Here is a 72089-nt window from a genome sequence, read left to right as displayed (position 1 = left end):
TCAAGGACAACGCCTATAATTTTCGGTGATGATCAAATACAAATTTTGGAATGAAGTTGAACGAAGACTTAATTTTTGTGTTTTTCGAGTCGATCTATAGGCCCAATTGAGAGCCGAATATCGCAACACAACTCAAGGTGAAAGGTATCTGGACATGTAATTAGAAGGGCTGTACTGAATATTACTAATATTTGTTGACCTCTAGTCGGGCAAGAGGGTGCAAATATCACGAAATGTTGCCCAAGCTCAGAATATAGAAACACAGAAAGTTATATTTTCCTGGAACTTGTGTAGGGTATCATACTGCTCCGCTCACTGGTTTAAAAATAAATTGATTATTTCCATAGTATTTTGCATATTTTTTGCTCTGTCCTGAATTTTTTAATAAAAACCTTTTCGGTAAGCCCATATAGTCTCGAATTATTTATAAATAATAGTCATGGATAATTCAAAAATTATTCCACAATTTGATGTATTTAAAACTATTTGTTTGAGAAATATTAGACATAGCATCCATATACAGGTCCTGGTCTAATATAGGTATTTGACATTCAGATTTCTTGTGCCTAAATAACTTCTTAGCAGTATATTTTCAATGAAGCTTCATTTTTGTGATTTTGCACACATTTTTCAACCGAAATTGCTATAGTTTAGCATTGCGGTTCCTGAGGGTGAAAAATTATGTCCGCAGAATTTTTTGCCATAGTTCCTATATTAAGTTCAAGCACCATTTCTCGCTCTACATTTCACTTATAAAATGACTTTTAAAATTCCCAGCCCTATTTACAAAGACATGTATTTCCCGACCGATTTATGAAAATGTTAATGTTTCCTTCGTGCTCTGAACCAATCGTTCTTAAAAAGCATACTTACCGATTATGCGTGGTAAATATTGACATTTTACTTGAATCGCCATTAGTCATTTCACCAATCCTTACCAGAGATAAAATATAAAATATTCCACTGAAAATATAGGCAACTATAATGGGAGCATAAAAATAGACAACAATAGAATAATTGCGGGCTGGAAAAATTATGAAAAAAATAACAATATTACTTTCAAATCATATCATATATCTGTTATATACTTACGATCAAACCAACAAATATCCCCACCAAACATCGGTCTATTATTATAACTGCTGTAGCTGACAAAGAAGGACCAACAGGCGGCAATCAAAACCGTTGGAAAGAACATAAACCAAAACATCAGTTTACTCAGCAAAATGCCAAAGAAACTCAAATAGAAATTAAAACTTATAAAAGTCAAAATATAAAATGATAAAATTAAATAGAGCATGGCGAATATAGCTGAAATTGAAAATGCACAAATTAAATATATTTATAAAGAAGATGGATTATTCTATTGGAAAACTTACGAATTTTGGTACATGCATATTTGGACATATCCGCCGGATTGGTTAAAGTCAAGTGGGCCAATAGCGAATATCCAATTATAATACACAGGGTGTAGGTTTTTATGGCAACTCCGTAAAATGTATTTCTCATCTCGGTGCAGAGTAAATAGATGAACAGCACTATTATCATGCAAATGACAGTTATTATGAGACCTAGAATTAAAAACAGAAAATTTTATTTTTATACCCTACACAACTATGTTGTCAGGGTATTATAGCTTTGTGCAGCCCCAAATGTTTGTAACGCCGCGAAATATTGGTCCTAGACCCACCTTTAAGTATACCGATCGTCATATCTCGACTAGCTGAGTCGATCTAGACATGTGTATCCGTCCGTCCGTCTGTCCATTATAATTTGTAAACCCGATACAGGCCACAGTTATGGACCAATCTTCACGAAATTGTTCATGTAGGATGGGTTCTTGCCAATGAAGGCTCCTATTGTTTTTGGAAAAGATCGGTTAATATTTAGGGGATGAAATGGACCAAAAACATTATTTTTGTCGGTTTTTCTGGTCGCTCCAGAGGCCGCAATTATGGCCCAAACACCGCAAATTTTTGCATGGAGAAGGGGAACTGGCCAGAGAATAAGCATGCATATTTTGATAAAGATCGGTCAATATTTAGCGGGTCAAATGGACCCTGACTTTTGTGTGAAAAATGACAAAATTTGTATTCTATGGCATATATATTTACTCCTGGAGGATGTAGACCCCAGGAGTTGATAGCATATCCAAGAGGATTGGTTGGCCTTTAAATTGATACCAAATATAGTGATGTATCTACTCAGATGTGGGAGTTACAGTCAAATATTTACAGGTGCTTACGTATTCAGATATTATTTAGTAACCCATTACCACATTAGAGGGGGAAATATCGAGCTGATGGCTTTGAAATTTTTCATGAAGTTCCAGTTATGGTCAATCTGATCGGTGATGATCAGATTAAAATTTTGGGATGAAATGGACCGAAAACTTAATTTTTTTGTGTTTTCGAGTCGAGTATAATCCGAAAATCACAAGACAACCCACCGTGAAGGTAATTTGGACAAGTAATTAGAAGGACTGTACTGAATATTCGAAAAAAGAGTTTGAATGGCAGGAAATATTGGAGAATGATATAAACCAAACATGTTATTTTTGTCTGTTTTTCTGATCGCTCTAGAGACCACAATTATATCTCGAACATCACAAAATTTTATACGGAGAAGGGGATCTGTTCAAATAATTAGAATTACTAAATAACGAAAGAAAGAGGAGCTTTTGACCTCTATTCGATCAAGAGGGTGCACATATATTGCCGAAAGGTTGGAGAAAAAGAAATCCATCTTTGTAAATATATGGTCAACATATTGAAGAACCTGACAAAGAATTCGCAATATAACGTAAAAGACGCAAAAGATTTTAAAACAAGAATTGAACACATAAAGATCAACCCCGACGAAATCTTAATTTCATTTGACGTTGTATCACTTTTCCCTAGCATACCAGTAAATTTTGCTCTCAACACCATAGAAGATAAGTGGGATACAATTAAAACATATACATCTATGACAAAAGAATTGGTCATGGAAATTCTGACGCTATGTATAAAGGACACAAGATATTTCATATATGACGACAAAATATTTAAACAAAATAAAGGTATGCCTATGGGCTCTCCAGCCACCCCTGTCATAGCTGACATAGTTATGGAGAAATTGCTGGACTCATCAATTCAGAGAATGTACACAAAACCAAAGATTTTGACCAAATATGTGGACGACATTTTTACAGTCATGAAAAAAGACGAAATAAAGGATAATTTGGACATCTTGAACTCATTCAACTCTCAAATACAATTTACTATGGAACTTGAAAGCAACAACCAATTGCCATACCTGGATTCACTAGTGATACGAAAAGGACCCCATCTCAAACTTGACTGGTACCAGAAACCTACAGCGTCGGGACGACTGATTAACTTTACATCTAGACATCCGAGAAGAGCAAGAAAAGAAAAGACAAAGAAAACAAGCGACAACAGCGAGAAAATTTACAAAACTATGACATATACACGTGGGTTTTCAGAAAGATTAAAACATTCTAACATTTACGACAACACAAAATTTGAGCTGGCATTTAAAACTACAAACACGCTGAATAATCTTTTCAGCAAATTAAAAAGTAAAATACAAGACGAGGAGAAATCCAACGTAGTATACCGCATTAAATGTAAGGGAGACAAGTCCAACGTATGCCAAAAGGTATATGTTGGCACTACTAAGACAAAATTAAAGACAAGAATATCCGCACATAAATCGGATCAAAAAGCTCTGTACAAACCCATAGAGCAAAAAACAGCCCTTGCAGCACACTGCACAAAAACAGGACATACCCCAGATTTTAATGACATAAAAATTCTAACTCAAGAAAGTAATTATCAAAAAAGGTTTACTCTTGAGATGTTGCACATAATCAACACTCCACTTGACACTCGACTCAATTATAAAACCGACACAGACAACTGCGCTCAAATCTATAGACACACAGTAAACAAATGCAAATCTGGTAGACTTTAGTTGAAGTAAGAACGTTGACTTAAAGACAACATAACTTTCATCAAGTAAGTTTATTTACATATTGTTATTGTTGTTTCAAAATCTGTTAAAATATATGTAATTGTAGTTCCCTGAGGATGATTGGAGAATCCAATCGAAATATTGGATACAATAAACATTAAAAATCAAAATTAGAAACGATTTTTACTTTTAAAAAGCCTACAGCCGAACTAATACAACACAGAAATCCATTATTTTTATATGAACTGTAGGACTTTATTTAACATGCTTCGGAAATATGGACCGTTTTGTTGTATGATTTTTTGCCATTTTAAAGTTAAATTCATAATGCCTTTCTCATAGAAGTCCTACTCTTTATTTGGAAAACAAACTCTAGTAGTCGATTTTCACAATCCTCCCTAGATACCACTTTTTATCATTAAAGAAATTTTGCAATGCAAGAAAAAGATGATAATCGCTTGCTCCAAGTCCGGTTTCTGGTCAATTGCCATCTTCAAACAGTCCAGTTGTTTACAGTAGAGATCGGAATTTAGCGTTTGGCCATATAGAAGCAACTCATAATAAATAATCCCCTTCCAGTCCCACCAAATGCATAGCAGAACCTTCCTCACCGTTAGTCCTGGTTTGGCCATCGTTTGAGATATTTCGCCGCTCTTTGACCACTATCGTTTTCGCACAGGGTTATCGTATGTGATCAATTTCTCATCTCCAGTCACCATCCGTTTAAGAAATGGGTATATCTCATTCCGTTTGGCCAAGTCTTCGCAGATGGAAATTTGATCCATTGGTGTGGCACCCCAACTTCGAGCTTCTTTTTTAATTCAGCTTTGTTTAAATGGTTTAAAACAGTTTTATGGTCGATTTTTAGCTCCAGTGCAATGTTACGACTACTAACATGCCGGTCATCTTTGATCATTTCCCCGATTTTTCGAAATTTTCGACTACCAACCTGCTTGGATTTCTTTTTTCCCAACGTAATATTACCCAGGCCCGGAATATATATCCGCAGAAAGTTAAAGTTCAGGGGTAGTTGTATACAGTTTCATATGGTCGGCCATTTCCGACTGTACTGATGGACTACTTATGTCCATCCAGACGACAGGCAATTTAGTATTAATAATAAAAAATAATGAAGGTATCTATTTTATTATATTATTTATAAAAAAACACCACAATCCATTTTTATGGACCAATTTATTATGGGGATGGAAACCCTTGGCTAGTAAATTAAGAACCCAGAAAGTCAAATTGGCCATGGGACAAATTTTTAAGTTCTGGCGTGATGATTTTTTGCTTGTAACTCTAGAGCTCATGAAGCAAATTTTTTTATATCTTTGTTTGGGACTATTAGAGGTTATTTTTGAGATAATATGCCTTCGGTCAGGTCTTATGAGTAGACCTCGGATTTTGCATATTTGCATATTTTTTAATAATGAAGATATCGAAATTCTGATTGGACACAAATTCGTTTCAAAGGATTTAGAATTATTTGAAGGGTTCATATTTTTTAATTTTTTGCATATTTTGCGTATGCACGAGATATGAAAAAAAATATGCAAAAAATATGCAAAATATGCAAAAAATATGCAATATATGCTAGGTCGATATGCAATAAATATGCAAAATATATGCATAAAATATGCAAAAATATGCAAAATATATGCAAAAATATGCAAAAAATATGCACGGTATGCTAGGTCAATATGCAATAAATATGCAAAAATATGCAAAAATATGCAAAATATGCATATTTTTGCATATTTTGCATTTGTTTGCATATTTTGCATATTTTTGCATTTATTGCATATGTTTGCATATTTTGCATATATTTTGCATATTTTTGCATATTTTGCATATGTTTGCATATTTTGCATATATTTTGCATATTTTTGCATATTTTGCATATTTTTGCATATTTTGCACATTTTTGCATATTTTTGCATATTTTGCATATATTTTGCATATTTTTGCATTTTTTGCATATGTTTGCATATTTTGCATATATTTTGCATATATTTTGCATATTTTTGCATATTTTGCATATGTTTGCATATTTTGCATATATTTTGCATATTTTGCATATGTTTGCATATTTTGCATATATTTTGCATATGTTTGCATATTTTGCATATATTTTGTATATTTTGCATATTTTTGCATATTTTGCATATGTTTGCATATTTTGCATATATTTTGCATATGTTTGCATATATTTTGCATATTTTTGCATATTTTGCATATTTTGCATATATTTTGCATATATTTTGCATATTTTTGCATATTTTGCATATTTTTGCATATTTTTGCATATTTTTGCATATGTTTGCATATTTTGCATATATTTTGCATATTTTTGCATATTTTTGCATATTTTGCATATTTTGCATATATTGTGCATATTTTGCATATTTTTGCATATTTTGCACATTTTTGCATATTTTTCATATTTTTGCATATTTTGCATATTTTTGCATATTTTGCATATATTTTGCATATATTTTGCATATTTTGCATATTTTTGCATATTTTGCATATTTTGCATATTTTTGCATATGTTTGCATATTTTGCATATTTTTGCATATTTTTGCATATTTTTGCATATTTTGCATATTTTGCATATATTGTGCATATTTTGCATATTTTTGCATATTTTGCACATTTTTGCATATTTTGCATATTTTTGCATATTTTGCACATTTTTGCATATTTTTCATATTTTTGCATATTTTGCATATTTTTGCATATTTTGCATATCGACAATGCATATTTTGTATATTTTTTGCATATATTTATCGCATATCGACCTAGCATACCGTGCATATTTTTTGCATATTTTGCATATTTTTTTCATATTTTGCATATTTTTTGCATATTTTTGCATATTTTTTGCATATATTTTGCATATTTTTTGCATATTTTTTGCATATTTTTGACATGACCCCAAATATCGATCAATTAAAGCATGAAACGCCTAAATACAAAATTTGAGTCCAATCGGATAAAGCATAAAAAATATGCAAAAATCCGAGGTCTACTTATGAGGAATATTTTTGTAAAATATATTCTCCCTACATATATAGTTTTTGTGCGTCTTTTTCTTACTTACTTTCCTGAATCGAAAACTAAATACCACAAGCTGACATTCTTGACTTCCAATATTCTGGAAAAATGTCGCTTATATGATTTCAGATCGGGTCCTCAAAGACTGAAAAACATACATCTGTGTAATTAATTTCGTATAAATTTACAACATTTATTTGCGAGAAAGAGATCCGGGTCCCTAAGTTTCTGTATGGTTTGGGTTTTCAAATAGTGTACTCGACTTTTGATAAATTATCAGATTTTTATTTTATAATAAAGAGAAAGGTGTGTAGCTAACATTTTCATGATATTTGGCATAATCTGTCATATGCCCTCGGTAGCCTCACAAATTCTATATCTGATATGTATATTGAATCGACGTTGGTCTGTTCCAGTAGACCTAATCTTACACATGACCCAAGGAAAATAAGTTACAACATGCTAACTCTCAAGATATTCGGTGGCCCATTGTGATCAGCACTTCGAGAGAGGGTTTTACACTATATATATATATTAAATCCAGCCCCTAGGATGATTCTATGGACAATTCTAAGCAACTTTGGTGAAGGAACCATAGGAACCAAATACAACGATAACTTTAGTATTTTATACATATTTATTATTTAGGTTGCAATTAAAAGTGTTGACACAATACAATTCCCATATGTATATGTATTCGAGTGATACGCCACGTGCTACAAGTTCTCACGATATAAATGAACATTCTACTATGTCGAATACAATATATGTATTATACGGAATATGTTCAACTAACACTCGCTCTCTATTATTCTAAAGGGGCATATTTAAATTCTGAAATCAATATTTTAGTATTTTGTAATCTTAAAATCCGAAATCCTCTACATGAAATTGAAAATTGTATCAAACTAAATTTTAATTCATTAAAGAGTACTACGTCATAACATTTTTTATAGTAAAACATTCAAATAAATCTTTCAATAACAACACAACAACAACAACAAATTTGTTGTTTTACTTTCGTTGGTTGCCTTCAATTAAATTTATTTTTGTTTGTTTATAAAAATAAATTGTTTTTGTTTCACATCAACTTCACACAGCATCTACTTAAAAATTCGGATTCTTTGTTTTCCGCGCTGGAGATCATTGTTCGGGGCTTGTTTTCTTCAATTTTGTTGGCAATAAATCGATCAAAAAGAGCAATATTTGACAAGAATCTATCTGCAAGACATCAGATTACAAAATTTTGGCACTTATCTGAAGTCATTTAATTAATTGTTTTATGGGGATCTATGTATAGATATACATTTGTATGTACATGTATATGTAAGGTCAATGTACTCGTATAAATCAAATAGAATGTAATTAATTAAGCCTTTGAGCCCCAATTTTTTTCGTAATCATTGAAAAAGTTTCGGTTTACAGATTTAATGCAACTATCCTAGATAGGATATGTACAACATTTGACATCGCTACATCCTTGCATTCGGGAGATACAGTACATACTTTCTGAAAAATAAAAGCCCAATATCAAGAAAACCAAATGCAAAATCGACGAAAAAATAATTTTGAATTATTCTCTATACAAGAATCATAAATAATTCTGATGGCAGAATTCGTACATTTCGAATACGAAGCGATTTAAGTAATTTGGACTGTATACACAAATTAGTACTGTACACATTTTTTTCCTTTTCTCTATATAAAAAATCTCATAAATTTAGCAACAATTTGATTTTTTTTTTAAATTTTTCTTGTGTTATGTGTCGTCAATAATCAGGTCTTGATATAGAAAATCCAAGATCCCAAAAGACCCCACAAAGAACCAACGAATAAATTTATTTATCTTCTAGAGCCTAATTGGATATTGGAAAGAATCAGAGGCGGGTTTGGGGCCTACTAGAGTCGAATATCTACAAATAAATGAACTTCGAACCGATTAAGGTGTTTCGGGTGAGTTTGTTTAAAGAAACTTATTGAAATTTCAATCATACTCTATAGAATTGCTGCTAGGTCAGATATAAAAGGTTATCCACATAGATTCTTACAAAAGTTATTCTACTTAGAGTGATTTGAAAACCAGTGAATGGAGCAGTATTGTCGGACGGGCCGACCATGCGATGCCCTACACAACTAGCACGGAACTCAAAGTTTCTGAAGATGTTTATTCCGAGCCTGGGAAATATTTCTGATATTTGCAGCCTCTTGCTCGATTAGAGGTCTACAGCACCTCTTCCCTACACTGAAATACTTCCCGAATATTACTAGTATTCAGTACAGCCCTCCTATACTTGTTCAGATTCCCTTCAGTCGGACGGGGCCGACCATATGATACCCTTCACAACTATCACGGAACTCAAACTTTCTGAAAATGTTTATTCCAAGCCTGGGAAATATTTCTGATATTTACTCCATCTTGCGCGATTAGAGGTCTACAGCACCTCTGCCCTATACTGACATATTTTCCGAATATTACTAGTATTCAGTACAGCCCTTCTATACTTGTCCAGATTCCCTTCACCGTGAGTTGTGTTGTGATGTTCGGTTTATAATTGTGGCCTATAGATCGACTCGAAAACACACAAAAAATTAAGTTTTCGGTCCATTTCATCCCAAAACAATTTTCTGATCTTCACCGAAAACTATAGTCGTTGTCCTTGACCATAACTGAAACCTCATCGTAAGGGGTTACAAAATATTATCTGCATACGTAAGCACCTGTAAATATTTAAGTGTAACTCCCATATCCGAGTACGACAATATAATTGGTCTCAATTTAAAGGTCAACCACTCCTCTTGAATATACTTTAAACTTTTTGAGCCTATGTCCTTCAGGGGTAAATATATATGCGCCATAAAATACAAATTTTCTAATTTCTCACACAAAAGTCAATGTACATTTGAACCGCTAAATATTGACCGATCTTTTTTAAAACAAGCATGCTTACTCTTTGGTCCTTCTCTATGAAAAATTTCGCGATGTTCGAGCCATAATTGCGGCCTTTGGAGCGACCAGAAAAACCGACAAAAATTCAGCATTTGGTCCATTCCATCCCCTATATATTAACCGATCTTTACGAAAAGCAATTGACCAGAACCCATACTACATGCAAAAGTTCCTACATTGGCCTGTATCGTGTTTATAATGGACAGACGGACGGAGGGACACACATGTCTAGATCGACTCAGCTAGTCGAGATATAACGATCGGTATACTTAAAGGTGGGTCTAGGACCAATATTTTGAGGCGTTACGAACTCATCAGAACCCATACTACATGCAAAATTTCCTACATTGGCCTGTATCGTGTTTATAATGAACAGACGGACGGAGGGACACACATGTCTAGATCGACTCAGCTAGTCGAGATATAACGATCGGTATGCTTAAAGGTGGGTCTAGGACCAATATTTTGAGGCGTTACGAACTCATGGGGCTGCACAAAGCTTTAATACCCTGACAACATCGTTGTGTAGTGAATAAATATTGCTATATTTAATTTCAATTCAAAATATCATCCTCCGAATATACTTACATATAGCATAAGTCCATTCACGTACACCCAATACAAATGGAAATCGATCGGGAACACATGTTAGCGGTTCCCAGTGCCAAATGAAATTCTCATCATCCTTATCCTTGTGTGAAGCCAACGGCGTATAACAATAATGTTTCGAGAAATAACGTTGCTTGTGAATTATCGAACCATTTTCATGCAACAACCAATTGACTTTGTTGTTGTCCTTTAAAACTAACGTCATATTTTCACAGGGTGCACCAATATTGACGAGAAAATGTGTACTAGAATTTACCGCTATTGTTGAGCCATTTTGAAAACGTACCGGCATTGCTTCACGATCGATATTCGTTGTGTCATTTATGTTCGGCAGTGATTGGCAGGAGTTATCCTGTACATTATAATAAAACCCAGGATTGCAACAGAATCGTATGCAGGGTTTCAGTTTACACACACAAGCACGTAAATGCCGGGCCGTATTCACACGCTGTCCATTTACCATGATGAAGTCATAGATGGCCACTAAATCCGGTGGCACAACCATCCACTTGTAAATGTAACTGTGGTTCGAGACCACCTCATCGCCGTTGATAGCCAAATGGGTCTCATGGGGGTAGCTGCCGGTTATATTAACTGTGTCCATAAAAGCACAAGGGTACTGGGCGCCCACACACCATGGAGTCGCAATGAACAGCAGCAGGAACATTAGCATGTTGTGTTCGATATTTTTGGAATTGATTTGTTGTTGATTTCGAGAAAATATTTATTTATTTATTTTTTCTTTTGGTTGGGTATTTGTTTACTTTAAAATGGGCTAATGAACAAATTTGCCGAACAAAAACAACAGGAAAAAAGCAAAGCATTAAAAAACAAGTAGATATTTGGTTTAATTTTTTTTTCGTCTGTGGTTTTTAAATTAATTCAATTCCATTGCTGTTTTTAATTTCTTAACATTTCATCAATTCATTTTTTTCTCCTCTTCTTCCTTTTTTCTTCTAATTTTCCAATTTTTTTTTGCTGTTTTGTTTTTTAACAAAATTTTCCTGTTAACAATTTTAAATTTTCACATATTGTATATATTTTTTTGTGCGAACTGTTGCATGCAACCTACTACTTAATGATATCAACAATGTTTGAATAAATTATTAATCCTTCATTTCTCGACAAGTATCCTTTGGACACACATTCCATAGGACACACATTCACACACACATCAATTTGAATAAATAACGTTTTTGCGCACCCACTGATGACGCTATTGTTTGGGAAAAATATTCAAATCCTTTTGAAACTACAGAATATTTTCCATTTTCTGTTTGTTTGTTTTGTTGTTGTCGTTGTTGCTGTAACTATTTATCCTTTAGGTGTGTTCGCACATTTATTTTGTTGTGATGGGTTTATCGTTTAATGACACTTAAATTCCTTAAACGGCAGCCACTATAAATGCCTTCGAATTTGTTTTGTTTGTTTTTGTTTTTCGCACCAACCGATTGACTGTTCCTGCCACAATTTCGCCGACAACTAACTTGTGGGGATCGTTTTGAACATAGTCAGAGTTCAAGAAGTACTGTTCTTCGTCGTGTCAAATTCGCCCAATCGTCCATTTCGTATCGTCATCATTTGACGGAGGCAATCGTTTTCTCATACAAATGTTATCAGATGTGTGCGTGTGTATGTGTATTTGATACCCTACAATTTATGTGGCATTGGTCGTAGGACAGGGGTTGTTAAGCGCTGTCGTATTGGAGATATATTTTCTACCAAAAATTTTGGATATGCATAATTTATTTTTTTTTATTTCTATCCCCAGAAATCCTTGAAACCTGAAAGGTTTTCAATATATGAAATTATTTCTGAGTATATATCCGTTTCTACCTATTAAGGTCTTTGGCTCTGAAATCTCCTTGTAATCCTAATCTACCTCAAATCGAGCCCGCATATAAACATCCCGCCTAGTTAGTTTTAGGTATTTCATCGGTCCAATTTTCCAACACCTGTCATTGTTGATTTTCTTTTCAATCGAAAAAATGGCATATATAATACAAGTTCTCCAACAGAAGCAGTTATTATGGAGGTCAATTTTCTACCAAAAATCTTAGATGAGATATTCACATAATTCTATTTATACCCTACACAACTATGTTGTCAGGGTATTATAACTTTGTGCAGCCCCAAGAGTTTGTAACGCCGTGAAATATTGGTCCTAGATTCACCTTTAAGTCTACCGATCGTCATATCTCGACTAGCTGAGTCGATCTAGACATGTGTGTCGGTCCGTAAACACGATAAAGGACACAATTATGGACCAATTTTCACGATATTTTGCACGTAGGATGGGTTCAGCCTAATGAAGACCCCTATTGTTTTCGGTAAAAATCGGATAATATATAGGGGATGAAATGTACCAAATACTTAATTTTTGTCGGTTTTTCTGGTCGCTCCAGAAGCCGCAATCATCTCGAATTTTTACATGGAGAAGGGGATTGAGCGAAAGAATAAGCATACCTGTTTTGATAAAGATCGGTCAATATTTAGCGGGTCAAATAGACCCTGACTTTTGTATGAAAAATTACAAGATTTGTATTCTATGGCGTATATATTTACTTCTGAAGGACGTAGAGCCGAGAAGTTTATAGTATATCCGAGAGGAGTAGTTGGCCTTTAAATTGATAGCAATCATATTGTGGTATGTACTCCGATGTGGGAGTTACACGTAAATATTTACAGGTGCTTATGTATTCAGACATTATTTACTAACCCATTACCACATTAGAGGGCGGAAATCGCTTTTCCATGGGGTTCCAGTTATGGTCAAGGACAACGCCTATAATTTTCGGTGATTATCAGATAACAATTCGGGATGAAGTGGACCGAAAACTTGTTTTGTTTGTTATACCCTTCACCACACTGTGGTACAGGGTGTTATGTCTTTGTGCATATGTTTGTAAAAGCGAAAGGAAATGAGATAGACACATGGTTCCTTTTGAAAATATGCATAGAATCACTTTCTAAGTCGATTTATGCATGTCCGTCCGTCTGTCTGTCCATGTTAAATTTGGCACAGCTCTTCTATTTGGCCTAAGGAGGAACCCCATTGAAATTGGGAAAAATCGGTTCAGATTTAGATATAGCTCCCATATATATTCTTGTCCGATTTTAGGTAAATGTTGTACCAAAGTCCCTATATATCCCTCGATTTACACGAAATTTGGCATAGCGTTCTGAATTAGATCTAGAACAATGTGTGTTAAATTTCGTGAAAATCTGATCAGATGTAGATAGTGCTCCCATGTATATTTTCGTCCGATTTAAGGTAAATGGTACACCAAAGTCCTCAAATATCTTTCAATTTGCACGAAATTTGGATTTATAAAAAATTACCGAATGCACAAAACATACTGAAATAAATGCAACGTAAAATGTATGTGAAAAGTTTAGATGAAATTTTGTTTAAATTTATTTATATTTTGCTTTAAATTTATTTACATAAATGCAGAATGATATGTTTAATTTCATGTTACGGTCCTTGAAAAATGCGACGTCTGTTAGGATTCCAGCTGTTGAATATAAAAATGAATATCATATAGCCCGCCCTCCGACTTTACTACTTTCCTTACTGTTTTTTTTTTACAGACGGAAGATATATGAATGATGTATTTACAGAAGGATTTATATTCACAGCAATCCTTGATACCTGTGAGGTCTTAACTGTATGAAATCATTTCAGAATATACCCTTGTGAACCTGTTGAGGTTTATTGCTCTTGAATCTCCTCCTAATCTTGATGGGATACATATTGAGCTATCATTCAAAATAATCCTATTCGATCTCATATGGAGAACTTGTTATAGTATTTTGTGGAATGGTCGGTTTGTATCCTTGTTTGAGTACTTATTAAGATAGTTGAATGCTTTCATTCCTTCACATAATAACTTTTTAAGATCCCCAGTCATTTAAACCTATATTATCCGTGCCTGAATGCATACTAAATTATCAAAATTATCCCACCTTATTCTTGCTTGAGTATTTATAAAATTTAAGGACTAACAGAGATAAATGAGAGGAGATTTAAAATTGAAATATTCATCGAAGGTCTATCGAGTAGATTAAGCCATGTTGATATATCGGTCTTTGGAATTTTTGTAATTGAAAATGGGGTATATAGGCACACGTAGTGAGAATAGCCTCGTATAAGGGTATTTTGAATGTTTAAGTCGCATCTTCAAACACAAAAGCGCTGGGTTCCTGAAGGGATAAATACATATTTCAAGAACATTTTCAATATGGGCTTTGATATAACCCGGATAAACAATTCCCGTCCAGTTTTTTCTCTTTCGTCGTTCGCTTTTTTCAGCTTCGTCATTGGTGGATTTAAAATTCCCATTCTCCAACAGGAGCGACTGAAATTTAATATTTCCCTACAGGTATTCTAAAAATATTTAATATGTATACTGTCAAAGCCACTCATATACATGTCGCATCTATTTTTCGGTAGGGGAGAGGGGGGCACCTTTGAACACTTTTTGCTTTCAAGCCTTATAAAATTTTTTATTTTATAATTTTTAGTTTCTTATAAATTTTAACTAATAGGTACATATGTAACCTTTAAAATGAATATACATATGACATACTATAAGCTTGATATATATATTTCATTACTGTTTTAATGGACGAACTCAAAGTGTTCAAAACTGCCCCCCCAGGGGGGCACCTTTGAACAAGGCTTGACATTTTTGAACGACATGGTTTTTTACAGTGTTTTTGTTCAAATATGTATGTATTTTATTAATACATATCAGAAATGCATTAATTCATTAAAAAATATATAAAAAATTTTCAAAATTTTAAAAATTTAGATCAAAAGTTATTAAAACATAAAATGACTTAAAAACAAAAATTAATATGGTGAAAAATAACGTTAATTTCGTAATCTTATTAACCGATTTGAAATTTTGAGAAATCGAAGCCAAAAGTTAAAAACTTCTGTTTTTACTCGAGTTTAATGGGCATGTTCAAAGGTGCCCCACCCATGGCATTTTACGGAAATTTAAAATAACTTTTTTTGTAATAAATATATATGAAAGAAAATACATAAGTTATGTTTGAAATGATTGTTGGAATGCAAAAAATTTGTTTGACGAAGGAAAACTATCACATAATTCTTCCTGCGCCCTTACAACCAAATGAATAAAAGTTTACAATCACACTGAGAAAACATGGTCACCCATGCACAAATTTTCAACAACTGAAAAAGCAAGCCAAAGTGGTTTACGCATATAGAGAACAAGATTGCCATATACAAAAATGTGGTTGCAGGTCGGAAAAATATTAAACCAAGATTTTATGAGCGCTGTTCAAAGGTGCCCCACGTTCAAAGGTGCCCCCCTCTCCCCTATGTAAAATTTTCAAACCCTAGTGTTTGTAATCTCAGTTCACATATGTTTCCATTCGTCAAGGATTCCAAAATCGGATATCATTTCATTATGATACGGAGTAAACGTATACGTTGCGTCAATATTCATACGTATCATATTACCTGAAACATTTACATAGAAGAAGATCTGTCATATTGTGTTTAAAAGTCTACTTATTAAAAATATACAAATAATATATCATGCAGAAGGGAGTTTGTAAATCCAATACTGAGGGTGGCCATGAGGGTGACTATCTGCATAAGTGTTACTATTTCCATTCGTTAAGGTTTCCAAAATCTGGCATCATTAACATTATGTATCGTAGTAGGCGTATACGTTGCGTCAATATTCATACGTATCATGGTATCTCAAAAATTTAGTTAATTAACAATAACCTATTAATGTAGTAATGTGAAATATATGACAACTTGCATATGCCCGCAACTTCGTTAGCGAATGTGGGAAATATTTAAACATGTATTAACATATTATTTTATTTTCAAAGAAAACTGCATATGTCAGAAAAAACAATCCACACATTAATATCGACCATAAATTAAATTTGAGTACCATTTCGTTCCAAATTTCATGATTCGAGCTCTAAAGTTTCACCCAAATCCAAATTTTCCATTTAGCACACATTATTTCTATAAAATACTGCATGTGTACCCCAATCCTACACTCCCACAGTGATCCTAAATCCAAGTTTCAGGATTCCAACTCTATCGGTTCACCCACAATTCAAATTGTACCAAATTTAGTACACATTAGTACTTATTTCCAAAACCTCCTTCCTACCCCAGATCTACACTCCGACAGTCGTGCTAAATCCAAGTTTCAGGATTCCAACTCTGTCGGTTCACCTACAATTTAAATTGTACCAAATTTAGTACACAGTAGTATGAATTTCCAAAACTTCCTATATACCCCAATCCTTCACCCCCACAGTCATCCTAAATCCAAGTTTCAGGATTCCAACTCTATCGGATCACTCACAATTCAAATTGTACCAAATTTAGTACACATTAGTACAAATTTCTAAAACTTCCTACATATTTTAATTTTACACCTCCACAGTGATCCTGACTCCAAATTTCATGATTCTAGCTCTTTTGGTTCACCTAAAATTCAAATTGTACCAAATTTAGCACCATTTAGTACCCATAAGTATTAATTTTTTAAACTGAATCCTGACCTAATCCTACATCCCTACAATGATCCTTACTACAAATTTCATTGTTCCAGCTCTATCGGTTCACCCAAAACCAAATTGTACCAATATATTTGGTACAAATTTGATTTGTACCTCCAAATCAAATTTGTACCAAATATAGTACAATATAGTACTTTTCGTACTAGCCTACTTCTCAACTTTAATTTGCATTTCAGATTTCATGTTTTTAGCTCAACCCATTCACATGCTACCAAATTGTACCAAATTTAGTGCTTTTCAGTACTCTTCGGATAATTATAGTTCGAATTTCCATAATGCCCTTTGCTACATCTATTCTACACTCCATCAGTGACCCTCAATCCAAATTTCAGATTTCTAGCTCTACTGGTTCACAAATACAAATGATCCCATATTTAGTACTTTTCGTACTGACACCTTTGGACCAAGAGTGACCCTCACCTAAAATTTCAAGATTCTAGCTTCAGCCATTTTGTCTGGGCGTTGATGAATCGTTATATCAGTCAATCACTTTTTCGTACACATGAGTACACGCTTTCAAAACCATCTCCTTTAATAGACTCTACATCTCAACCCTAATTCGCATTCCACATTTCAAGTTTTTAGCTCTATCCATTCACATGTTACGAATTTTTACCAAATTAAGTACATTTTAGTACTTTTCGGATAGTTATAGTTCGAATTTCCAAAAACCCTTTGCTACAACTATCCTATACTCCATCAGCGACCACCAATCCAAATTTCAGAGTTTTAGCTCTACCGCATCGCCAAATACAAATGATATCGCATTTAGTACTTTTCGTACCGTTCTAGTACGAATTTCCAAAAACCCAGCCTTATCTGTCACCTTTGGACCAAGAGTGGCCCTCACCCAAAATTTCTAGATTATAGCTTCAGCCGTTTCGTCTGGGCGTTGATGAATCATTAAATCAGTCAGTCAATCACTTTACTCTTTTATTAGTATAGATTATTAAATGAGAGAATTATACTTTCAAAATTTTAATACACAAAAATGTATTTAATTTTTCAGAAAAAAACTGTAGGGTAATTGCACCCCATGCTACATATTTATATTTTGTTGTCCGTATATATTCACCACCTTTGTTTATGGCAAATCAATAGGTAAGCAGCCCGTTAGCGTAGCTCTGTAAAGATATTTGTAGTAGCATTTGTTTATTCGATACACTCAAGACATTCAATATTTGTGTCTGTGTGTGGGGGTAAACTATTAAATTAACTTTGTACATTAGGATAAATCAGCAAAATTTCAATGAGAATATATCATTTAAATTTGTTTATAAAGTGTTGTATATACATATATATTATTTTTATTTAGTAAATATTCGTGATATAAGATAAATTTGAAAATTTTGATTTTAAGGCAAACACGACAGCAGATGATTTCAATATGCTACACTATTGAAGTAAATAAAATCGGGTTTTTTTGATTTTTTCCAATCCAAATTCATTACAAAAATCATGGGGATCTTTTAAAATTCATTTTAAAAGACCCCATGTATATTATTGATTATAAAAAAAATAAATTTAAATATTCTACGACGCCTTTAAGATTTTAGATAGAAATCGATTTTCACATGTTTTCATCTTCCTTTTCTAATTTAATCCGCCCTTTACCCAGAACACTAATAAATATCGAATAATTTGCAATTTAACGTGATCACTGACTCCGGATCACTGACTTTTTAACCAGATTTTCAGATAATAATACCGTTTTGACATTTGTGTTACCCAACAAGAACCCCTAACGCCAAATCACAGTCAATTCGGATACCAATCGAAGTTGTAATTAGGCATTCTAGAGGATGAAAAATCTTTCATATGGAAAATTCGGAATGTAGGTCTATTCATTAACATATCTGCTGCAATTTTTCTTTTTTTTCAGTGTATAAAATACCTCCTCGCTGGTTTGGATTTCGGCCTCATTTGTATGTAGTTTAATGGCTTATTTTCAAACGGATGTCTATATATTACCATAGGTTATTTAAAAACCTATTTGACCTACTTTTCTAAGTCAAGTAAATGTGCCGCCTTATGTTTGCTACTATGAGAGACCTAGCCGAAAATTACAACACTTGATTTGGTATTCGGATTCTCAAAAATATATATAAACCAGTAAGGAAAGCAGTAAAGTCGGACGGGGCCGACTATATGATACCACTTTCGGTATATCCAACAGATGAAACCTGAAAGATGTCGAATTTTTAAAGGACCAGGGACAAAATTATGAAAATCAATTATAAGCGTATATATATAAGCTATATCAAAATCTAATCCGATTTGAACTAAACTTGGCACACGTTATGTTATAGTAACTTCAGTACGTAGAGCAAATTGTTGTGCCTATTGGACTCTCAATGGTGAAGCATTTAAAACCAACTTCTAGGTTATTCTAACTCCAGTACGTTGTGAAAAGTTTGTGTCAATTTTGTGTAAAATCGGACGACACCGTTTACATTAATTCGAAACTTGGCAAACATCATTCTGGACCTAATTCAGTACTCTGTGCCAAATTTCTTGCAAATCGAAAGATATAGAGGGACTTTGGTGCCCCATTTACCTTAAATCTGACGAAACTATATATGGGAGCTATATCTAAATCATGACCGATTTTCACGAAACTTGGCAGACATCATTCTAGACTCAATTCAGCACATTATGCCAAATTTCGTGCAAATCGAAAGATATAGAGGGACTTTGGTGCCCCATTTACCTTAAATCGGACGAAACTATATATGGGAGCTATATCTAAATCGTAAACCGATTTTCACGAAACTTGGCAGACATCATTCTAGACTCAATTCAGCACGTTATGCCAAATTTGGTGCAAATTGAAAGATATATAGGGACTGTGGTGCACCATTTACATGAAATCGGACGAAACTATATATGGGAGCTATATCTAAATCTGGACCGATTTTCACGAAACTTGGCAGACAGCATTCTAGACCTAAATGATTAGTCTGTACCAATTTTCGTGCAAATCGAAAGATATATAGGGACCGTTTACATTAAATCGGTTAAATATATATGGGAGCTATATCTAAATCTGAACCGATTTTTCTCAATTTCAATAGAGTTCGTCCTTGGGCCAAATAAGTGACCTATGCCAAATTTCATCCAATTCGGATAATAAATGCGACCTGTACTTTGTTTACAATTTAACATGGACAGACGGACGGACAGACGGACATGCGTAAATCAACTCAGAAAGTGATTCTATGCATATTCTCAAAAGGAACCATGGGTCTATCTCGATTATTTTTGCCTGTTACAAACATATGCACAAAGACATAATACCCTGTACCACAGTGTGGTGAAGGGTATAAAAATTTATATAGGTCCCATATAAGAGTTGCAATCGATATCTGGTATTTCTGGCCTTCAGCCATATTTCCGACCGATGTGGTCTTTATTTAACATTTTCTAAGAGGATAAAATTCCCTTGGCGTTTTAATTTCTCGGAAGATCTCCTTATAAGCTCGATGAGTAATTTTAAATATTTATAACACAGTTATGTTGTAGAGATTCGGTTACGCAGAGAAAACGATCTGACCAAGGAACGAACATGGCTCTTCTCATGCTAATCGGTCAATATCTAGCGGTACAAATTGAACCATACTTTTGGTACAAAAACGGTAAATTTCCATTCTATGTCGTGTATATCGACGCCTCCGAACCATAGTATGCTAAGTCGACTTAGCATGTTTTAAAGTTCTTAATCCTTAATTTAAATTCACTGAAGTTTTGGTAATCATCGACCAATCCAAACCAAAGTTATAAGCAAAAATGTACTTAGCATTGCACGTACGATTAAAGAAACTTCCATACTTTGAAAGCTTCTACTGAAAAACTCACTTTTCAGACTTAGCATACTATGATTCGGAGGCGTCGATATGTAACCCCTAAAAGCATATAGACCAGAGAATTTAGACATAGTGGACATCCCTGGAAAAACAAGATTCAGAAAATATGCTAGGGCAAGAAGGTGGAGCTATTGACCTCAAATCGATCAAGAGGGTACACATATCGCAAAATATTTCCCAAGCTAGGAAAATGGATCCACACAAAGTAAAAGTTCTGTGGTAGTTGAGTAGGGTATAATTTGGTCGGTCCCGTCCTACTATATTGCTCCGGTCACTGATTTTAAGTTCCTATTGACATTTACCAAAGAAGTGAATGGAATTGCAGTCTTCGGATTCAGAATAGGAAACATCTTTTCAGAAAATGTTCAATGTGGGATCATGTTTTGGCATAGGCCCTATATAGTAGGCCCGTTTTTAAGCATGCACTCCCATTCAAATATTTTATAGTTGATAGCCGTAAACTAATTTTCTTTAGTTTTGAGTTTCGATTTTCAGTTCAGAAATTCAGAAAAGCTTCAAGTTTAAACGTAAGAGTATGTATGCATCCTGAAGTTCGTATGAAGTCCTTTTTAGATTTTCACGGTGCCAGGAATTTCTTTCAGCAGAAGTGTTTATAATTTGGCTTTTCGGGTTCTAAAAAAATATATATAAATAAATTAACGCAGGAATGTTCTCGTGGATCCAGACCACTTTTTAGAAATTTAGAATGCTCTGACGTCATTCGAACCGATGTGATCGATTTTTGGCATTGCTTTCATTAAATTTTGCAACAATCATGGCAATCATTTGTCATTTTGGATGAACTATCATTAGAAGTTCTTCAAAATAGTTCTTCCTGGGGGAAGAACTAATGAAGAGCCTATCTTATCCTTAGGGGACATATTAGGACCCCTAACCATTGTATATTGTCACAATTGTCCTCATATTTTGTGTTTTTTATCATCTCCCTTGTAAGAAGGACTCAATGTTTCTCTGATTGTCTCCATTGCAATAGATAAACACGTAGACGACACCTGACCTGAACTGCAATGTAAATGTTGAGAGCAATCGATCAATTAAACGAACACAATGGTCACACATTTTATGTCTGGCAGGTTCAGATAAGCATAACTGTCTATTGGCCATTATGTATGTCCTTGGTGTCCTGATACTATTCATGTTGTCTCAATGATAATTAATTACATTAAATTTTATGTTAATATTAATAACCCAATGACTTTTTCTAACCGAAATGACTGTATTTTGGTATTCCCGATCCATTGTTGACTTAGCCACCATATATAGGACCCATCCCATAACTTCATTCATTGTTTATTTTTTTCCTATATTGTAATTTTTTCCAAAAAATGTAAACATTTCATTAAAATCAAAACTATTTTCATACTACGTTCTACTTTAACACTACGTATGCTCATTTTTTCCACTCTCTCTCTCTCTTTCATTTGACAGAAACAAATGCATTCCTCCCAAGAAAAAAAAAAAAACACCGACATTACTTGTTCACTTTTACTGACCTCTGTATTGTTGAAATAAAATTCGCATATGTATTTTCCAAATTATTTCGATGCAAATCTCAAATACAATATAACAAATAAGTGTTTATACGAGAAACAAGTTGGGCTAAGTAAATCGACTTTCGACCAATCGACTTTTTGTATTAAAAAGTTTTATTATCACAAAAAACCCAAAGAATACGCATTCGATAACTTTATTTTATCTATTGCCATCAATTTTATCGGTAAAGGTCGAAAATCGATTTCAACTTTGTAGTCAATAGCAAAAATCGAAGATTCTAAAATCTTTTCTCTCTGAAAATAAACCAGTATTTAAAATTTTATGGATTGTAATCATAAAATGCATAAATCTGAAAAATTGGCAAAACTTTCACAACACTATTCATACAATATGCAAATTATTTTTTCTGTGTACTTGTGAAATCTTCGTTATCCAGAGAATTTAAATATTTCCAGGTCCATGTTTTGGCTTAGCCGCCATATAAAGGTTTTGACGGATTTTAGGTATTTTGAGTGCTAACTTCATGGTGAAGGGTATACGAAGATCAAGTTGGCCGATCTTAAGGACGTTTTTTAATGTTTTTTTTTCAACATAATTCCCTATATAAAATATACTCGGAGCATAGGTACCAACCTCCAAATTGTTGATACTATTTTGACATCTTTCCAGCGAACGTTTTCTCATTGTTTTTACTAATATCAGCACATACAACCAATTCCGGCGATCCAGTACTTCTGTCGCACCCAAAAATACAAAAACCATTAAATGAATTTATTTCAAATGCATGTCACCCTAATAAACAATTACTTAAACGTACATATACCCCTATGATGTATGTATGTATGTGACACAATAAATTGCAAGTCAATTTTATTTTATTTTTTGTTATGCCTTTCAGTAAAGTTGCGTTTAACCAACAAGTTTTTCTGTTGCTTCCAATATCGTTAAATTGTTGTTGTTGTTTCTTTTTTCGCTTTGCAATTTTCACATCTAATCGTTCATAATGTGTCTCCTGTCCATTTCCATATCCTGCAAGTCAATTACCTTAAGAATGTGTGTGTTTGTTTGTGTGCACGAAACTTTTGGCGCCATTTTCCATTCATGTTGTGTGGTGTTGGTGTTCTTCTTCTTCCTCGGTCCCCAAAAGGCTACTGGAAGGTCCTTAATTATTAATATACTCCATCGTCATGTTGTAATTTTCTTACCTGTTTTGTGCTACGAAAAAACGTGGGTGTTGATGTCACTTGTTTAAATTTTTTCCGACGGAAAATAAGTACTGACGAACAGTTCTAATATGATATCCCGTTGGGCATTACTTTTGCAACAAAAATTTTGCATATTTTTTATCTGAACGGAAGTAATCTTAAGTGGTTGAGTGCTTTAAACAAGGGGTAATATGTAGGACATATTTTTGGTCTAGAGGTCCAAAATGTTCTTCCATGTGTTGAAATCCAATAAGAAAAAATCAAAAAGGTATTATTTTATTTTCAGAGAAAACTGCATATGTCAGAAAGAACAATCCACACATTAATATTGACCATAAATTAAATTTGGGTACCATTTAGTACCAAATTTCATGATTCGAGCTCTAAAGGTTCACCCAAATCCAAATTTGACCAAATTTTCCGTTTTTCAGACATTATTTCAATAAGTACCTTCCCTAACCACCTAACTAAATTTCCTGCATCCTACACCCCCACAATGATTTCAAATTCAAATTTCAGGATTCCAAATCCATTAATTCACCCACAATTAAAATTGTACCGAATTTAATAGTAGAATTTTCAAAACTTCCTACTTAACTCAAACCTACACCCCGACAGTGATTCTAAATCCAAGTTTCAGGATTCCAGCTCTATAGGTTCACCCACAATTCAAATTTTACCGAATTTAGTAGTAGAATTTCCAAAAACTCTTACCCCAAACCTACACTACCACAGTGATCCAAAATAGAAGTTTCAGGTTTCCAATTTTATCGGTCCACCCACAATTCAATTTATACCAATTTTTTTACATAGTTGTGCCAATTTCCAAAACTTCCTACATACCCCAATCCTACACCCCCACAGTGATCCTAAATCAAAATACCAGGATTCCAACTCTATCGGTTCACCCACAATTCAAATTGTACCAAATTTAGTACACAGTTGTACCAATTTCCAAAATATTCTACATACCCCAATCCTACCCCCCACAGTAATCCTAAATCGAAGTTTCAGCATTCCAACTCTATTGGTTCACTCGCAATTCAAATTGTACCAAATTTAGTACATAGTTGTACCAATTTCCAAAATTTCCTCCATAAACCAAACCAACACCCCCACATTGATCCTAAATCTATGTTTCAGGATTCAAACTCTACCGGTTCACCCACAATTCAAATTGTACCAAATTTGGTACACTGTAGTACGAATTTCTAAAACCTGATTCTTACCACATACCTACACCCCATAGTGATCCTAAATCCAAGTTTGAGTATTCCAACTATATCGTTCCACTCACAATTAAAATTGTACCAAATTTAGTACATAGGTGTACCAATTTCCAAAACTTCCTACATAACCCAATCCTACACCCCCACAGTGATCCTAAATCAAAATTTGAGGATTCCAACTCTATCGGTTTACCCACAATTCAAATTGTACTAAATTTTGTACATAGTAGTGCCATTTTCCAAATCTTCCTACATACCCCAATCCTATACCTCCACAGTGTTCATAAATCAAAAGTTCAAGATTTCAACTCTTTCGGTTCACCCAAAAAAATTAAATCGTACTAAATTTAGTACATAGTAGTACCAATTTCCAAACCCTCCTACATACGCCAATCCTATACCTCCACAGTGTTCATAAATCACAAATTCAAGATTCCAACTCTTTCGGTTTACCCAAAAAATCAAATCGTACTAAATTTAGTACATAGTAGTACCAATTTCTAAACCCCCCTACATACCCCAATCCTACACCTCCATAGTGATCCTAAATCAAAATTTTAGGATTCCAACTCTATTGCTTCACCCACAATTTAAATTGTACCAAATTTAGTACACTTAGTACAAATTTCTAAAACTTCCTTCATACCCCAACCTGACACTCCCACAGTGATCCCAAATCCAAGTTTCAGGATTCCAACTCTATCGGATCACTCACAATTCAAATTGTACCAAATTTAGTACACAGTAGTACAAATTTCTAAAACATCCTACATACCCCAACCCTACACCTCAACAGTGATCCTGAGTCCAAATTTCATGATTCTAGCTCTATTGGTTCACCTAAAATTCAAATTGTACCAAATTTATTACCATTTAGTACCCATAAGTATTATTTTCTTAAGGGACCCCCCCCCTTATTCTCGATTTTAATTTTTCAAGATTTTCAATGGGCTGGTAAATCAATACCAATGAAGATGTAAAATAGAAGAAAAATAATTTACAAAACATTTTTGTTGTTGTTTTGTTGTTGTTTTTTGTAATTAAAGAAAAGTCCTTATTTTTGATGGCGGGCATGATAACTCCTCACTGGAACATCGGAATCCGAAAATTCCAACGGTGTTAGAAGGAGTACATGTCTGGCTCTCGTATGAACTAGGATTATTGACTTCGCTCTAAAATTAACAAAATGGTGAACCTTTGAAAAAATATTTTTGGAAAATCGCCGATTTTTTACCAAAACCCAAGTTAAAAAATAAGGAAGATCTTCACCGATTAGCTTTATCCTAGTTCATACGAGAGCTATACACTCACAGAGAAACATGTAAACATTTGAAATCGATTGGGTTATTAGTTTTTGAGTTATCGTGCAAAAAAATGTTTAGAGAAAAACGCGTTTAAAGTTTGAGAAGCCCTTCAGCCGTCACTTGATGCTGACACAATAAATCGGCTATATCTTCAAGAGTTCTTGAGATTTTCATTTGAAATTTTGTAGGGACATTCTTTAATTAGTGTAGATTCCCTAAACTGCATCCTGACCCCAATCCCACACCCCTACAGTGATCCTGACTCCAAATTTCATTGTTCCCCCTCTATAGGATCGCCCAAATCCAAACTGTACCGATTATAGTAGGATTTAGTACTTTTCGTACACATTAGTAACAAATTTCCAAAATTACGTTCATATCCCAATTCTACACTCCGACGGTAATGTTAATTTCAATTTTCAGGATTCCAGCTCGATTTGTATCTCCAAATTAAATTTGTACCAAATATAGTACCAAATAGTACTTTTTATACACATGAGTACACACTTAATTCACACTCCAAATTTCAAATTTTTAAAGCTTTCCGTTCACATGCTACATAGAGAATTGTACCAAATTTTGTACATTTTCGTACTTTTCGGATAGTTATAGTTCGAATTTCCAAAAACCGTTTGGTACATCTATCCTACACTCCATCAACGACCACCAAACCAAATTTCAGAGTTTAAGCTCCACCGGTTTGCCAAATACAAATGGTATCACATTTAGTACTTTTCGTACCGTTCTAGTACGAATTTCCAAAAACCCGGACTTATCTGTCACATTTGGACCAAGAGTGACCCTCACCCAAAATTTCAAGATTTAAGCTTCAGCCGTTTCGTCCGTTGATGAATCCTAAAATCAGTCAGTCAATCACTTCACTCTTTTATTAGTATAGATATATATCTATAGATATCCATATATATATATATATCTATATATATATATATATATATATATATCTATATATATATAGGCTTTCTACTTAGAATATCAATAAAGCATATTATTCACTTTGAAGTACCTGTCGTCAGTATTTTGTCATTTCAAAGACACTATTCAATTTTAAAAGATCCTCCGATATATTTTATTACCATTATTTTTAAAATATATAATCTTAAAATTTAAATATATACAAATAATTAATATTAAGTACATAAATTTAAAAAAGAAAAAAACGTGACTTGCAGAAAATTACATTTCAGACTTCATTTGTAAAAAAATAGAAATTGTTGCAATGGCTTTGGGCAGTTTATGAAAAATCACACACACACATGTATTCATTCAGTTCCATTTTCTGCATTATCTGTTGCATCTGGGTAACACAAAAAAAAATAATTACTATAGCACACACTTCTAAATGTCATAATAATTTACCTGATTTCTTAAAATTCTGCACCCGTAAAAATGAATAGTCCGGTGTTAAATCATATTCCGTGTCCTTGGCAGTACCCGTTCTAGAAGAACATAATTTTTGTAATTCATTTCAAAAAAATAAAAAATATATAAAAAAACCTCACTTACACATTTTCACTCCACCATTTTTGAACAAATTTATTCTTGTAGAGTAGGAAAACGAATCCGACACAGGCCAGCGATAAAACGCAAATACCACTCCAATAATCGATAATAAAGAAATGTTCTCTTATACGAGCCGTTACATAGACAATCATTTCACGCATCCAAATTGAGAAGACAACCAAAATGTAAATGCAATACGAAATGAAACTGAAATAATAAAAATGTTATTGAAAAAATTAGAAATACAAAATTTGAAATGAATTGAAACAATAACCTAGTAAAAAGTATCCATAAAAAATTCAAACCTTTAAAAAACATTTTAAAATATCTACACTTTTTGAAAGTCTTTTAAAATAATCTAAACTCTATGATAGTCTTTCTACAGCATTAGTTCCGTTCCAGAACCTAAAAGAATCTTCTTCTGTAAGTTTTAAAAGGATTCGGGTAAAAAATATATGTGGTCTACATAGATTTTTGAACCAATAAAAAGCCATACACATGTCATTCTGAAATTTCTTAAAAAATTTCATGTCATAAGTCAGACTTGAATTTTTGGTGTAACCTTTGTATGAAATCCAGCAACATTTTATCTGGACCGGTTTCAAAAAAACTTCACAGATGTCAAACTGGACTAAATTTCGTACTCTGTAAAAAAAGTTTGTCTCAATCGGTCCAATATTAGCTGTATGGTGCTCCATTTACATAAAATCGAACGAAACTACATATGGGAGTTATATCTAAATCTGAACCGATTTCAAAAAAACTTGGCATATATCAATCTGGACCTAATTCAGTACTCTGTGCAAAATTTTGTCTCAGTCGGACCAATATTAGCAGTATGGTGCTCCATTTACATTAAATCGGACGAAAATATATATGGGTGCTACATCTAAATCTGGACCGATTTCAAAAAAACTTTACAGATGTCAAGCTGGACTAAATTCCGTACTCTGTGCAAAATTTTGTCTCAATCGGACCAATATTGACAGTATGGTGCATCATTTACATAAAATCGGACGACACTATATATGGGAGCTATACCTAAATCTGAACCGATTTCAACAAAACTTGGCAAATATAAATCAAGACCTAATTCAGTACTCTGTGCAAAATTTAGTCTCAATCGGACCAATATTGACAGTATGGTGCTTCATTTACATAAAATCGGACGAAACTATATATGGGAGCTATATCTAAATCTGAACCGATTTCAACAAAACTTGGCATATATCAGTCTAGACCTAATTCAATACTCTGTGCAAAATTTTGTCTTAATCGGACCAATATTAGCAGTATGGTGCTCCATTTACATTAAATCGGACGAAACAATATATGGGAGCTATACCTAAATCTGAACCGATTTCAACAAAACTTGACACATATCAATCTGGAACTAATTCAGTACTCTGTGCTAAATTTTGTCTCAATCGGGCCAATATTAGCAGTATGGTGCTTCTTTTACATAAAATCGGACGAAACTATATATGGGAGCTATACCAAAATCTGAACCGATTTCAACAAAACTTGGCACATATCAATCAAGACCTAATTCAGTACTCTGTGCAAAATGTTGTCTCAATCGGGCCAATATTAGAAGTATAGTGCTCCATTTACATTAAATCGGAAGAAACTATATATGGGAACTTTTTCTAAATCTGAACCGATTTCAACAAAACTTGACACATATCAATCTGGACCTAATTCAGTACTCTGTGCAAAATTTAGTCTCAAATGGACCAATATTGACTGTATGGTGATTCATTTACATAAAATCTGACGAAACTATATATGGGAGCTATATCTAAATCTGAAACGATTTTCTCCCATTTCAACAGGGTTCGTCCTTGGATCAATTAAGTAACATGTGTCAATTTTCATCCACTTTGGATCATAAATGCGACCTGTAGTTTGTTCACAAAAATACATGTACGGACGGACAGACGGACATGCATAAATCGACTCAGAATGTGATTCTATGCATATTCTCAAAAGGAAACGATTCCTTTTGCCTGTTACATACATAGGGTGTAATAACTAAAAAATTTAATTCCAAAAAATACAAAAAACCAGTGAGCGGAGCAGTATAGTCGGACGGAGCCGACCATATAAAACCCTACACAACTTCCACGAAAATCTAACTTTATGTGGTTGTATATTCTGAGCTTGGGCAATATTTCGCGATATTTGCACTTTCTTGACAGACTAGATGTCAACAAATATTTCGAATATTCAATAGACGAGGGCTGTACTTGTCTGGATTCTGTTTACCGTGGGTTATGTTGTGATGTTGGGCTTTCAATTGTGGCCTATAGATCGGCTCGAAAAAAAAAACAAAAAAATTAAGTTTTCGGTCCACTTCATCCCAAAATTATTATCTGATCATCACCGAAAAATATAGGCGTTATCCTTGAGCATAACTGGGATCTCATGGAAAATTTCAAAGCAATCAGCGCTATATTTCCACCCTCTAGTGTGGTAATGGGCTACTAAATAATATCTCAGTACGTAAGCACCCGTAAATAATTAAGTGTAACTCCTACATATGAGTACATACGACCATATAATTGGTATCAATTTAAAGGCCAACCACTCCTCTTGAACATACTATCAACTTCTAGGGTCTAGATCCTTCATGGACAAATATATACACCATAGAATACAATTTTTGTAATTTTTCACACAAAAGTCAGGGTCTATTTGACCCGCTAAATATTGACCAATCCTTATCAAAACAGGCATGCTTACTCTTTGGCCCGATCCCCTTCTCCGATCTTTACCAAAAACAATAGGGGTCTTCATTGGCCAGAACCCGTCCTACATGCAAAATTTCGTGAAGATTGGTTCATAACTGTGGCCTGTATCGTGTTTACAAATTATAATGGACAGACGGACGGACACACATGTCTAGATCGACTCAGCTAGTCGAGATCGGTATACTTGAAGTTGGGTCTAGGACCAATATTTCGCGGCGTTACAAACTCTTGTAGCTGCACAAAGCTATAATACCCTGACAACATAGTTGTGTAGCGTATAAAATTACAATTAGTTCTTCCAATTTCTATTGCACATATCATGTGTGGGTTCAAAGTTTGGGCCTCCATTCCTACGTATGCCTTCTTTAGTAAATAAAATTGCAGCAACAGTTTCTGAAGACATTTTGTTTCTTAAATTTGATTTGCAAATTTTGAAAGAGGTAAATATCTTTGCTGCAGAAGCATTAAAAGAAAGTTAATAACTTTTTTAATGTTGGAAATAATTCGTTTCCCACGGAATTTTTTGAATTAAAAACTTTTTGCCAGTACACTTCAGGTTCCAATTTTTCATAAAGTTTAAATTTTTCGAACTCTAAGAGTGCATGCTGCCGCAACTCATTATCGAGTTGCTGCAGGTTAATATTAAATGATGGAAATCTTTTCTGGAATATACTTAAGGTTTAAAAAATATTTTTTTTTAATTTACGCTCTTGGGAAGTCCTTTAAAGAATACTTTCAAAAAATCTACACTCTTTGGTGTCCCTTAAAATCTATTTAAAAAAATCTACTCCCTATCGTTATTCCTCCGATATTTTTAAATCTACGCTCGTTTATAGTCCCTCTAAAAATATTCTTATCAAAATCTACATTCTTTTATATTCCTTCAAAAATATGTTTATGAAATCTACGCTTTTTTAGTCCTGAATATATATTTTTAAGACATCTACGCTCTTTGATAGTCCTTAAAATATTTTAAAGTTATCAACGCTCGTTGTTAGTCCTTCTAATCTATCCTATTTGATATCCTCTTTGATATACTTTTATAGTTCTTCAAAAAATATTTTTTAAAAATCTACCCTCGATGATAGTCCTTATAGTTCTTCAAAAATATTTTTAAAATATCTACGCTCGTGGATAGTCCTTATAGCCCTTCAAAAATATTTTTTAAATATCTACGCTCGTGGATAGTCCTTATAGTCCTTTATTTTTTTTTAATCTATGCTCAACAAAATTTGTATAACTTCTACGCTCTTTATTGGCCAATCAAAACAGTGAGGCTCTCTGGTCTTTCTTTTTTTAAATTGTTTTCTCCGACAGTCCTTGAAAAAATCCTTTAATACAAATTTTAAAAATGTATCAAAAATGCGGAGATTTTTTAAAATAGTATTTAAACCCTTGCTATATTTTATAGTAGTTCCCAAAATTTATTTTCTTATCTTTAGCAATGAATCATGCATACTTACTGTGTTTTTGTTATTTTAAAATCTTTTCCAGCTACCATTTGGGTGTCACTTGGCAATTGGAAAATTCTAAAATAGGCACGCGCCGAACAGAACAGACTAGCAGCCATCGAGATTACAATTGGTATGTACAAATATAAGAGGATACCCCATAAACGTGCTGAAAAGTGAAATTATAAATAGTTTTAAAATTAATTATCAATATCGTTATACACTTACTATCGAACCAACAAAAATCTTCACCAATACCCGGTTTCAAATGACGTCCAACACTTGAGTCCTGCACCGCCTTGACAACATATTTCATTGCCAAGCCTACGGCAAATGTTAGACCATATAACACCTTCAAATACCACGTTTTAATGGGCTTCAAAGAAAATATGGCCCAAAAGCTACCGCTGATAATATTCAATATTAAAAACGAGACAATTATAAAGAAATATGCCAAGAAGCCTAGAAGGAAATTAAAATCAATATTTAAAAAAAAATATGAACTGTATTGCGTATTTCAATTACTTACCTATATTTCGACATGCTGTGTGCGATAAATTCAATGGATTTTTCAAATGCAAGTACACCAGAAAACACAGACCCATTGTTAGGGAAAACAAATGAAATATTAAGCCTTCACCATAGTTGCTGTTTCGAACATCCTTGATGGCTACAAACATCAGAATTATACCAATGTTGATTATTATTGCCAAACTGGTACCTAGACAAGAGGATATTATGTTTATTCATTTTGAATTTCTCAGGATAATTCAATACTTACATATAGCATAAATCCATACACGAAATCCTTTCTTAAATCTTTCACATGTCAGGGGTGTCAAACTCCATGCCTTTTTATTCTCCAATGGTGTAAAACAATATTCATCTGTGGAGTACGTACGTCCGTCACGTTTCAATGTGCCATTCTGAAAATAAAGGGATATTTTTATTCATAATATAATATTTTTTAAGGCGATCTTTTCTAAATTTTTAGTTTTTATGCGGAGAGGGTGCAATTTCTAAAATATGTTATACCCTACACAACTATGTTGTTGGGGTATTATAGCTTTGTGAAGCCCCAAGTGTTTGTAACGCCGCGAAATATTGGTCCTAGACCCACCTTTAAGTATACCGATCGTTATATCTCGACTAGCTGAGTCGATCTAGACATGTGTGTTCTTCCGTCTGTCCATTATAATTAGCAAACACGACACAGGCCACAGTTATGGACCAATTTTCACGAAATTTTGTATGTAGGATGGGTTCTGGCCAATGAAGACCCCTATTGTTTTTGGTAAAAATCGTGGTAGTTGTGTAGGGTAAATGGTTTTAAATTATCGAAGATCGTAGTTTTGTTTGAAATATTTTTAAGTGACTATCGATGTGCGTATTTTTATAACCTTCACCACACTGTGGTACAGGGTATTACGTCTTTGTGCATATGTTCGTAACAGTTACAAATAATCTAGATAGACCCATGGTTCCTTTTGAGAATATGCATAGAATCACTTTCAGAGTCGATTTATGCATGTCCGTCTATCCGTCCGTCCATGTATTTTTGTTAACAAAGTACAGGTCACATATATGATCCGATTTGGATGAAATTTGGCACAGGTCACTTAATTGGCCCAAGGACGAACCCTATTGAAATTGGAGAAAATCGGATCAAATTTAGATATAGCTCCCATATATATTTTCGTTCGATTTTAACTTATTGATGCACCAAACTTCCAATAGTGATCCGATTGGGAAACACTTTTGCACAGAGTATTGAATTAGGTCTACATAGTTATATGCCAAGTTTTGTTGAAATCGGTTCAGATTTAGATATAGCTCCTATTTATAGTTTCGTCCGATTTAATGTAAATAGCGCACCAAAGTCCCAATAGTGGTGGTCTGACTAAAGCAAAATTTTGCACAGAGTACTGAATTAGGTTCCGACTGATGTATGTGAAATTTTGTTGGAATCGGTTCAGATTTAGATATAGCTGCTATATATAGTTTCGTCCCATTTTATGTAAATGAAGCTTCATACTGCCAATACATATCCGATTGAGACAAAATTTTGCATAGCGTACTAAATTAGGTCATGATTGATGAATGCGAAGTAGTTTTGTTGAAATCGGGTCTGATTTAGAAATAGCTCCCATATATAGTATCGTCCGATTTAATGTAAATAGTGCACCAAACTTCCAATATTGGTACGATTGAAGCAAAATTTTGCACAGAGTACTGAATTAGGTCCCGACTGATGTATGCGAAATTTCTATATCTACAGGATATTGTAGATATTAACATGTCTTGCATGAACCCTCAGTTGTGAAGGGTATTATATAGTCGGTCCCGTCCGACTTTTGAACTTTCCTTACTGGTTTTTTTAATATTTTTTGACCTATTTTTAACCCAATTTTTTATGGGTTTTAAGGGACTGCCAATGCGCGTAAATTAAAAATATATTTTTAAGGGACTACCAATGCGCGTAGATTTTTTTAAACTATTTTTTAAGGGATCATCAATGCTGCTGGATTGTTTACAATTATTTCTCATATGAATATCAATGCGCATAGGGACTGCAATTGAATGTAGATTTTTAAAAAATATGTTTAAGGGCTTATTTTTAACAATATTGTTTATGGACCTACTATTGAGAGCAGGTTTTCTTAAATATTTCTTAAGGTCCTACCATTGAGAGCAGATTTTTTTAAAAATATTTGTTATGAGGTTTGCAACCTCTACTCACCTCAAATAGATCCCACTTCCAAAATTCATTTCGCTTTCTTTCGATAATTTTATTCTTACAGCCAAATTCATAGCGTACTATAAACGTGTCCTTAATATTCACAGCACTGGTAGTGCCATTGGCAAATGTCACTTCAATGTGGCTATGCTGTGAGTGGCTATCCTTTTCGTTGAGACTACAATTTTGATGTTTCTCATCGTAGTGCATTTTCGGGGGGCAACAGAACGTGACACATGGTTTCAGGAGGCAGGCACAACCACGCCAATGTTTCGCTGCCGAATATTCAATACCATCGATAATTTTAATTTTATATTCCGCTGTCAAATTAGCCGGTATAACCAATCCTTCAAATGAATACGATCCATCTTTTAGACGTAGACCATCGGTAATGTTAACTGTTTGAGAATAGGGACAGGGATATGTTTTGGCAGCACACGTTGTTAGACTTTGCAAGAATGTAAACAAAACAATGCTAATGAATGACGACGACGACAACAACAAACGTGGAGCATGATGTGGGGTCGATGGTGTTGGTGTTCGTAATGCTGTTGTTGTTGCATGGCGATGAGTGTGCCGGTGTTGTTCGTGCAGCTTCATCTCTTCTGATGTGTGTGAGACACAAATATAAACAGTTACACGCCGTTTGGTGAGAGAACAATAACAATGTAACACCGTTTGTTGTGGAGTGGGGTTTGGGGGAATTGTGTCAGTGGTCCATAACAAAAAAAAATGAAAACAATGAGAGAGTGAGAGAGCAAACAAAAATATAATATTGAGTTCAAATGTTGTTGTGAAGAACAAATAAATAGAGAGATGAATGAGAGCGGGAGTACGTATATGTGTGATCTCATTGATACGTATCCCCCAGTGCATGATTCAAATGTCTTCTTTCTTACCTTGCCGAGTCTCTATCAATCAAAATTTGAAAAACAAAAACAAAAATGTGTTTATGGATCTATTGTTGTTGCCTTAATTTTTTTTATTTGGCTTTCACGTTAATGTGGTTTTTTAGCAATTACTTCCGAATAAACAAATATCTGATTTAATAATATGTGTATTATATTTTTCGATGGTGTTGTTGTTGCAATAATACCAGATTAAATAATAGATGATTAATATTCTGTGGGATTTTGTTCTTTGTTCACTTCATTTTGTTTAGCATTTGGCGGCTTTGATTAATTTCCCTTTGCTCGCTGTGCTTTCTATTCTAGCATGCTTTTTGTTGCTGTTGTTGTTACTTAGATTTCTTATTTGTTTGTTTGTTTTAAATTTAGATATTTTTTCTGCTTAATGAATTTTTTTCCTCCATTGCCTTTGGAGCGCAGAAATAAAACCACCGACCGACCGACCGATAGACCACAACGCGAATGCCAGATGCCGATCACCAAACGTTTTGTGTTGTATGCCGCGCTACCGTTGATTAGAAACTGCCGTTTTGTTTATAGCCAACAAAACGGTTGCCTCTCGTTTTGCCATGCTTTGGATTTGAGATACAATGTTTTTTTTATGTTGATGTTCTGCTTTCGTCGAGAAAAGTTTTGCAGTACCTTAGTAAAGGTAAACACCTTCATTTTGTTTTCTTCTAAGCTTTTTTTTCGTATACTTTAAGTTGGATGATAAGTTTGGTTTATAGTTGTCCAACAGGTGGCGTTGCTCGACAGTGGTTGTGTGTACAGTTGAAGGCGGCAATAAAATTTTTGAGCTTTGTCAATTTGTGTATACAGTCCAAATTATTTACATCGCTTCGTATTCAAGTTTTGTAGCCACAGAATTATTTTTGGTACATTATTTTATAGTATAGTACAGTATATCTCGAATGCCAGTATGTAGAGGCGTCAAGACCTGATTATGGACTACACATATCTAAAGAAAATCTAAAAAATGCAAATTTTTGGTAAAGTTATTAGCTTTTCAATATAATGAAGAGGGCAAAAATGTGTACAGTACTAATTTGTATATACAGTCCAAATTATTTTAATCGCTTCGTATTCAAAATGCCATCAGAATTATTTTTGATTCTTGCAAAACAGAATATAGTGAATAATTTAAAATGATTTTGTCGTCGATTTTTCATTTGGATTTCTTGATATTGGGCTTTTATTTTTCAGAAAGAATGTACTGTATTTCCCGAATGTAAGGATGTAGCCATGTCAAATTTTGTCCATATCCTATCTAGGATATTTGCATTAAATCTGTGAACAGAAAATTGTTCTATGATTACGGAAAAAAAAATTCGGAGCTCAAAGGGTTAAATCTGTGTACAGAAATTACTGCTATGATCACTGAAAAATATTCGGACTCAAGGGGGTTTAATATCTTTATCTATCTATACTAAAAAAAGAGTAAAGTGATTTACTGACTGACTTATCGATACATCAACGCCCAGACGAAACGACTGAAGCTAGAATCTTGAAATTTTGAGTGAGGGTCGGTCTTAGTTCGAAGGTGACAGATAAGGCTGGGTTTTTGGAAATTCGTACTAGAACGGTACGAAAAGTACTAAATGTGTTACCATTTGTATTTGACGAAAAAGTAGAGCTAGAACTCTTAAATTTTAAATGAGGCTCACTGATGTAGAATAGAATAGCAAAGTGTATTTTAGGACAGTATGCGAAAAGTACTAAAATGTACTAAATTTGGTACAATTTCGTAGCATGTGAATGGAAAGAGCTAAAAACTTTAAATTTGGAATGCGAATTAGGATTGAGAAATAGGTTTTATATAAGGAGATGTTTTTGAAAGTGTGTACTCATATGTCCGAAAAGTACTATAGTACTATATTTGGTACAAATTTGATTTGGAAGTATACATCGAGCTGGAAGCCTGAAAATTTAAATTAGATACGTCGTTTTGGAATTTTTATACCCACCACAACTATATGGTCAGGGTATTATAGCTTTGTGCAGCCCCAAAAGTTGGTAACACCGCGAAACCCTTAAGTATACCGATCGTCATATCTCGACTAGTTGAGTCGATGTAGACATGTGTGTCCGTCCGTCCGTCTGTCCATTATAATTTGTAAACACGATGCAGCCCCAGTTATGGACCAATCTTCACGAATTTTTGCATGTATGATTGGTTCTGGCCAATGAAGATCCCCATTTGTTTTTGGTAAAGATCGGCTAATATTTAGGGGATGAAAACTTTATTTTTGTTTGATTTTCTGGTCGCTCCAGAGGCCGCAGTTATGGACCGAACATTGGCAAATTTTACATGGAGAAGGTGATATAACCATGGCTGTTTTGATAAAGATCGTCAATATTTATCGGTCAAATGGACCCTGACTTTTGTGTGAAAAAAGACAAAATTTGTATTCTATGGCGTATATATTTATTCCTTAAGGACATTGACCGGAGAAGTTGATATGAGTGGTTGACCTTTAAATTGATACCAATTATATTGTTGTACATATGTACTCGGATGTACGTAAATAATTACAGGTGTCTACGTATTCAGATATTATTAGCTACCAATTATCACACTAGAGGACGGAAATATAAGGCTGATCGTTTATGGTCAAGGACAACGCCTATAATTTTCAGTAATGATCAGATAATATATTTTGGATGAAGTGGAACGAAAACTTCATTATTTCTGTTTTTCCAGTCGATTTATGGGCTACAATTGAAATCCGAACATCACAACAAAACCCACGGTGAAGGGAATCTGCAGAAGTAATTAGAAGAGCTGTACTGAATATTAATAGTATTTTTTACCTCAAGTCGGTCAAGAGGGTGCAAATATTGTGGAAATTGTGTAGGGTATCATATGGTCGGCCCCGTCCGACTGTACTGCCCCACTCACTGGTTTTAGTTATGTGTACGAAAAGTACTAAATCGTACTATAATTGATACAATTTGGATTTGGGTGAACCGATAGAGTGGAAATAATGAAATTTAGAGTCAGGATCACTGTAGGGGTGTAGGATTGGGGTCAGGATTCAGTTTAAGAAATTAATACTTATGGGTACTAAATAGTACTAAATTTGGTACAATTTGAACTTTAGGTGAACCAATAGAGCTAGAGTCATGAAATTTGGAGTCAGGATCACTGTTGAGGTGTAAGATGGAGATATGTAAGAAGTTTTAGAAATTCGTACTACTGTGTGCTAAATTTGGTACAATTTGAATTGTGGATAGAGTTGGAATCCTGGATGTAGGATCACTGTGGGGGTGTAGGTTTGGGTTAAGTAGGAAGTTTTGGAAATTCGTACTACTTTAAATTGTACCAAATTTAGTATACAATTTGGTACAATTTAAAATGTGTGTGAACCAATAGAGTTGGAAACCTGAAATTTGAATTTGGAATCATTGTGGGGGTGTAGAATTGGGGTATGCAGGAAGTTTTGTTTGATGGTTGAGGTGGGTACTTATGGAAATAATGTGTTCTAAATGGAAATAAATTTGGTAAAATGTGGATTTGGATGAACCTTTGGTAATAAATGATACTCAAATTTAATGTATGGTCGATATTAATTGTGGATTACTTACTTTTTCTGTCATATGCAGTTTTCAGTGAAAATAAAATAATATGTTAATACATGTTTAAATATTTCCCACATTCGCTAACAAAGTAGCGGACATATACTAGTATTCGAATAATTTAAAGTGATTTTTCGCTCTTCTTAATATTAGATTATATTATTTCTAAAAATACTAAGTATTAAATCTTTGCACATAAAGTAATTCTTTAGTCACCGAAAAAAGTCGGGGTTAATTTTTGTACGGAGCCCAATATTCTATCCTATATCTGTGAAAAGGATTAATTTATTAATTTTATAATCATATAAGGGTTGATTGAGAATCCGCGTTTAAAGATTTTAAACTCATGTTCGTTTTTTATACCCTACACAACTACACCGCGAAATATTGGCCCTAGACCCACCTATAAGTTCACCGATCATATCTCGACTAGCTGAGTCGATCTAGACATGTGTGGCCGTCCGTCTGCCCATTATAATTTGTAAACACTATACAGGCCACAGTTATGGACCAATCTTCACGAAATTTTGCATGTAGGATGAGTCCTGCCCAATGAAGACCCCTATTGTTTTTGGTAAAGATCGGTTTAATTTAATTTACTTAATTTTTTGTCAGTTTTTCTTGGCGCTCCAGAGGCCGCAGTTATGGACCGAACATCGGCAAATTTTACATGGAGAAGGGGATTGGGCCAAAGAATAACCATGGCTGTTTTGATAAAGATTGGTCAATATTTAGCGGGTCAAATCAAATATTTTATTACTGTTTTAATTGAAGAATTCAATATGTTAAAAACTCATTCATGTATATTTTGTCGACAATTGAAAAAGCTAGCCAAAGTGATTTACGCAGATAGAGAACAAGATTGTCATATACAAAAAAATTGGTTGCGGGTTTTTGGGCGTTGTACAAAGGTGCCTCACGCTTAAAAGTACCCCCTCTCTCCTATTACATGATGAGGGATATTTTAACAAATACAGGTCTTAGTATTGACATAAGTCCTATAAAAGATCCCACACACTTTCGGTATTTTTTAAGTTTGTAATTTGGTATTTCTGAAGTTTGGAAGCTAATAGTTTTCCTTCAAAACTGTAATTTGGTATTCTGGGTTTAAGGAGAGTACTTCTGGAAGGATTCAAAAAACCCCAGAAGGGTTCCATTTATATAAAACTAAAATAATGTTAAAATAAAAATTCATTTTCATTTTATTTCATATTCAGAAAGAAGAATTCTTTGGTTTTTTTTTATTTACAACAAAACATTTAAGAATTTTGAATAGCTTGTGCAATATGTGTGTTCAGTTTTTTGTTTGTTTTCATTCTTATTATATAACATTAATATTATCCTATATATAATTTTAAAACAGGAATACTTAAACATTAATTTTAGTTCATATTTATAATTTAAAAAAATGAGTAACAAGAAATATTTAAAGTAAAAAAAAAGAATAAGTGGTCAACAGTTAATTTACAATTTATAAAAATCAAACATAGAGAAGGTAGCATAAAACTTATCTATAAAGAAAAGGAATGATTATAATATATATTGTAAAAATGTTTACTACATCTAAGAGAAAGGTGGAGAGAGAGATGGACACTAAACAAAATTTGATCATATTAAATTTTAAGTAATTCCAAAGCAAAACTTATTTTTGATGGAGAGATATGTATTTTATGGTGTTGCATTTTGACTAGGATTTTGTAGGGTTTGTTTTTGTTTCTTATACCTGAAAACTTTTATATATGGGTTTGTTGTAATACCAAATTTTGTAACATCTTTAAATGGGCCCTATATACATATTATCCACTAGAAACCCCAAAATGGATTTTTTGCGGAAACAATAAAAATATTTGGATATCAATTATTCTAGGAAACAAATAAAATTTTTCCGGACCGCACTTTGTATGCTCTTCACCACGAGATGACCACTCAAAATACCTAAAATCAGTCTGTTGCTTTTGTCAATTGTCCGCGAGGTAGTTTTATTCCCTGAGAAAAAGAATTACAATTTTCAAAAATTCGTCTAGGATCTTAAACACTACCGATAATGAAATGTGAGCTTTATATGGCCGGGCTGTGCCAAACACGATCCTATATTGTAACATTTTTGGAAACTTGTTTTCACCCTCTAAGAACTGGACTGAAAATGCGGCCATGACCATGGAAATCTGTGTATTCTTCTATATTGATAGAACATTTGGAGGTCGACATATTTCTTTTTGTGTGGAATATAGTTTATGGATCTTCTGGAAAATGTTGGACCTCTGAAAAAATATTATCTAAAACATTCACGCCTATTGGTCCTGAGGAAAATGTTGGACCTCTGAAAAAATATTATCTAAAACATTCACGCCTATTGTCCTGAGGAAAATGATGGACCTCTGAAAAAATATTACCTAAAACATCCACCCCTATTGGTCCTCTGGAAAATGTTGGACCTCTGACAAAAATATTATCTAAACATCCACGCCTATTGGTCCTCTGGAAAATGTTGGACCTCTGAAAAAATATTATCTAAAACATCCACTCCTATTGGTCCTCTGGAAAATGTTGGACTTCTGAGAAAATATTATCTAAAACATCCACGTCTATTGGTCCTTTGAAAAATGTTGGACGTCCGAAAAAATATTATCCAAAATATCCACGCCTATTGATCTTCGGAAAAAATATTATCTAAAAAATAGACGGCTATTAGTCCTCCAAAAAAAGATTATATAAAAAATCCAGGCCTATTCGTCTTCTGAAAAAATATTATTTAAAAAAATCCACGTCTATGGGGAATTTGTTCTTCTGAAAAAATTTAGCACCCCCTCCAAAATCTTGCACAATCAATATATCACTCCTTTTAAGAAATCCATAATTAGAAATGTTAACATATTTTCGATATTTTAATCGGAAAATTATGGTAAGCATTCGTAAAAATTATGATTGATGTTTGTAAAATGCAAAAGTAAGGATTAAAACCAGTGAACGGAGCAGTATAGTCGGACGGGGCCGACCATACGATACCCTACACAACTAACACGGAACTCAAATTTTCTGCGGATGTTTATTCTGAGCCTGGGCAATATTTAGTGATATTGGCATCCTATTGCCCGATTAGAAATAAACAGCACCTCTTCCTCACACTGACATATTTTCCGAATATTACGAGTATTCAGTACAGCTATTGTCCAGATTCCCTTCACCGTGGGTTGTGTTGTGATGTTCGGCTTTCATTTGTGGTCTATATATCGACTCGAAAATAACACAACAAATTAAGTTTTCGGTCCACTTCATTCCAAAATTATTATCTGATCATCACCGAAAATTATAGGCGTTGTCCTTGACCATAACTGGAACCTTACGGAACATTTCAAAGCGATCAGCGCTATAGATTCGCGCTCTAGAGTGATAATGGGTTACTAAATAATATACGGATACGGAGATACCTGTAAATATTTAGGTGTAACTCCCACATCCGAGCACATACAACAATATAATTGGTATTAATTTAAAGGTCAACCACTCCTCTTGGATATAATATCAACTTCTCGAGTCTATGTCATTCAGGGGTATTTCATTTTCACACAAAAGTCAGGGTCAATTTGACCCGCTAAATATTGACCAATCTTTATCAAAACAGGCATGCTAATTCTTGGGCCCGATCCCCTTCTTCATGCAAAATTTCACGATGTTTGGACCATTATTACGGCCTCTGGAACGACCAGAAAAACCGTCAAAAATTTAGTATTTGGTCCATTTCATCCCCTAAATATTAACCGATCTTTCCCAAAAACAGTAGGGGTCTTCATTGGCCAGAACCCATCCTACATGCAAAATTTCGTGAAGATTGGTCCATAACTGTGGCCTGTATCGTGTTTACAAATTATAATGGACAGACGGACAGACGGACGGACGGACACACATGTCTAGATCGACTCAACTAGTCGAGATATGACGATCGGTATACTTAAAGGTGGGTCTAGGGCCAATATTTCGCTGCGTTACAAACTTTTGGGGCTGCACAAAGCTATAATACCCTGACAACATAGTTGTGTAGGGTATAAAAATTATACATTTTTCCTCTTATTTCATGCATTTAATTACTTTTAATAATTTAAAAATATATTTTTTAAATAATATTTATAAACATATTATAAGCATACGTAATAACTTTTAAATGCTTTGGAATTACTTCAGTCCGGATTTTTATTTGCTGTTTAAATAATATTAATAACTAATGCAGGACACTTTACTCTATCCCTGCGTCCTTAAAATTTTTTTCATTTTTTTCCTTAATTTTATTTTATTAAAAATAAAATAAAATTAAACAAATAGTGATCAACACTAATCGAAAATCGAACATTAACAAAGCTTTCGATCGTTACGTTTTTGTTCTTTCCTTAATGTCTTTTTGTTTCTATGCATTCTAAAACTACATAAATCTTATTAAAAAAAAAATAAAAACTATATTAAAATATTCTTAAATACAACTAAAAATTAAGATTCGATAGAGAATTAATTAAGGCCATATTGATTTTTTTGTTAGCTACTTGCTAGGCACATTTGTAGGGAAATGGTGGGTAGACGGATCTAATCGGACTTAATCAAAACTGGTAACACTTTCAAGTGGTCGAATTAATGGCTTCTCCGATTGTACAATATTAGTGGTTAAATTGCCCATACTGCTGGTTGTGGTTCGTGTTGAATATTGACTCTGTCGTTGGGGATTACTGCTGCTGGCTTCACGTACCGATGAGTATCTGCGGGAAAAACGTGGAAAAATAAAAAAATATTAATTTTGTACTCTTTTTAAATGTTACACACACACACAAACAAATATTTAAATCTACATGCATTAAATTACAAATAAAAAAACAACAAATTAATTGTGGTTTAGTAACAAAACATAAAATGCTCAGGTTAGGTGGTTGTAAAATATGTTGGATTATTTACAACTAAATTTTAGTGCTATTCATAAATGTTAATTCAACATTTTTTAATTAATTCCATGTTTTCCTTGTGTAGTGTTGCATTAAATGTGTGTTTCATGCCACCAAATGATCCCCACACACCATAAGTGTTGCATTTATAGCCACATCTGTTTCTTAGTTATTTTACCTTTTTGTTCGAAGATTCGGTAATTCATGTTTTGTTTTTTTTTTTTAAAGCTGTTCTTTTTTGTTTGTATTTAAAATTTCATGGGGTTGGATGTTGTCATTGGTATGGAAAATACTTTTGATTTCTGTGTCATCACCGAATTGATGGAATTCGTTGAATTTGTGGAATTGGATTTTGGTGTACCGGGTCTCTTGAAATAGCTTTTGAAGGTGGGGGTGAAAATAATTTTTAATTTTTAATTAAATTTGTAGGCAAAATGGAAATGATTTTTTCGTTTTTTTATAAATATATTTTTAAAATATTTTAGTTGTCCTGACAAAAAAATTAGCAAGTTTCGATTGCAGAATAATTTATAAATTCTTAATAATTGCTGTTCTAATGACGAAGGATAATATTAAATTTGTAATTCCCTTGTCATTCAGATGATACGGCATAATGAATATATTAGGCTGGGGAAAAAGAAATCCATTATTTTTATATAAACTATAGGACTTTATTTAACATGCCTCGGAATGCCCGATTTTGTTGTATGATTTGTTACCATTTTAAAGGTAACTTCATAATGCCTCTCTCATAGAAGTCCTGCTATTTATTTGCAAACAAGTCTAGTAGTCGATTTTCACAATCCTTCCTTGATACAATTTTTTTTATCATTAAAGAAATTTTGCAATGCAAGAAAAAGTCCGGACTGTATGGCGGATGCATTAAAACTTCCAAACCAAGAAGTCGAAGTTTCTGTCGAGTCACTGTAGATGTGTGTGGCCTAGCGATGTCCTGGTGGAACACGACACCTCTCCTGATGGCCAATTCTGGCCGTTTCTGGTCAATTGTAAATGGTTTCCAACAGTTTTTTGGTTGATTTTTAGCACCTGGGCGGTGTTACGACTGCTAACGTGCCGGTCAACTTTGATCATTTCTCCGATTTTATTGACATTTTCGACGACAGGCCTACCTGTGCGAGGAGCATTTTTAACATCAAAAATTCCTGAACGGAATCTACGAAACCAAAATTGGCTGTTACAATATCGGAACCATAAACACCATTCACAATTTTAGCCGCTTGGCTTGGCATTTTAGCCTTTGTCAAAGAAAAACTTTAAAATGTACCGAATTTCCTCTTTGTCCACTTCCATTTTTAACACCCTGTAACTCACAACTTTTTATACGCTACACAACTATGTTGTCAGGGTATTATAGCTTTGTGCAGCCCCAAAAGTTTGTAACGCCGCGAAATATTGGTTCTAGACCCACCTTTAAGTATACCGATCGTCATATCTCGACTAGCTGAGTCGATCTAGACATGTGTGTCCGTCCGTCTGTCCATTATAATTTGTAAACACGATACAGGCCACAGTTATGGATCAATCTTCAACTTTGCATGTAGGATTGGTTCTGGTTAATATTTAGGGGATGAAATGGACCAAATACTAAATTTTTGGCCGGTTTTTCTAGTCACTCCAAAGGCCGCAATAATGACCCGAACATCGTGAAATTTAGCATGGAGAAGGGGATCGGGCCATAGAATAAGCATGCATGTTTTGATAAAGATCAGTCAATATTTAGCGGGTCAAATGGACCCTGACTTTTGTGTGAAAAATGACAAAATTTGTATTCTATAGCGTATATATTTACCCTTGAAGGACATAGACCCTAGAAGTTAATATTATATCCAAGAGGAGTGGTTGACCTTTAAATTAATACCAATTATATTGTTGTGTGTGCTCGGATGTGGGAGTTACAACTAAATATTTACAGGTATCACCGTATTCGTATATCATTTAGTAACCCATTATCACTGTAGAGAGCGGAACTATAGCGCTGATCGCTTTGAAATGTTCCATGAGGTTCCAGTTATGGTCAAGGACAACGCCTATAATTTTCGGTGATGATCAGATAATAATTTTGGAATGAAGTGGACCGAAAACTTAATTTGTTGTGTTATTTTTGAGTCGATCTATAGACCACAAATGAAAGCCGAACATCACAACACAACCCACGGTGAAGGGAATCTGGACAATAGCTGTACTGAATACTCGTAATATTCGGAAAGTATGTCAGTGTAAGGAAGGGGTGCTATTTACCTCTAATCGGGCAAGAGGGTGCAAATATCACGAAATATTGTCCAGGCTCGGAATAAGCATCCGCAGAAAGTTTGAGTTCCGTGGTAGTTGTGTAGGGTATCGTATGGTCGGCGCCGTCCGAATATACTGCACCGCTCACTGGTTTTTTACGGCTAAATTTCAGCCTTCCAACGAGCATGTGGAAGAAAAGAAGAAGGAAGAAGAACCCGAAGAGTCCGATGGCGATATGGGCTTTGCTCTCTTCGATTAAACTGGACGACACAATGGTTTGTTTTGTTTTTACCACCATCAACAAAAACAACAACAAGAACAACAACAACTGGTTTTTTACTGCTAAATTTCAGCCTTCCAACGAGCATAAATCTGAAATTGTTTGATCGATGTCTGCGTATTCTGATATTATTTAGTAAGTAATTACCACACTAGAGGGCGGAAATGTCGGACAGATTTATTTGAAATTTCAAAGTTCCGGTTTTGGTCAGGGACGACGCCCATAATTTTCAATGATGTTGAGATGATATTAAGGGCGTGCCATGAACCGAAACTTTATTTTTGTCACATTTTCTAGTAGTTTTTAGAGGCCATTATTATATAGATAACGTCACATATTTTGCACGGTAGAGGGCATCCGATCGAATACTTAGAACGGCTGTTTAGATGATGAACAGTCAATATTCCGAATTTGACCAAATTTGTATTTTATGGCGTAAATTGACCAGGCTCAGAATATAGAACGGCAGAATGTTAGATTTTCGTGGCAGTTGTTGTGCATGGTAACAGCAAATTTTCCTACCAAATTTTATAAAAAGTGGTCCATTTTTTTAAGTTCCTCATAAAAATCCAATCCAATTATGAAATAAAAAAATTTAATAAACTTGAAAGCGAAAAGTTCCCACCTAAATATTGGTGTCTTGTAAACAGACTATTCGACTGAGTATACCACAGATATTCTTTCAGGGTGCGCAAAAATTCGCTCGCGAATGATTCAAAATACATTTAATTGTTTTGTGGTCATTTTACGAATGCATTTATGGCGATAAATTTCCTTACCAAACGAGCATTCGCCAAAGAATATTCGCCCACACATAGGAAACGAGTGAGAGCACACAACAACGTTCGTTCGTTTCGTTTGGTGGTTGAAATTCTTTCTGACATTCTCTCACGAATGAAAACAAACATTCTCAAATTCTCGCGAATGCTCAAAACGATTTTTTATGAAATTTTTGTTTGTTGTTGTTTTTAACAGTGCTCGCGAGCATTCGCGAACATTTGTTTTTTGAGTTTTTCAAAAGAATGTTCTTCAGTAACGAATGCTCAAACGAAAAGAATGCAATTTGAATCATTCGCGAGCGAATGAATGAATCAACGACGATTGGAGCGAAATTTTATCGTTCGTGAATTTTTCGTACAATGCAAACATTCGCGAGAGATTGCAAATGCTTGTTTATTCATTGTAACTTTATCATTAGCGATAAATTGAAAACATTCGAATTCTCGCCCGTGAGCATTCGTGAGAAAGAGCGAATTTTAATTATTCTTCGCACCTTGTATTCTTTTCTGCAGGTTCAAAATGACCACATATATCTTGAAATTATCAGCAAAAATACAATTACCCAAAAATACAAAAACCAGTGAGCGGAGTAGTATAGTCGGACGGGGCCGACCATACAATACGCTACACAACTACCACGAAATTCTAACTTTCTATGGATGTTTATTCCGAGCCTGGGCAATATTTCGAGATATTTGCACCCTCTTGCCAATTAGAGACCAACGGCATCTCTTCCTTACACTTACATATTTTGCGAATATTACTAATATTCAGTACAGCCCTTCTAATTACTTGTCCATATTCCCTTCACCGTGGGTTGGGTTGTGATGTTCGTCTTATAATTGTGGCCTATAGATCGACTCGAAAACAAAAAAATAAGTCTTCGGTCTACTATATCCCAAAATTATTATCTGGTCATCGCCGAAAATTATAGGCGTTGTCCTTGACCATACCTGGATCCTCATAAAAAATGTCAAAGCTATCAGCGCTATATTTAAGCCCTCTAGTGTGGTAATGGGTTACTAAATAATATCTCGGTACGTAAGCACCTGTAAATATTTAAGTGTAACTCCCACGAGTGCATACGACAATATAATTGGTATCAATTTAAAGGTCAACTACTCCTCTTGAATATACTATCAACTTCTCGGGTCTATGCCCTTCAGGGGTAAGTCTATACTCTCTGGAATACAAATTTTATAATTTTTCACACAAAAGTTTGGGTCAATTTGAACCGCTAAATATTGACCGATCTTTATCAAACCATGCATGATTATTCTTGGGTCCTATCCCTTTGTCCATGTTTGGGCCATAATTGCGGCCTCTGGAGGGACCAGAAAAACCGACAAAAATTAAGTATATGATCCATTTTATCCCCGATAGGGGTCTTCATTGGCCAGAACCCATCCTACATGCAAAATTTCGTGAAGATTGATCCATAACTGTGGCCTGTATTGTGTTTACAAATTATAATGGGCGGACGGACGGACGGACACACATGTCTAGATCGACTCAGCTAGTCGAGATATGACGTTCGGTATACTTAAAGGTGGCTCTAGGACCAATATTTCGCGGCGTTATAAACTCTTGGGACTGCACAAAGCTATAAAAGGTGCAAATTCTGAAATCTTTATGGCAACGTTAAAATTCGGAAAGCGATAGCTAGAATATTCGAATAGCTAATTTGTATGCACATCAATTTAAATATATACAATTAAAAAAAATGCAATAAAAAAGCAACAACATCTACACAACACCAATAGAGAGAAAATAATTTAAAACAGGGAGTCGGGAACCACTGCCAGTCTTACTTTTCCGTTAAAAAAACGAATAAAATATTTACTAAAAATTAAAAAAAAAAAAAATCCTAAATCATCACTAATTCACACTTCATGCGAATGAACATTCGAGGTATTACTCGATAGGGCACGTCGTATCATGATCATGTGTTTAATTTGTATAGAGACTTCGTGAAAACGTCGTCGCACCATAGACTGGGCCAGTGTGGTAGTGTTTGTATCGCGGGATGGTCGTTCCCGACAACTACTAAATCAAAAATGAAATTATAAATAATTATATTTAAAATAATAAATAAATTCAAAAATAAATAAGTAAGAAAAATCAAATCAAATGGACGCCACAAATAATCAAGTTGCGCTAAAGCCAACTTACCGATTGGTTATCAGCATTTTAACCTTTCGTTTCATAACGAACAGCATAAAGATGAGGAAACCCTGTACAGCATTGCAGATATCGGCGGCATAGAATATTTTCGCCCATTTACTTTCAGGCCCAACAAAGTACGATATGATTTCCAGGGACCAGGTGACACCCATTACCAGGAAGAGGCGTAAAAATAAACCAAACCTACGGGGGAGGTTGGAGAAAATTAAAAAACAAATGGGACAGTTTTTTTAATTTTCCAACTTACTTATCCTTCTCCTTTTTCAGATTCCTTGTGCTATCCTCCTTGGCCATTATCCTAGCCATTTCCTTTTGTACTCGATGGATTTTCAAGGCCGTCATTACAAACATAATTATATTGGCCACAATAATAAACATAATTGGCGTAAAGAAGTAAATGAAACCAGCCCAGGTGGTCACTAAAATAATTGGCATCGTCATTTAGTTACAACAAATGGGGTATCCTTGCAATTACTCACTGTTTATCCAACAATAATGACCACCACCAATACCCGGCTTCAGATCATCCTTTAAATGTTCGGGCATATCCACATATTCCTGAATATACCATGTGGCCAAGAGACATAGCACCGGAATGCCCCAAGAGTACAGCGAGTACATGATGAAACGCTTCTTCTCCAGTGAGCGATTGATGCCACGGGTGCCACGGAAATTGTGCCATAAATCAAAACTGATAACATTCAACCAGAAGAAGGCAGCCATAAAAAAGTAGTAACAGGTGTAACCTTTAAAAGGAGGAATATGGCAAAACAAAAAAAGGAAAATGAGACAGGGAATTAATTTTGGCGCGCACACACACACAACTTACCCAAAACCTTGCACTCAATACTCATGACATTCATGTGGACGTTTAAAGCACCAACACTCATTAGGGAATAGCCGACAATTAGACCAAATAAATAGCACACCAGAGATTTACCGTGTTGGTTACGTAACTCCGGTATGGCCAAATACACAATTATGGTCAGAACCATAAACGGTATGGAGAACAACATGGCATAGGCATTGATAATTTTCACAGTGCCACGGCCGGAACCAACTTCACATATTGCTGGATTTAAATAACGGCGACTGGTGTCGTTGACATCCAATGTGGTCAACATACAAAAATCCTGGCGGGTCATATATAATTCACCGGTTTCCACAAAAAGGGTGCCGTTCTGAAAATAAAAAAAAAATGGATTAACAAGGGATATTTTTCCAAGGATCAAAATAGGATTGGATTAAAAAAATCAAGGCCAAGGATTTTTTAAGAATATTTTTTAAGGACCAATAGAACTCAAGGCGTGGATTTTTTAAGAATATTTTTCCAAGGACCAATAGAACTCAAGGCGTGGATTTTTTAAGAATATTTTTTCAAGGACCAATAAAACTCAGGGCGTGGATTTTTTAAGGATATTTTTTCAAAGACCAATAGAACTCAAGGCGTGGATTTTTTAAGAATATTTTTTCAAGGACCAATAGAACTCAAGGCGTGTATTTTTTTAAGAATATTTTTTTGCAAGGACCAATAGAACTCAAGGCGTGGATTTTGTAAGAATATTTTTTCAAGGACCAATAGAACTCAGGGCGTGGATTTTTTAAGAATATTTTTTCAAGGACCAATAGAACTCAAAGTTTGGATTTTTAAGAATAGTTTTTCAAGGACCAATATAGCTCAAGGCCTGGATTTTTTAAGAACAGTTTTTCAAGGACCAATAGAACTCACGGCGTGGATTTTTTTTAAAAATATTTTTTTCAAGGACCAATAGAACTCAAGATGTGGATTTTTTAAGCAAAAATTTTCAAGGACCAATAGAACTTAAGGCGTGGATTTTTCTAAGAATAGTTTTCAAGGACCAATAGAACTCAAGGACCAATAGAACTCAAAGTTTGGATTTTTAAGAATAGTTTTTCAAGGACCAATATAGCTCAAGGCCTGGATTTTTTAAGAACAGTTTTTCAAGGACCAATAGAACTCACGGCGTGGATTTTTTTAAAAATATTTTTTCAAGGACCAATAGAACTCAAGATGTGGACTTTAAACCTATATTTTTCCAGGACCAGTTCATTATCAGACGTGGATTTGTATACCCTTCACTACACTGTGGTACAGGGTATTATGTCTTTGTGCATATGTTTGTAACAGGCAAAAATAATCGAGATAGACCCATGGTTCCTTTTGAGAATATGCATAGAATCATTTTCTGAGTCGATCTATGCATGTCCGTCCGTCCGTCCGTCTGTCCGTCTGTTCATGTTAAATTGTAAACAAAGTGCAGGTCGCATTTATGATTCGAATTGGATGAAATTTGGCACAGCTCATTTGTTTGGCCCAAGGAGGAACCCTATTGAAATTGGGAAATATCGGTTCAGATTTAGATATAGGTCCCATATATATTTTCGTCCGATTTAAGGTAAGTGGTGTACCAAAGTCCCTGTATATCTTTCGATTTGGACGAAATTTGGCACAGCGTAATGAATAAGGTGTAGAATGATGTGTGTTAAGTTTCGTGAAAATCGGTTCAGATTTCGATATAGCTCCCATATATATCTTCGTCCGATTTAATGCAAATGGTGTACCAATGTCCCTGTATATCTTTCGATTTGCATGAAATTTGGCATAGCGTACTGAAATAAGTTTAGAATGATTTGTGCTAAGTTTCGTGAAAATCGGTTCAGATTTAAATATAGCTCCCATATATATCTTCGTCCGATTTAAGGTAAGTGGTGTACCAAAGTCCCTATATATCTTTCGATTTGGACGAAATTTGGCACAGCGTACTGAATTAAGTCTAGAATGATGTGTGCAAAATTTCGTGAAAGTCGGTTCAGACTTAGATATAGCTCCCATATATATCTTCGTCCGATTTAAGGTAAATGGTGTACCAAAGTCCGTATATATCTTTCGATTTGGACGAAATTTGGCACAGCGTAATGAATAAGGTCTAGAATGATATCTGTTAAGTTTCGTGGAAATCGGTTCAGATTTATATATAGCTTCCATATATATCTTCGTCTGATTTAAGGTAAATGGTGTACCCAAGTCCCTATATATCTTTCGATTTGCACGAAATTTGGCATAGCGTACTGAATTAAGTCTAGAATGATGTGTGTTAAGTTTCGTGGAAATCGGTTCAGATTTAGATATAGCTCCCATATATATCTTCGTCCGATTTTAGCTAAATGGTGTACCAAATTTCGCATAGCGAACTGAATTAAGTTTGGAATGATGTGTAATAAGTTTCGTGAAAATCGGTTCAGATTTAGATATAACTCCCATATATAGTTTCGCCGGATTTTAGGTTAATGGTGCACCAAAGTCCCTGGAAATCTTTTCATTTGGACGAATTTCGGCATAGCGTACTGAATTAAGTCTATAATGTTTCCCTGAAATCGGTTCAGATATAGATATATAACATATTAGGACACATTAGTACATATATGTAGAATATACCCAAAGTGGTGAAGGGTATCATATAGTCGGCTCAGTGCGACTTTACTACTTTCCTTACTGGTTAAGAATATTTTTTCAAGGACCTATAGATCTTTAGACGAGGGACTTTAAACCTATATTTTTTTAAGGACCTATAGATCAATAGACTTTTGACTTTAAACCCATATTTTTTCAACGACCTATAGATCTTTAGACGTGAGAGTTTAGAACTATATTTTTTCAAGGGCCTATAGATCTTTAGACGTGGGACTTTAAACCTATATTTTTTCAGGACCAGTTGATTATCAGTCGTGGATTATTTAAGAATATATGTTTTAACTTCAATATACATCTTTAGACGTCGGAATTTAAACGTATATTTTTTTAAGGACCAATAGAATTGGAGGACCAATGGAGCTCATGTCATGGATTTTTTATGAATATTTTGTGAGGGACCAAATACCGGCCCTAATTTACAAGAATATTTCCTCAAACGTCTAATTGTTCAATATTTTTTTTTCCAATGACCAACTATAATTGTGCGTTTTATTGACGAATTTTTATTCAGTTAAACTCACCTCAAATATTTGCCAGGCATCATCGGGATATGTTTGTGGATCCAGAGCAAACATCGATTCGCAGGGACGAAATGGCACAACAGCAAATTGTCGAAATACATTAGCGTTCCGTTGTAAACCATTCCGTAGAGTGACATTTATTTCATGCGGCCACTCTCGTTCACTGGAACTATCAACGCATTCCGTGCCATTATGCATCTGGCCATAGGGACAACAGAAATTCACACATGGCTTTAGTTTACAAATACAACCACGTAAATGTGGTGGCACTCGGGTCTGGGTTACAGCATCTTTATAAACATAATTGTAGACGCCAATCAAATTGTGCGGTATCACAACACCATCGTGTAGATACGAGCCATTTTCGAATCTTTTATCACCCGTCACATTCACAGTTTGAAAGAAAAAACATGGCGTATGGAAATCACCACGTAAATGACTTCTTTCCAATTCATCCATGGACGCCGAGGCCCATAGTTCCGGAACAAAAATAAATATATAAATTAATAGAATGAGTGGTAATCGTCTCAGATGTGTGGCAGTCATTTTCTCTCTGTGGGGGTAGTACTTAAATTACGATGGTGATGACTGATAATTGGAACTGCAAAGAAAGACAAAAGTAAACATTAAAAATAAACAATTTAAACTATATATATATATATATATATATTTCTATATTAAATTGTATAACAAGTTATTTGTATTTTCAATTTAATAGTAAAATATGTGTATTCCCTTACAACATGTTGTTGCCTTTAGGAATAACAAAAGACATGGTGGACAGAACTACCGCTTCACATTTCGCCCATCCTTGTTCTAATTCATTGGCTAACAACCACACACACACACACAAACACACTTAAACGTATGTAATAACGTAGGTTGCCTTATTAAATATTTGCTAAATGGCACACTGACGCATCCTTTAAATGTTATCATGTGTTTGTGTGTGAGTGTTTGTCGTCATGCCGTTTGTGGTTGACTGACTGACTGCGTATAATTAATCATTACAATATTTTATTTACACAAATATTTTATTTATTTATGATTATCTATTATTGATTAATAATGTATTAGAGTGTGCCGAATAAATAAATAATCAGTTAACAAGGGATCATTTCACTATCCGAATTATATTAATCCAAATATACTTTTATTGAAAAAAAAATTATATTTCATATAAATTTCTGCACTGAAAAGTTATTCGGAACACTCTGATGCTTATACATAGTTTACTTATCATACAAACATAAATAATCCTATTTATCTTTAAGTAAATACTAATGTCAAACTGTCAATAGTTCAGTAAATATTATTAATTGTTTTTTTTTTTTGAATAGAACGTCAATGGTTGCCAAAGGGATGAATACACCCAGAGAAAAAATGTATTTCTACTAATATTAAAACCCGCACCAGTAATAATTATTCCCTGAAAATGTATTTATTTTATTTAAAAATCCCAAACCTTCGTCATGGAAAATTTAAAAATTAAACCCACAATTATTTGGTCCTTGACATAGCATTCTTTAAAAATAAAAACCTGTATTTCGTCCTCAAAAAAGGGTTCTTAAAAAATTGTTTATTAAAAATCCTAGTCTTTATTTGATATTCAAAAAAAAAAAACAAAAAAAATTTAAAAAAATCAACGCCTTTATCTTGCCCTTTAAAATTTTAAAATGTTCATTTTTTTTCTTAAAAAAAAACAAAGTTAGAGAAATAAGTTTTTTATCGTGCATAAAAAACCTTTCACGTATTTGAAAAACATAATATTGTCGAAATCGCTTTTAACGCAGGTCAAGGGACGGGCGAAATTGGTAGTTATAAGCAATATGTAGTTAAAATCGATATCAAAGAAAGCACATACATTTTCTCGGGAATTATGGATAAGTCGATATAGCCGGAATGTCGATATGATGATGTATGTTGAAAATCCAGACCTTGGATTTGGCCTTCAAAAATATCATAATTATGCAACCCCAAATTTTATTTTATTCCTTTGGACCTCAAAAAAAAAAAAAAAAAAAAAAAAATATTTAACGCACAAATATTATTTTTATACCCTTCACCACACTGTGGTACAGGGTATTATGTCTTTGTGCATATGTTTGTAACAGGCAAAAATAATCGAGATAGACCCATGGTTCCTTTTGAGAATATGCATAGAATCACTTTCTGAGTTGATTTATGCATGTCCGTCAGTCCGTCCGTCCGTCTGTCTGTCCATGTTAAATTGTAAACAAAGTACAGGTCGCATTTATGATCCGAATTGCATGAAATTTGGCACAGCTCGTTTGTTTGGCCCAAGGACGAACCCTATTGAAATTGGGAAAAATCGGTCCAGATTTAGATATAGCTCCCATATATATTTTCGTCCGATTTAAGGTAAATGAGGTACCAAAGTCCCTAAATATCTTTCGATTTGCACGAAATTTGGTACAGCCTACTGAATTAGCTCTAGAATGATGTGTGCCAAGTTTCGTGAAAATCGATTCAGATTTAGATATAGCTCCCATATATAGTTTCACCCGATTTAAGGTAAATGGGATACCAAAGTCGCTATGTATCTTTCGATTTGCACGAAATTTGGTATAGCCTACTGAATAAGGTCTAGAATGATATGTGCTAAGTTTCATGAAAATCGGTTCAGATTTAGATATAGCTCCCATATATATTTTCGTCCGATTTAAGGTAAATGGGGTACCAAAGACCCTATATATCTCTCGATTTGCACGAATTTTGGCATAGCGTACTGAATTACGTCTTGAATGACGTGTGCTAAGTTTCGAGAAAATCTGCTCAAATTTAGATACAGCTTCCATATATAGTTTCGCCCGATTTTAGGTAAATGGTCTCTAAAAATCATTCTCTGAAAATCATTCGATTTGCACGAATTTTGGCATAGCGTATTGAAATAAGTCTGGAATGATGTTTACTACTCCTATGTATATTTTCGTCCGATTTTATGTAAATTGTACACTAAAGATCCACAGCTAGGCCCAAATGAAGTGAAATTCTGCATAGGTTCCAGAAAGATATAAAAATCAGATATTTAAGTTCGTTCAATTTCATGTCAAAATTCCTTCAAAAAGCGACGTCTTTTCGGATACATATGTACCCAAAGTGGTGAAGGGTATAATATAGTCGGCCCAGGCCGACTTTACTACTTTCTTTACTGGTTTTCCTTGAGACATACGCTTTATAGTAACACGTGACTACTTAAAAATCCAGGCCAGAAAAATGAGTTATAAAATCTTCACGCCTGTTGTAGGTCCTTGAAAAATGTCATTGGAAAATCAGTTTCCTTAAAAAAATATTCCTCAGGCCTGAAGTTGTTCCTTGAAAAACATTTTTTTTTTTAAATCCACGCCATGATCTATATCGTTCCCTGAAGAAAAATATTAAAAATATCCAGGCCCTGGGCTTTATTGGTCCTTGAAAAATATTAAAAATATCCACGCCTTAAGGGGACATCCCCATTCTCGGGGTCAAACATTTTTATGATTTAATTCGATTCTACTCTAATTTAAGAATGTCCCTAAAAATGTTCAAGTGAAAATCTCAAGAACTCTTGAAGATATAGCCGATTTATTGTGTCAGCATCAAGTGACGGCTGAAGGGCTTCTCAAATTTAAACGCGTTTTTCTCTTTTGCGAATGGCGGGCACGATAACTCAAACACTAATAACCCAATCGATTCTCTGTGAGAGTACAGCTATCGTATGAACTAGGATAAAGCCAATCGGTTAAGATCTTCCTTATTTTTTAACTTGGTTTTTGGTAAAAAATCGGCGCTTTTCCAACAATATTTTTTCAGAGGTCCGCCATTTTGTTAATTTTAGAGCGAAGCCAATAATCCCAGTTCATACGAGAGCTAGACATGTACTCTTTCTAACACCGTTGGAATTTTCGGATTCCGATGTTCCAGTGAGGAGTTATCATGCCCGCCATCAAAAATAAGGACTTTTCTTTAATTACAAAAAACAACAACAAAACAATAAAATGTTTTTTCTCTTTCAAACATTAACAAGCATTGGTATTGATTTACCAGCCCATTGAAATCTTGAAAAATTAAAATCGAGAATGGGTGGGGTTCCCTTAAACTCTATTCATCTTTGAAAACATATTCTTTTAAAATCGGCGGCTTGAGCTCTATTGGTCCTTGAAAAAATATTCTTTAAATAATCCACGCCTTAAGCTCTATTGGTCCTTTAAAAATATATTCTTTAAAAAATACACGACTTAAGCTCTATTGGTCCTTTAAAAAAAAATTCTTTAAAAAATCCACGCCTTAAGCTCTATTGGTCCTTTAAAAAATATTCATTAAAAAATCCACGCCTTAGGCTCTATTGGTGCTTTATAAAATATTCTTTAAAAAATTCACGCCTTGAGCTGTATTGGTCCTTTAAAAAATCCACGCCTTCAGCTCTTCGGGTCCTTGAAAAAAAATATTCTTTAAAAAATCTAGGCAGTGAGCTCTATTGATCCTTGAAAAAATATTCTTTAAAAATCTACGCCTTGAACTCTACTGGCCATTGAAAAAATATTCTTTAAAAATCCACGCCTCTGCTGGTCATTGAAAAAATGTTCTGTAAAAAATCCAAGTCGTGAGCTCCATTGATCTTTGAAAAAATATTCTTTAAAAATCCAGGCCGTGAACTCTATAAATTACTGAAAAAAATCCTTTAAAAATCCAGGCCGTGAGTTCCATAGATTTTTGAAAAAATCCAAGCCTTGATCTCTACTGGTCCTTGAAAAAATCCAGGCCGTGAGCTCTATATATTCTTGAACAAAAAAATCCTTAAAAAATACACGCCTTAAGCTCTACAAGTCCCTGAACAGTATTTTGTAAAAATCCAGGCCGTGAGCTCTATTGGTCTTTGAAAAAATATTCTTTAAAATATCCACGTCTCAAACTCTATTGATCCTTGACATTTTCTTTAAACAATCCACACCTTTATAGATTTACGCCTACAGCTCTAGTACTCATTGACACATATTTTTAATACAACCACCTCCATGTTCGGTCTTCCTTTAAAATACATTTATTTTCGAGTTTAAAAGAAATTGTATCAAACATTTAACACTGTCATTGTCGATACCATCGACGTCGCTCATCCATTATAAATGTCATGTTTAGGTTAATGTTACACGGTGTCTGATGGTGATGGTACATTTTATTAAAACACTTCTACCAAACATAGTTTGTCGTCAAGTTATCCCATTGATATCTTCCTTATGCGGCTACAGCTGTGGTCGAATTATGCGTCAGTGATAGAAGGAAAAACTGTCGACTGTGACGTATTGGCGGCACTATCAGGTTTTATACGACCTCTAATGACGTTACTCGGTCAATTATTTGTTATATCTGGAGGTGAAGATAAACAAGACTAACATGTCAATTTGATGTACAGACATGTCTGTGTGGGTGGTTGGGTGTGTGTGTGAGTTTTTAGTTAGGTGATAGGTGCTACGTAACTTTTATTTTTGTTTTTGTATATTGACAGATATACCAAAAAGTAAGGATTGTTCGAAAAGTTGGATGTAGAAACTAATGAATGAAAACCCCTTTTAATTTCCAATGAATTTTCCATAGAATTTTTGTTTTTCTTGTAAAACATCCAAACCATTTGGCATGTTGTTGTGGTGAATATTTATTTTTTTTCTGTTCAAAGAAAAAAAAAATATTACATTTCATTGATGAATTCCGGGAAATGTATGCCTTGTATTATTGATATTTATAATGAGAGTCCTTGATAGTGACAGAATAAATGTCAATTGTCATGTTTTGTGTACATAAATAATAATGAAAATGTGGGTGTAAACTTGTGGTTAATTTCTAAATAAATATTAAGGTAGTTTAATAAATATTTATTTAACGAAATTTTTAAAGTAACAACACATTTTTTTTTGATGTGTGAGAATTCAGTAGAGTATAAAATAGATATACTATGGCGAAGAGAAGACATGATTTTAATTTTGGCATAGGAAATTCTAAAATGACAGAAGCCCTCTTATGATCGGATTATTTCTTTGTCATCAAAAAAAGTAAAAATTATCAGCGCACTTTGTATTTCCCCAAAAAACAAAGAAAAATGACAAACGTACGCCCAACCATAAAAGTATTAAATATTCACTTCCCTATTAAAAAAAAAATAATATTAACGTGTGTTTTAATTTACTTAAAATTCCCATTACGTCTTGTAGAGCGTATTGCTCGCCTTTGAACGTGTACCAAAAACACAAAATTAAAAAAAAACAAAAAAAAAAAAAAATACACCCAATTAATTGATATTCAAATCACAGTATTCAGCTAAGTAGCAAAGTTTGCCGCCAACAAGTTTAGTTAATGTGTAAACAATAATTGTACCCTACAACTTACAACCCTAAGACAAAATTGTCGAAGATCGATATATATATATATATATATTAGAACCATAGTCTATCTCGTATGAGATAGTCAATGTATGAAATGCCCTCTGGCGGTGGTCATAGTTAAAAGCAAAGATGAGAAATGAAATGAGAAACCCCCAAAACCGATATGCACATAAAAATATGTACGACGAATAAAAAAATCGAATTTTGAATCAAAATTATGTTATAGGGAAACCAGTGATCGGAGCAGTATAGTCGGACGGAGCCGACCATACGATACCCTACACAACTTCCATGAAAATTCCATGAAACATTCTGTGCTTCTATATTTTGAGATTGGGCAATATTTCGCGATATTTGCACACTTTTGACTGGCTAGAGGTCAGCGAAAGTTACTAATAATCAGTACAGCCCTTCTAATTACTTGTCCAGATTCCCTTCACCGTTGTGATGTTCGGCTTTCGACTCGAAAAGTACAAATAATTATGTTTTCGGTCCACTTCATCCGGAAAATTATTATCTGATCATCACCTAACATTTTAGGCGTTGTCCTTGACCATAACTGGAACCTAATGGAACATTTCAAAGCGATCAGCGCTATATTTCCGCCCTCAAGTGTGGTAATAGGTTTCTAAATAATATATGACTACGTAAGCACCTGTAAATATTTAAGTGTAACTCCCGCATCCGAGTACCTACGACAATATAATTAGAATCAATTTAAAGGTAAACCACTCCTCTTGGATATACTGTCAACTTCTCGGGTCTATATCCTTCAGTGGTAAATATATACTCTATAGAATACAAATTTTGTAATTTGACCCTCTAAATATTGACCGATCTTTATCAAAGCATGCATGCTTATTCTTTGGCCCCATCCCCTTCTCCATGCAAACATTCGCGGTGTTTGGACCATAATTGCGGCCTCTGGAGCGACCAGAAAAACCGACAAAAATAAAGTTTTTGGTCCATTTCATCCCCTAAATATTAACCGATCTTTTCCAAAAACAATAGGGGTCTTCATTGGCCAGAACCTATCCTACATGCAAAATTTAGTGAAGATTGATCCATAACAGTGGCCTTGAACGTCTTTACAAATTATAATGGACAGACGCACGGATGGACGGACGGACACACATGTCTAGATCGACTCAGCTAGTCGAGATATGACCATCGGTATACTTAAAGGTGGGTCTAGGACCAATATTTCGCGGCGTTACAAACTTTTGGGACTGGTTTGGGACTGGACTAGTTGTGTAGGGTATAAAAATCATTTTTTGAAAAGTGATGTCTCTCAATTTAATAATTGTATCGAAGTTAAGTGTATTTAAGATCAGAGTAGAATTCTAAGTCGATTTTTTGAAGCATATATGATTATAAGTAAGCATATATAAATGCCCTATGACAATTCCTCGTTGTTCTCAGAAAATAGAACTGTCTTACGGCACATTATGGCGTAGTTTGTATTTAGATCTACATCTGAATGCATATAAAGTCCATCTTTAATTTACTCTTCATCTTGTATTTATACTCTTCACCACTCCACCATCTTATACTTATACTCTTCACCACTCTGTGGTACAGGGTTTATTCATGTCCGTCCGTCTGTTGCTGTTAAATTGTAAACACCGTACAGGTCGATTTATAATCCGATTTGGATGAAATTTGGTACAGCTCATTTATTTAGCCCAAGGATGAACTGTATTGAAATTGGAGGAAATCGGTGCAGATTTAGATCTAGCTCCCATATATATTTTCGTACGATTCTATGTAAATTGTGCACAAAAGTCCCTATATATCTTTCGATTTGCACGAGTTTGGGCATAGCGTAGTGAATTACGTCTAAATTGATGTGTGCTTTGTTTCGTGAAAATCGGTTCAGATTTTTATGTAGCTCCCATATATATTTTCATCCGATTTTAAGTTAATGGAGCACCAAAGCCCTACGTATCTTTCGATTTGTACGAAATTTGGCATAGCGTAGTGAATTAAGTCTAGAATGATGTGTGCTTTGTTTCGTGAAAATCGGTTCGAAATTAGATACAGCTCCCATATATATTTTCGTCTGATTTTGTGTTAATGGAGTACCAAAGCCCTACATATCTTTCGATTTGCACGAAATTTGGCACAGCGTCCTGAATTAAGTCTAGAGTGATGTGTGCTTAGTTTCGTGAAAATCGGTTCGAAATTAGATATAGCTGTTATATATATTTTCGTCCGATTTTAAGTAAATCGTGCACCAAGACCCAAAATATGACCATAGGCACAAAACGTACTGATATTAGTATAACCTAATCTGTGGTAAGTTTCGTTGAAATCGGTTCAGATTTGTAAATAGCTTTCAAATATATCTTCGTCCGATATTAAGTAAATGGTGCACCAAACTCCAAACTACAAATTTAGCATAGAATAACGCAATTGCGTTTTGTAGAAATGCAGACATAAATGCAATCATATATATGGTTTCGGCCGACTTCATGTTAATAGATCTCCAAATAATCAACGGGTGTCCGATTGAGACTTGCTTTATTATTTTGTGCCATTCTAAACAAAGGACTCAATATCTGTGGAAATGAAAAATTTGTTATAGGTTGCAGAATGCCATTTTTGAATTCATCCAATTTCATGTTAATTGCTCTGTAAAAATGCGACGTGTGTAAGGATGCATTTGTTGGATATATCGAAAGGGGTGAAGGGTATCATATAGTCGGCCCAGCCCGACTTTACTGTTGGTTTTCATTATTTATGATTTACACTTTTAAATTAAAGAACAAAATTTGTAACTTATATTTTTGTTATCAGCAATTATTCGAAAACTATATTTTTGTATGACATCAAACATGTATGAAGTTGCATTGCCATACCCAATTCAAACCAAAAACTTGTACAAATTCTCCGTAATGTGATTTTCAAAATAAACAAACAAAAAAAAAATATATATCAAAAATCGTGACAAGCCGCATCATTACAAATTCTAATCAATTTAATTAATATTCATTTAATAGCTGACTTACGTGTCTAATTATTGTTAATTTTCACATTCGAAAAAAACACACACACAAAAAAATAACAATACGTACAGCGTCTGAACAATATTTAACAGGAACCAAATTTTGAACTGAGCGCTATATGTATTGTAAAAACTCGCACACACTCAACTGCTCAGGTGAATCAATTTTCTAACATTTTATTGAAAAATACCAGACAAGTTGAACAAAAAAAAAAAAAAAAACAAATTTGAAATGTATATATTTTTTTGAAAACCGAAAATAGAAATTGCATTTTTACGAAAAACAAACAAACAAAATTAACACAAATCTTTCGTATCGTTTGTAATCAAAACAAATGCTGACGGCAATAGGAATAACAAGAATTATGAAAAGCAAGAAACATATGAATACCAATTTTTCTGAACAGACCAACTGGCTTGTATAGAAACCTTATATTTTAAGAGAGATCAGTTGTTCTGAATCTTCAACTCAGGTCTTTATGAAAATCAGTTGGTTGGTTGGATGTAAAGACTTTGGATCTTTAGAGAGGTCATATGCGTATACATAGAGATCACAGCTTTTTAGAGCGACCAATTGCTATACAGGGTGAGATGAAAAAACTGCAACCAATTTCAGACTGCTGTCATTTCTAAGCCACTCGTCCGAAAGCTCATTATATTGTTTACAAGCGTACAAAAGCATTTTGGTAAGAATTTGGTAATTTGGTAATTCCAGAAAACAGTTATTCGTGATGGAACAAAAAGAAAATAGACTGAAAAGAGCTAAAAAGCATGGCCGAATGTGGTGAACTGCCGAATTTGATTTTCTTCTATGAGAAGACATTCGTAGTCCAAAGAGGTCAGCTGGAAATGTGAACCTTCGGTTGGCCACCAAAACTCAACCGCTGGCCTCGGTGATAGTGTGGACCCCCATAACAGCCGATGGTAGCTCTTCGCTCGTACTACTCGATTATCATCACAATAATTGCTGATTATTATCGCGAAAATATTCTGGAGGGTGTAATAAAGCCTTGGGCACGCAAACATTTTGGCCCCAGACCTTGGACATTCCAACAGTACCATCCTGAGTGCGATGGTGGACGCGCCACCCAAGAAGAATGGTTACAAAATGAGGTTCCTCGCTTCATTTCCAGCGCACAATGGCCACCAACATCTCCTGGTACAAATCCGTTGGACTATTGTGTCTGGAGTATTTTGGAAAGCAAGGTTGGAACTAAAAAATACCAAAGTGTCGATCACCTCAAGCAAGCGCTTCGCCGGGAATGGCCAAAATACCGCAGAGCAACAATCGGGTAGCGTGTGATGGTTTCATTGGCCGTTAGAAGGCCATAATTCGCGCCAAAGCTGACCGATTCGAACAAATCTAAACTTATTCTAAAATTTGACGCTATTTCCGACATTTTTTGCTTTCATTCAATAAAATTTAAAAAAAAAGTGTAAAAAATATAGCGCTTGACTTTATTGCAGTTTTTTTTTATCACACCCTGTATAAATTGGTCTGTGTATAGATCGATATTTTGAATTTAGGATGATTAGTATTGAAAATGTGATATATCGGCCTACTTGTGGTCCGAAACGACCCGAGTTTTATTCAGCCAACGTCAGTCACCTCAGCCCATTGGGTACAGGTAATAGTTGTTGGTACAATGATAATAAAATGGAATCGTGTTAATTTCGGTATTTTGATTTTAATTGTAAACAACGTACAGGTCGCATTTATCATCCGATTTGGATGAAATTTGGCATAGGTCACTTATTTGGCCCAAGGACGAACCCTAGTGAAATATATATTTCAGTTCAGATTTAGATATAGCTCCAATATATAATTTCGTCCGATTTTATGTAAATGGTGCACCAAAGTCCCTAAATATCTTTTGATATGCATGAAATTTGGCATGGCGTACTAAGTTAAGTCTAGAGTGTTGTGTGCTAAGTTTTGTGAAAATTGGTTGAGATTTAGATATAGCTCCCATATATGTTTTCGTCCGATTTAAGTAAATGGTGCGCCAAAGTCCCTATATATCCTTCGATTCGCACGAAATTTGGCATGGCGTACTTAATTGAGTTTATATTGATGTGATGCTATGTTTCGTGAAAATCGGTTCAGATTTAGATATAGCTCCCATGTATATTTTCGTCCGATTTTATGTAAATGGTGTATCAAAGTCCCTATATATCCTTCGATTCGCTCGAAATTTGGCATAGCGTACTAAGTTAAGTCTAGAATGTTGTGTGCTAAGTTTTGTGAAAATCGGTTCAGATTTAGATATAGCTCCCATGTATATTTTCGTCCGATTTTATGTAAATGGTGCACCAAAGGCCCTATATATCTTTCGATATGCATGAAATTTGGCATTGCGTACTGAATTGAGTCTAGAATGATGTGTGGTATGTTTCGGAAAAATCGGTTCAGATTTCAATATAGCTCCCACATATACATATACATTCGTCCGATTTACCTTAATGGTGCACCAAATTCCTAATGTTTGTCCGATTAACACAAAATTTTGCACAACGTATTAAATTGAGACTTGAATGACGTTATTGCGTTTTGTTGAAATTGGTACAGATGCAGCCATAGCTCCTTTATGTATTTCGAAGGGGTAAATAGGTAAAATATACCCAAAGTGGTGAAGGGTATCATATAGTCGGCCCAGTCCGACTTTACTACTTTCTTTACTGGTTTTTTATCAAGTTGGCAAGAAATTGGTTCACTCGCTCTGGTATGATCCACACAAAAATATGTCAACATTTTGAGTATTTGTAAATCTTATGGTACTGATCTATGCAATCCTACTCCCTGGTCCAACTCTTCCTAAATCTCTCCTCTAACTATATGTTCTCATGCATACAATACTCATACCTTATCACATTGAGATTTTGCAAAAAAAAAAAAAATAAAAAATAAATAAAATTATAAAAAAAAACGTACGAACTATTTGCATAAATATTGTGGTCTGGCACACACATAAATTTTATTTTTATTTTGAGGGGCGTTTATACTTTGTCCAAATAAAATTATCAAACATTTTGTCAGTCCTTCAGTCTGTCAGTCAGCCAACCAAAGCTCATGAATGGATTTGTGGGTTTGACACTCTTCGTCTGTTATCTGACTTCTGTGGCAGACCCCAGAAATTTTCAGTAGATAGCAGTACAAACATTGTTTTATGATAATTTATTTATTTACATATATGAGACCACCCTCCTGCGACATGACAATTTAGTACCTTTCGTAATAGGTTCTATTATTTCCCTGGGTGTATATATAGTTATGTGTATGTGTGGAATAATGTTTGTCCTTCATATCATTTGGTTAGCAATTAATTTGAATAATTACTATATAAACGGTCTTAATAAAATTTATGTATTTTTTCCATTATAGGATTGCTATGTTTTTTTGACAATGTCCACTCGAACAAAATTAATTTATGTTTAATATCTTAAGTAGGCGGCCATTAAAAGCCACATTATTTTATTTGTATAGAAATGATGGATCAATAATGTAAATGTATTCAACATAATTTAATTAAGTTGTAATTTCATGATGGGTTTATGAATAGAGTATGGCTAGTAATAAATGTTGTTATTTAACAACAAAATATATTATATTTTGTTATTAAATTAAGTCAGGTCTTATATTTTCCACCCATAGCTGGTCGTAAATTTTCACTCATCCTTCAGATTTTTTTTTTTTTTTGATAGAGTTACATACGTGAATGCCAATACTTTTATCGGTGTTAATAAGTTTCAGAAGCACTATCCTCATGCTGGCAAAAGGTTATTTTATATTGCATATCGTGTTCCGAAATAAATGTGAGATTTTATTTCAAATTTATAACAGGTTTCGCGTTGTCATCATGGGCAATGTTGTCCCTCCCATCCCATCCCAGTTTATTGTGGCATAAAAAGTGCATCTCCAAGACCGACCCATATTTTGCTTGGAGGAATACACAGAGCGTATTGCAATTGAAGAAAATCGGTTCAGATTTATATATAGCTTACATGTGGGGACCGACATTAGTCCAGAACAACATATATATCAACTTTGGTATGATCTTCTGATCTTCGATAGACTTAACCCTTTATTGTAAGATTTTTTTATTTGATTGATAAGAGTGATTGATTTCATGCTCAAAATGAAGGAAACCCCAGTGAGCGGATCAGTATAATCGGACGGGCCGACCATACGATACCCTACACAACTACTTAATGAAATCTCAACTTCACCGAAAACTATTGGCGTCGTCCTTGACCATAATCGGAAATCCATGTACAATTTCAAAGCTATCAGCGCTACATATCCGTCCTCTAATGGAGTAATAGTAATACCAAGCACATAGTCACATTTACCTAATTACGTATAACTCCCACATCAGAGTACATGCAGACATATGTTTGGTATCAATTTGAAGGTCAACAACTCCTTTTGGATATACTATCAACTTCTCGGGTATATGTCCTTCAGGAGCAATTGTATAGGCCCCAGAATAACACATTTGTAATTTTTCACACAAAAGTCAGGGTTTCGTTGACCCGCTAAATATTGACCGATCATGCTTATTCTTTGGCAAGATCCTCTTTTCCATGTAAAATTTCACGATGTTCGGACCATAACTGGGGCCTCCGGAGCCACCAGAAAAACCGAAAAAAATTAAGTATTTTGTCCATTTCATCCCTTAAATATTGACCGATCTTTACCAAAAACAATAGGGGTCTTCATTGGACCGAACCTATCCTCCATGCAAAATTTCGTGAAGATTGGTCCATAACTGTGGCCTGTATCGTGTTTACAAATTATAATGGACAGAAGGACGGACGTACACACATGTCTAGATCGATTTTATGTCTAGATCGATTTGGAGTACAAAATTCGACATAGCGCACTGAATTAAGTCTAACCAGTAAGGAAAGTAGTAAAGTCGGACTGGGCCGACTATATGATACCCTTCACCACTATGGGTATATTAAAAAGGATTATTAACATAAAATTGGATGAAATAAAATATGTGATATTTATCTAAATGTGAATCCACCTAGATCTATCCATAAAGTATGTAAATCGACTTCAAACAAATATAAATAGGTCATCCGTTGCGCTATGTCTGTACATCTAGAAAACGCAACTACGTAATTCTATGCTCAATTTTGTATGTTGTGCAAAATTTGAGCTCAATCTGACTAACATGAGGAGTTTGATGCAAAATTTACTTGAAATCGGGCGAAAATATATATGGAAGCTCTATCCAAATATTAAGCGATTTCAAACTTGTCACAGGTTAGGTTATACTAATTTCAGAACGTTTTGTTCCTATTTGTTCCTTGGTGCGTCAATTACTTAAAATCAATATATAATAAAAGGAAGCTATATCTAAATCTCTACCGATTTTCACGAAACAAGGCAGACATCACTCTAGGCTAAATTCAGTACGTTATGCCAAATTTCGTGCAAATCAAACGATATATAGAGACTTTGGTGCACCATTTACATGAAATCGGACGGGAGCTATATAGAAATCTGGACCGATTTTCTCGAAACTTGGCAGACATCACTCCAGGCTCAATCCAGTAGGGACTTTGGGGGCACCATTTAAATGAAATCGGACGAAACTATATGGGAGCTATATCTAAATCTGGACCGATTTTCACGAAACTTGGCAGACATCATTCTAGACCTAAATGATTAGACTGTACCAAATTTCGTGCTAATCGAAAGATATATAGGGACTTCGGGGCACCATTTACATGAAATCGGACGAAACTATATATGGGAGCTATATCTAAGTCAGGACCGATTTTCATGAAACTTGGCAGACATCATTCTAGGCTCAATTAAGTACGTTATGCCAAATTTCGTGCAAATCGAGAGATATATAGGGGCTTTGGTGCACCATTTACATGAAATCGGACGAAACTGTATATGGGAGCTATATCTAAATCTGGACCGATTTTTACGAAACTTGGCAGACATCATTCTAGGCTCAATTCAGTACGTTATGCCAAATTTCGTGCAAATCAAAAGATATATAGGGACTTTGGGGCACCATTTACATGAAGTCGGACGAAACTATATATGGTAGCTATATCTAAATCTGGACCGATTTTTACGAAACTTGGCAGACATCATTCTAGACCTAAATGATTAGGCTGTACCAAATTTCGTGCAAATCGAAAGATATATAGAGACCGTTTACATTAAATCGGTTAAATATATATGGGAGCTATATCTAAATCTGAATCGATTTTTCCCAATTGCAATAGGGTTCGTCCTTGGGCCGAATAAGTGACCTATGCCAAATTTCATCCAATTCTGATCATAAATGCGACCTGTACTTTGTTTACAATTTAACATGGACGGACGGACGGATGGACGGACGGACGGACATGCATAAATCGACTTAGAAAGTGATTCTATGCATATTCTCAAAAGGAACCATGTGTCTATCTCGTTTCCTTTGCCTGTTACAAACATATGCACAAAAACATAATACCCTGTACCACAGTGTGGTGAAGGGTATAAAAATGATGTGTGATAAGATTGGTAAAAATCGGTTCAGATTTATATATAGCTAACATATATTTTCGTCCGATTTTATGTTAATGGAGCACCAAGCCAACTACATTTCTTTTAATTTGCACGAAATTTCGCATAGCGTACTGAATTGAGTCTAAAATTATTTGTGCTAAGTTTCGTGAAAATTGGTTAAGATTTAGATATAGCTCCCATATATATTTTCGTCCGATTTTATGTCAATGCAGCACCAAAGGCTCTACATTTCTTTCGATTTGCACGAAAATTCGCATAGCGTATTGAATTGATTCTAGAATGATTTATGTTGAGTTTCGTGAAAATTTGTTCAGATTTAGATATAGCTCCCATATATATTTTGGTCCGATTTTAGGTAAATGGTGCACCAAAGTCCCTGTATATCCTTCGATTTGCACGAAATTTGGCACATCGTACTGAATTAAGTCTATAACGATGTGTGTTAAATTTCGTAATTGTTAAATTTAGATATAGCTCCCATATATATTATCGTCCGATTTTAGGTAAATAGTGCACAAAATTCCCTATATATATCCTTCGATTTGCACGAAATTTGGCATAGCGTACTAAATTGGGTCTAGAATGATGTCTGTTAAGTTTCGTGAAAATCGGTTCAGATTTAGATATAATTTCCATATATATTTCGTACGATTTTATTTCAATCGAAGACAAAATTTGACATAGCGCACTGAATTAAGTCTAGAAAATTATTTGTGATAAGATTGGTGAAAATCGGTTCAGATTTATATATAGCTTCCATATAAATTTTCGTCCGATTTTATATTAATGGAGCACCAAAGCATCTACATTTCTTTCGATTTGCGCGAAATTTCGCATAGCGTACTGAATTGAGTATAGAATGATTTATATTGAGTTTCGTGAAAATCGGTTCAGATTTAGATATAGCTCCCATAAATATATTTTCGTCCGATTTTATGTCAATGCAGCACCAAAGGCTCTACATTTCTTTCGATTTGCAAAAAATTTGACACAGCGCACTGAATTAAGCCTAGAATGATGTGTGCTAAGTTTTGCACCAAAGTCCCTGTAAATCTTTCGATTTCTATATATATATATATTTCGAACGGGTGTCTGATTGAAATTAAATTTTGAATAGTGCTTCAAATCGATTTACATAAATGTGTCCCTTTGTACGAAATGTGTATGAACTAATGTTATTCGGTTCACTTATAGATAAATATCACATAATTAAGTTCATTCAATTTCATGTCAATGTTCCTTTGAAAAGGGGACGTCATTCAGGATATATATGTAGAATATACTCATAGTGGTGAAGGGTATTATATAGTCGGCCCAGTCCGAATTTACTACATTCCTTACTGATTTTATTTATTATTATATTTTTAAGAAGAACTCATTAGTTAAACTCATCTCATCTCTTAGTTGTTCACAAGATGGGATAAGTTTGAAATTTAAAGTTTTTGAACAAAATACTTTTTTTTCGCCCAGTTTAAATTTATTTAAGCGTCCATTACCATTTGATGTATATATGATATATATTCACACATATTTTAAAAATTATCATTCAAATATTGATCTCATAAATTCAACGGAGCCTAGTAGGTTCGTTCTAATTTCAAATTTTCTAACTGCACAAACGATTTTCCTTACGATAGAAGTACATATCGATATGCTTATGTTCATATTTACTCTACATCATTTCAATTACAATTCGAAATCGAAATTGAAACCAGTGCACTTTTATATTTATCGTAAAAAAATAAATATTGTTTATTGTTTAATTTCGTTTCGAAGAAATCCCAAATTGTCATTTTTAAATATTAAACAATTCAGTAAATTTTTCCTTCTTATTGTTGTTATTTATTAACATTTTCACGACAATCAACTTTATTTGATAATAGAACAGAAAAATTAATTAAGTTACACGACGACAACAAGCTGTAATGCCACTAATGGCTTAATATAATGTCGTATGCCACTTGATGATATTGTGTTGTATTGATAGCGATAACCCAGCAAACAATTTTGTAATGGAATATAAAATGTTAATATTGCCATGAATAACAAATGAAGGGAAAGATAAAAATAATTATGTTGGGTAGTTACTACTAGAGTTATTGTTGTTGTACTCTCAGTTAGAGCGCGTTTAGACTACTAAATCCACTCGATTGACAAATGACAATTCCATAGCGCACCTTAATCACGTTGAAAAATCCAATGGATTATATTTGACGTATACGCTATGGAATTGACATAAGAGATCGAGTTGATTTCGTTAATCTAAAAGCACTTTTATCTTCATACTAAATCGTCCATTTTTAGTTGACATTTTCCCTGAAAATGTACATATTAATTAATAGCCCCAACTACAACGGCCACTTTTATTTAAGGAACCATTGTAGTTGGCCCTATTTTCTATAACAAATGTCTGTATTAAATTTTCTCACCCTTTAAATTGAAACCATATCACTGGTGGGTTGTAAACCCAAACGTTTTAAATTGACATC

General features: G+C 34.2%; 3 protein-coding genes across 3 annotated transcripts in view; all 3 read right to left on the bottom strand.

Annotated features, from left to right (window-relative positions):
* Positions 1–11268, bottom strand: part of LOC133330539 (probable G-protein coupled receptor Mth-like 8) — a 14159-nt gene extending 2891 nt beyond the window's left edge. The window contains exons 1-4 of the mRNA XM_061538976.1: positions 10575–11268; positions 1380–1571; positions 1093–1311; positions 874–1024 (exon numbers count right to left, since the gene is read on the bottom strand). Coding sequence (XP_061394960.1) covers positions 874–1024; positions 1093–1311; positions 1380–1571; positions 10575–11268 — 1256 coding nt within the window. The remainder of the gene's footprint in view (positions 1–873; positions 1025–1092; positions 1312–1379; positions 1572–10574) is intronic.
* A 16311-nt stretch (positions 11269–27579) lies between these two features.
* LOC133330538 (probable G-protein coupled receptor Mth-like 9) lies at positions 27580–35361 on the bottom strand. Its single transcript, XM_061538975.1, has 8 exons — positions 34765–35361; positions 32806–32950; positions 32554–32745; positions 32253–32486; positions 32037–32193; positions 27824–28027; positions 27677–27756; positions 27580–27614 (listed from the first exon to the last, which is right to left on the bottom strand). Exons 1-8 carry the CDS (start codon positions 35359–35361, stop codon positions 27580–27582), a joined length of 1644 nt encoding a protein of 547 aa, XP_061394959.1.
* A 13999-nt stretch (positions 35362–49360) lies between these two features.
* Positions 49361–54218, bottom strand: LOC133330542 (G-protein coupled receptor Mth2-like). The gene is made up of 6 exons (XM_061538978.1): positions 53676–54218; positions 50491–50842; positions 50141–50407; positions 49909–50080; positions 49650–49844; positions 49361–49523 (listed from the first exon to the last, which is right to left on the bottom strand). The coding sequence occupies exons 1-6, from the start codon at positions 54132–54134 to the stop codon at positions 49361–49363; spliced, it is 1608 nt and encodes a 535-aa protein (XP_061394962.1). The 5' UTR covers positions 54135–54218.
* Positions 54219–72089: the final 17871 nt, after the last annotated feature.

This window comes from Musca vetustissima, unplaced genomic scaffold (genome assembly GCF_032173495.1).
Source record: "Musca vetustissima isolate MV318-11 ecotype Yass unplaced genomic scaffold, APGP_CSIRO_Mvet_v1 utg4398, whole genome shotgun sequence".
Lineage (NCBI taxonomy): Eukaryota > Metazoa > Arthropoda > Insecta > Diptera > Muscidae > Musca > Musca vetustissima.
This window is presented reverse-complemented; position numbering and strand designations above follow the sequence as displayed.

What these genes read in the sequence shown, in the direction of transcription:
- LOC133330538 (XM_061538975.1), bottom strand. Translation starts at nt 35,361, where the DNA reads ATGAAGCTGCACGAACAACACCGGCACACTCATCGCCATGCAACAACA. An exon ending in CACAGCATGTCGAAATATAG is followed by an intron (nt 32,487 to 32,553) that starts GTAAGTAATTGA and finishes ATTTCCTTCTAG; the next exon opens with GCTTCTTGGCATATTTCTTT. An exon ending in AGATTTTTGTTGGTTCGATA is followed by an intron (nt 32,194 to 32,252) that starts GTAAGTGTATAA and finishes TTCACTTTTCAG; the next exon opens with CACGTTTATGGGGTATCCTC.
- LOC133330542 (XM_061538978.1), bottom strand. Translation starts at nt 54,134, where the DNA reads ATGGATGAATTGGAAAGAAGTCATTTACGTGGTGATTTCCATACGCCA. An exon ending in CTGAAAAAGGAGAAGGATAA is followed by an intron (nt 49,845 to 49,908) that starts GTAAGTTGGAAA and finishes CCTCCCCCGTAG; the next exon opens with GTTTGGTTTATTTTTACGCC. An exon ending in AAAATGCTGATAACCAATCG is followed by an intron (nt 49,524 to 49,649) that starts GTAAGTTGGCTT and finishes TTTTTGATTTAG; the next exon opens with TAGTTGTCGGGAACGACCAT.